Genomic DNA, 63678 nt, shown 5'->3' with positions numbered 1-63678 from the left:
TTTTGAGTACGTGGGAAATGGACAACATACTCTCTCCGGTCGGCTTTTTGCGTCATCTTGTTTCACTTTGGAAAAGAGAAGTACCAAACGGATACCTTTCTTTCCATCTAATCCAGCCGGCCACAAGAAATTCCCCCCGGGCCCAGCCTAACAGAGCTAAAAGATTAGCAGCTGTACCCTTTAATTCCATATGAATATAGGGAAGTTCCTTTGTTTGATTTCTTTTTAATTGAAATAAATAGCTATTCCACAGATTGGACAGAGCATATATAAATTCTAATATGAAAAAGTTAGGCAGATGGCAAGCTTAATCTGAATCCTTGCACCCATTCTAGGATTAACCAGCCTCTTAGCACATGAAGCCAAACTAGATGAAAGTGAATTAGGATAGGCTAATCTATGTTTCTACCTTATTATATTCTTATTGTTTATATTAAGAGAGGTTAATCTCCACCTTTCTATCTTATTGTTTATACCTTATTGTTTATATTAATTGAACCCTACCCTCTTTCCTAAGTAGTATGGAAGTACGATACGAGTAAGTGTCATGGAAAATGTACATATGCTGAGTGTACGAAGAAAATTACAAATACACGAGAAGTAACAAAAACAAATAACATTTATTATAGAGTGATTCTGAGATAATTTTATTTATAACCATCAAGCTTCACATCTATGGTCACGTTATGAAATTCTTATCACTCAGCCATCCACTCCCACAGATCAAATACACGAGAAGCGTGTTCATTTTCCAATATTTGAACTGCAAGCTTGCATCAGAAATCACTTTATAACTTGACCTTATTTTCTAAATAGGTAATAAAATTAATGCTTAATTATCATCTTTTCTTTGAATAATTCTTAGGACCGACGCCAATAATGTCAACAAATGATTTATGAATAATTTACATAATTATTGGAAGTAGTAAGTCCATTGGCAGGTGGTTTATACTAATACAATTATGAATAACTCGACTGATGAATACCTATGAATGACTTTAAAATACTATAATGATTCAGGGAGTATTCTGACATAACTTGCTGTTTGATGGCATGTGGCCAATCAGATTTGTATGAAATGGGCTAAGTAAGCCTCATTATTATCATATGAGCATACAATGTTTGAACCCAGAATTCTTTCATCAAAATTCAAATCAAAAGAGGATTTATAATAATCCTAAAGTTCCATGACATTCAAACTAGTTGTTATGTTTGCTTTTTTGGACTAGCTGCTTTTTAAATTCATATGATTTTGACTCCAAATTTAAGCTGAAACATAAAAATGTCAAGGCATTGATGCATATACTCTAGACTAGTAAGATTTATCAATGCCACAGAAAAAATTGCCACCATTTGTAGTTCTTACATCGGTCGAGCAAGTTTTATTTGTCTCTCTGTATCTCACAAAGTGAGATTCATTTGAACCCATGACTCCTCCACATTTCCTCTCCCCAGTTTATAAGTTCGATTTTAGCATAAACAGAAACATATGCTTTCATGAACTACAAAAGAACAGATATCTATCTGTTATCATTAGTTTAAAAGCCAAAAAAAGCATTGTATCCATGTCCAGTTGGTCGCCATCATTTCTGGCTTCGTTTTATATTTTAAGTAGTATCATTATAGCTGCCATTGTCAAGCTTAGGCCAAGGGCCCATTCTAGGAATCCAGTATATGGAAGATTGGACCAGAGTAATCATGGAAGTTCCAAGCTTTATTAATGATACATCTATCTCTGCAAGAGGATTAAGGACAACTTAGGGCAATTAAGTAATAAATCCCAAATGATTCAAATTGGACTGGGAGAGAACCATAACATGGGCCGAGCTTTGTTAGTTCTGATCTGGTTATGGTGGACAAAGATATTAGAGGATTACCATCTTGACTACAGAGTAGTATTATTTAATTTTTCCTTTATTTAATTTCATCTATTCATATCTTCCGAATTTGGATTTTGAGGCTCGCTTTTGGGTTAGCTTTCTGGATAGGGTTCTGAAGTGAGATCAGTACCTTTTATAAAAATTTGTACGCCCGCTAAGAGACCCCCTCGAGGCTGTTATGTAAATGTATCTTGGATCCATATGACCAATCTGATATCAAAGTGATCTTAACTGATCCAACTAAGTAGGCTCTCGAAATTTTTTAGGTTAGTGATCGGCCGATGGTTCCGATCGCATTATCTCAAGCACAATTAGATGGAAACATGGACCTCCTCCATGATCGAACTCTGAGGAATTTATTTACCATGTTACAATCATATTGTTGAACCTCTATCATGCCTAATGAATGAAGTTGTTCATCAACAGCTCGAGCTCCGCTAAATGTTGCTCATTCAACAAGGAAAAGAACCAAAATTCCAACATGACTGAAAGCCGAGCACCTTGTGCTTGCACAAATAAACAAAAGCTCAAGATCAGTTTACTAACAAGCTTTCTGAAGTTTTTTTCTTTCTTTTTTTCAACAACAAAAAAAACCAAGCTTGAAGAGCTGTTACCAAACTCAGCTAGAGCTCAGTTATCCCTTTTCATATAATGAGCTCAGATTGGATATCTCAGTGCTTCACTTGGCTCTCAGCTTGTTTAGCTCCAGTTGTTGGGACTATTGGTATCAACAATGGTAAGGGCGATGATTGCATTATCCAATAGAAGCCCAAACCGCTCAAGGTCTCTCATTTGCACCATCAAGCCAATAATGTGCAAATTGGTTGAAAAATAGAGATAGAATCAAAGAAATCCCTTGATTGTTTAAATGTTTATCTGAAGCTTTTCCAATTTTTGTTTAAAAATATGAAAAAGAGAAAATGAAAGCATCTGGTCTAAGGATTGAGGATTATGGCATACTGGGCCTATTGTATTTTGGACCAGAACGAGAGCCCTAAACAAAACGAAAGAAAATTGTGGCTGTCTCATCCTTAGTCTACCTGCAAGGCTAACATTGAAAATTCTCAATGGTCAGAAATTTTTGTAACATGGTCAGGATAAGATATTTTAGATATTAGGAAAACAATCAGGAGCCACTCTTAGGCAAATGTCTGCATTGGGGACTGGTCATCCAAGTAGCTGCATTGAATGAAATGGAACTGATCTAGCGGAAATATTTTGATATGGTTTATGAATTTGGAAACCCTTTTAAAGGGCAAGTTGGAAAATGAGATCACAAGATTAATGATACATCACAAAAAGGAAAGGCAGAGATTTATAATCTTCGATAAGAACATAAATAAAAAATCTCATGCAATCAAGATCGTCACATGCATCCCACTATGCAATGATCATTGCAAAATATTCAGTTTGGTTAATCAAGAAATGGATCATGACTGTCTAGTTAAAAGAAAGGGAAGAAACAAAGAAGTTGACAGCGCAGTTAACAATGAGATCGACTCCTGATCATTTTTGAATTGAAAAGATAGACATGTATAAGGTGTGCTTCCTCAATTAAAGTTTCAATTGGCAGATAATTCTCAAATGTACCAATTGGAAATTGTTGTTTCTGTTATAACATAAACAGATGGAATAGTTTACCAACCAAACACAATTAAATTTTCTGTCAATAAAATAATAGTTATCATGCAGCCTTTATCAGTCATCATAATTAAAAATAACAGGGGCAATGGTAAAAGCACCTTGCTGTTTGATAATGTCAGACAGAACAAATACATTTTAATATAAAGATTTGAATTTAAGCAAATTCTTCTAAACTGATGAACTCAAAATATCATATCAACTAACAGTCGTCATAATGGAATGATGGCTAAACAATATCCATCTTTAGGTACCCGATATGCGTGTATGATGCGACTATGGACTTTCAAAACCATGATATTGGCTGTCATTATGTTATACAAATTACAACCTAAACTTTTGCCTAACAAAATCCTTATTGGAACTTTCTTCTCTAAATGGATCTACATACACAGATCTGGCCAAACACTGTGCCCATGGATCAAAATTGGAACCCCTAAAATTTCTAGTTTCCCTTGACATTAGCTCCAACTAACAAAACATGAAAAGGAGAAGGGAAAAAAAAAGAAGCAAGACAGTTTCTTTCATGATGCAATGGAGACCCTGACTCTAGCACCACTCTTCCAGCAAAGCTTCTTCTTCCCCTATGCTAGAGGCAGCACTGGAGATCCCACAGTGAGCATTCCATTGGCAACAAAGCCATGAAGGTTGATCTGGTTGCTGATATGAAGGTAATGCAGAGGTGGAGGCCATGCCAGCAAGCCTGCCAGAGGCAACGAGGTGGTGAGGGTAGACCTGATACATGCCAGCTGAGGAGGAGAGGAAGGCGAGCTTGAGCTCAAGCACAGATAAAGCAAAGGCCATCAGACCTTTGTCTATGCTCTGGGCTGAACATGCTTCAACAATGCAGGGTAGCTTGCAGGAGGCACGGACGATGGCATTGGTGGAGGAGGTGAGGAGGTCTGGGATCTGGTGGAAGCGAGGGCGGCATTTCGAGCAGGGTTTCATTGGTGTAACCTTAGAATTATTGTTCCTTTTCTGCTTCTTTAGTTACTTCGCCATCTATACATGATGCCCGGACTGAAACATTGAGGGAACCTATAATGTCCATAGCAGTGACCCAATTATTTTATGTTCAACTCCAGCAATACATGTCAAAATGTGAATGACATTGAGGGGATCAAATAATAAGCTGCTAATCAAAAGGTAAAATATACCCGAATTTTATACTATAAATAAGCATGCAGAGGTATCGATTTTACTCTAAAACTTGAACCAGTGAAAATGAGTCCCACTATCTTAATGAAGGAAGATCTCTCATTTCCCACAAAACTTGAAGGATCAAAATCAAACTTACATTGCAAAAAAAAAAAAAATTGGTATATGAATCAGTCGTAGATAAATTTTATAAAGAACTCTTCCCATGGACATCTAACAAGACATGAATTAAATATAGCAGTTTTGAATTAATTGAGACTACCTTCACTTGATTCAGTCCCCACTGAAGATAAGCTTGAGCGGCGCGAAGACAAACTTGAGCGATGCAACCACCGCTCACTTGATGCCTTTGGCAATATAGGCAAAATTGGATGAACCAAATCATCATGGACTCCGTATAGGTCATCTCCAATAACATCACGCTCCCTGATCTCAGATATCTCCCTTGATCTTGATTCATTCTCCTCGACAGAAGCTAAACTCGATGCAATCCAAAACACTTGGCCAGCAGATGCCAGCTCTTGTCCTGTGCTTTCTCCCAAGGAAGCATTCCGCTCAGCTGTCCTTGGAGGAGAACCCACTAATGAGACATTTGCTTGCATATCAGACGTCGAAGAGTCATGGGAATTGTAACCTTCTTTACCTGCATAATGAAACATTTTGATAAAGGAGACAATACTAAAGAAGTTTACAGTTGTTGATGGTTCAGAATTGGAACTAGCTTGCCCTTACCTGCACCAAATAGAGCTTCATCAAGTGCTGAAACATTAGATTGGGTTTTTTCAATTGCTGATGGGCTAGAGTCATAAACAGGCTCTGCAACTTGACTATCATCAATTTGCTCTGCTTCCCTACTCTGGATATCAGAATTTGCAGTAACTGATTCACTGGAACCAACAGAAACTGTGGGGGAAATGCCCCTTGTTTTCTCCATACTAGCTGCTTGTTCATTAACGCTTGCTTTGGTACTCTTCACATTCTCTCCTGATGAAGTGGAGGAGCCTGACTCATACTTCTCCTCAATTACTTCAGCTTTCTCAGCATCTGAAATAATAGCGTTTGGCTCCAATTCTTCACTGGTTTCCTCTCCAACTTCTCCAAATACTTCAGCAGCTTGATGAGCTTCTTCCATGACCCTGCTGTGATCATCACTTGGACTAATCCCACTCTGTAGTTTTTCGACATCCACTGAATCAGCTTCGGAGGATTGACTTTCTAGCTCACTGTTTTCAGCATCATGGTACGCAATAGAATCACTCTCTCGGTGAAGTTCTTCTTCTGGTAGCTCTTTATGAGATTCCTGCTCAGTAACTAAAGATATTGCATCAGATTTTGAACTTGACTTCAAGTCACTCTCCTCACTTGATTCTCTCTGATCATCAGCAAATCCTGTCTCCTCTGTATCAGTCCTCTCCGCAACAAAATAGGGTTTGAACCTAAATGTGTGCCTCTCTTGTGTAAGATCCCCAAGAAATAATGCTCCTGAAGTGAAGCTCTCATGCCTTCTAAATAACATATCTCGCTGCTGATTTGTCACAACCTCTTGCTGGCTCAAATTCTCCACAATGGAATTACCAGTTACATGTGGTTGTTCATAAGGAAGATCAAAAGGATTTTGTCTCGGCAGTAGTCTAGAAGGAGCGGAACCAGGAATTTCATCTGCATCATAAGGAAGATCAAAGGGATTCCTTCTTGGAGCAAAAACAGTTGGAATCTGAATCTGAAAGCGAGACAGCTCTTCTATGCTTGGCAATGAGTCATTACTATCCAAGTCTATTAAATTTTTCTCCATTAACTTTCTTGCTCTTTGCTTTGCAATTACATTCTCCAACCTCCGATTCCTTTCCAGTTCAGATTTTCCAAGTTCCACAAGATTCTTCTGATCATCTTCTGTCCATGTTACCACAGGTTTAGTTTCGTCATCTTTCTCCTGTCCTTCTTCATCATCTTCATCATCCTGGTTTTCAGCTTCTTCCTCTGCACTACCATCATCTGAGAACCCTATGGAGGCAGCATCTGAGTTGTCTTTCGATAGAAGAGCAGGATGAGGAGCTTCTGAGTCTAATAAAAGCGGGTGAAGCTCGTCAAGCATTGGCATGATGTCAGACATAGAAGCAGCATCAGGAGACGAACTTTCAGCTTGGTCCAATTCAGAACCTGAAGAAGCATCATGATGATCAACATGATGCCAAGGTGAACCCAAAGATGAAACAAGGCCATTGTCTGAAGTAGGCATATCAACACCCTTCTTAGGATCCTTAGCCTTCCTTTGATTCGAGGTGGTTGCGCTGCCAATATCCTTACCTGCTTTTGGTCCACCTGCAGCTAGCTTTTCTGAAGAAGCTTCTTTCTTCTTAGCAATTCCATGACCATGAATTTTCTTAACTTCGCTCACCTTCTTGCCATAATTCTCTTTCTTGTCTTCATCAACCACAGATCTTTCAGCCATGGAACTATCACCCCTGGCATATCTCTCATTCTGTGCCACTGCCTCACTACCGACACTAGCCCTTCCATTGCCCAAAGCAGCATCTCTGACAGCCATTTCCCTAGTTTCTCTTCTACCTTCCAAATTGGCTACAGCCCCAACCTTAAGAGGACTAAGCCTCTGAGTCTTCCTATCCTCCTTTTCGACTTCAGGGATATTTGGTTCACCATAAATGAGAATGGTTCCAAGAAGAATGGCAGTGCAGACAATGACAGGAGAGGAAGAAACCAGGAAAACAAATAGAGAAGGAAAAAAGCTATACAGTATAAGGACAAAAAACACCATGCCAATAATAAACGGATGATCGCAAACAAATATGTAACTAGTTCTTCTGATATATACGATTATTTCTTTGGCCCCAAATGCCATATCTTCTTTTTACTCTGTAATTTCTCCTTTACTAATGTGCTGGCAATAGAAAGAACAACAAGATTAGCACCCCACTAGAAGCGAGGAAACGAGAAGTACCACTTCAGCTAAATCTTTGCAAGGATATAAAACTCGGTACTGATGGCTCAAGTGAAAGTAAATTCACCAAAAAGATGTACTAGAAAAACATGTTATACTGTCATAAAACTTATAACCAGAAACAGACTCCTGTTAATCTAAGAAACATTTGGAAGGCAAACCTAAATGGCTAAATCAACAAATCCGTATAGACTTCATCAGGGAATAATCAAACAAAGAGATAGCAACACAAGTATTTTTACTTCAGAAACCCAAAGTAACAGTTTTCTCCTTCTCTATATCATTTTTTATCCATCAAAGTTCAAATGCAATAAATGAGACATATGTCACAGAAAACCATCATCATTAACGAAAGAAATAAACAAATTTACTAATAAAGACAATTAAAATATGAGTACTGGCAGCGCCATTATAAGCCCAAAAGCAAGAGGATTCTCTTAACTATTTGTTGCCTGTGAATATTAGTGCATATGGAATTATGGATCGTCAAAACCATCCTCAAAAATCTTCAAGGCCCATGACAAAAAACCAACCAAAGTCGAATCATTTTGTGGAAAACTACTTCCATATAGTAAACAGATCTTTTGTTATCAAAACACGCCCGGATCATCAAACAAATCAAAGGGGAGAAGAAAAGCAAACAAGGTGAGCATAGGAGTACTCACATGGATCAGTATTCACAGAAAACAAACATAATCTCGCTTTTCTTCTGTTCGGTTTCTCATGTTTTGCTCCGCTTGGAGAATCGAAACGAAGAAAGAGGAATAATATTTAAATCAGAAATAAATGAAAATGGGGGGGGAGAGAGACCGCAACTCCCTGCGCGTGGAGACGAAACCAGCGTCCACGGCGCGCGAACCGCGGCACCGGAGCGCCCCTGCCCTCTCGATAAATATACCCTGTCGTTTTTTTCCCTTCCCCGTTCGCTCGCTCCAAGGACTTGTTTGGCTCACGGAAAAGGAAGAAAAATATTCACGAACAAAAAAAAATTATTTAGTATTTTTTTTAAAAAAATAAAAAACAATATTTTTATAAAAATAATTTTTTATATTTTATAAACAAAATTATAAAAGACATAATAAAGCTAATTTTCAAAATTGAGGATTTTTTTTCTTAATCTATCCAAATATGTGGGTAACGTCTTTCCCTATATTAAATATTTCATACAAGTTTTTCCAAAAAAGTAGGAGCTCAACTAAATATAAACTACTCTGTAATATGCCACTTTCTCATGATCAATCAAATATATCAAAATTATATTTTAGGCATCATATTTTCAAGAATCTTTTTAGAAAAAATATTCTAGTAAAATTAGAATCTTTCTACAAATGCTATATCTCTAATAATTAGGATCACTTTCTATCAGCAACAATGAATTATTAAAATTATATACAAATGTCTGATAGTTAGGATCATTTTAGCTTCTTCTTTCTACAAAAGAGTAGAAAATATCAAACTTTCTCGCCAACTTTGGAGATTTCTAGAACACAAAAATTGTAATTAGATGTCAAATAAAATGATTATAGTCTAACACAGCAACCTAGATGGTGGTCCCTTCAGATTCCCCTTGTTCCTTGTTCACGCCCTTTTTGTGTGGGCAATGGGGTTCTTATCATTCAAGAGAGGAGCCAACTAATTTTTCATAAAGTTACCGGCTCCGGTAAGGCCGGGGCCTCTACATGATAAATCCCTTAAAATACTCAAGCTTTTTTACAGTAACCATTCATCGCAAACAAAGCTAACTAGAAGACAAGCCCACCAGAGCTGGTTTGGTTCGCAAAAAAATAAAAATAAAATAAAAAAAATTATTTGGTTGGAATTTTTTTAGAAAAATAAAAAAATAACACTCCCATTAAAAAAATACCCACATTTTATGAAAAAAAAAACTATGAGAGCCTACTTTCCCACAAATTAAAAATTAAGATTATTTTTTTTCAAAATTATTTTTAAGACATCAAAATTTATAAATAAAAATATAATAGATATTTCACACAACTTTTCTACAAATATAGATGATCAATCAAACATAAGCCATTCTAAAATGACCACTTTTCTATTATCAACCAAATATGCCAAAATTATTTTTTCAGTATTTCTGAAAATTAGTTTTCAAAAAAAAATATTCCGATTAGAAAAAATTCTTTGTATGAAACAAACAAATTTCTAAAGAAATTGCACGAGTATGAAGTAGGCTTTAATGCATCTTGATGGTAAATAGAAAGAAGGAACAGAGAAAAAAATGAAAGACTTCCAATAGATAAGCTTGCTGGCCCTCATACACTTCATCTGTCAAACATTCAGATCAAATACGATAGCTTGCACTTACAAATGACAACATGTAGACTCTCCAAGAATGTACTTGATCTATTAGCCAGATTCAGTCAACAGCTTCAACTCCAAGGCGTATCATTTCTGAACAGCCAAGGGCCCCCCTCGACTGCCAAGCAGAGAGTAGAGGATGCTCAAAAACTTCACACTCATCCCTCCAAAACCACAGACTAAACACCGGGCAAATAGACAATCTAACATCGTGCTCATGTTACATGCACAGTTCCAGTTCTGTGTACATGTGGCATCCATTTGCCTGGTGAGGACTGAGGAGTTAGGCACAGGAGAGAGCAACATAATTAGAAGATTTACAATGTCAGAGCAAGATATGATCAACAAAACAAAGCAAGAAGAAATTCCATATAGACAGGACAATGTAATGATACAGATTTGGTAGTGAACAAAGCACCCTCAAGCCTGTACACATTCTCAGGCTTGCATCATCGTATTTGTGGAGGAGCTGGGCTCATAACCATGCACTCTAAAGCGGTAGATGCATGTCAGAGAAGAGCTCCCATGGTTGGAGGAGAAATCAAGCCGGACCATATTGACGACTGCTGAATAGATTGTCTCGACATTAAAGGTCTGAGCGTTGCTCTTCTCAAGGTCATAAGTGAACTCTGTCAAAAGAAGCATCTTCTTGGATCGGTCAGATGGGTTATCATCAGGCCCTTCAAACCATGCAGAGACCCGACAATCCTTTGGAGCACTAGTCCTGTCAAAAGCCACACTCTGCACATTATAGATCCAGACAGATACGTTAGTGACTGCTCAAACAAAAATCAAGTTCCAAAGAGAATTGAAGAAAACCAGCAACAACAATTAACTTCATGCAGCTAAATAGAGTGTCTATTCATCTGCATTATAGGACTATAGTCCTAATTAGATTAGGACTATATAGACTGCCTCTTCTAAAACTGAATATAGGTTTTCTTCAGACCAATCATGGAAGGTCATCGTTGAAAGAACTTGTGTAAAAGCAGCCCTACCCGACTTACATTCTCTAACTATTCCCTTTTCACCTCTCAAATTCTCAGTCAAACAAATATAAATGATCTCAAAATCTCTGTCCATACCCATATTCTTAAGTCAACCTAATAGATTTCAAAATGCAAAAGAAAACTGAATTAGATATCTGCCTTTAATTTCAATCTTAATAAAGGTAACTAAAGCAAAACTGATGTATCATGCAGCAGCTGTCACATTATGAAGTTCAATAAGAAGACACATAAAAAGTGTCCGCAGATAAACCTGAATCTTTATCCGATGCTTTTGCAGCATATTTGGAGTCTGCAGTACATTTAAGAATTTTCAACAACTTCAGCTTTCAATTGAGATCAAATTGATGTGACCTAAAACAAGTCATTGCTGAAGCTAGCAGCTTCTGATTTCTGGGAATTCACATCAAAAGAAGAAAATGGCATGATGATCCTATGTGATGTTTCTATCAAACTCCAAATCAACATTCACAAAATAAAATAGAAAACTGGGAAAAGATTTAGCCACTTTATGAGGGAATTGCTAGGATAAGAAGATGAAGGAAAAGATAATGAGGTGTTGCAGTGTTCGGCCAAACAGCCTGGCTTATGTCTTCCTCATTATTGGAGTCAAGCACTGAGCATAAAGCTGGATGCTATATAACTGTCCTCTGGAGAGAGGAAGACAGAACAGAAGAACAATCAGCTGAAAGGAGATATACAACATTTAATTAATTCAGTAATTAAAAAAAAAAAAACTCAAAATCCAATCCAGTCGTCTATAAAGATCACAAAACCACCCCATAAACCCAATCATAGTAACCCCACTACTTCCTAACCTAACCTACAAGCTAAATGAGATTTTTGTTAATTGACACAAAAGGCAAGCCAAGAAACAAAAACTACAACTTCTAATCCTTAGAAACTAAAGTCCTTTATATGAGGACTACTAAAAACAAGCACAATTTTCTAAGATTTCTTTTTTCGTTTCTTTTTGGATGACCTTTATCATTACAAAAACCATTAGGGAAAATATATAACTGATACAACATGCTTTATAACACCAATATAAGACAAAATCTATTGTCAAAAGATTTAATGAGGTGATGCCTTAGGCCATCCTGCAGCCCTGACAGCAATGAAAACAGCGCTAGAATCAGAGAGGATACAAGTATGGTTCGAATGATACTGCAGATGCATTCTACTGAAAAAGATATTACAACCACAGCATATAATTGAGATGATCAAGATAAAAACACAATTTGTAAAGAGATATATCAAGTGTTTGATGGGGGGGAAAAATAGAATACATTCTAACCATAAAATGTGGAAGGGCATTATTACAACCAAGGGTGGAGTGAAACTCGATAGTTCCAAATATCCTTCTTAACATAAGAATTACACCAAGTATGAACACCCAAACAATTTGAAAAGACAGGACAAAAAAAGAAGAACACCATATTTTCCTTGGCAAATATGTCGGTCAATTTTATCATAAATAAAACAAGCATAAGATGACTCGATTCTATGAAGTATCAACCTAGTCTTGGAATGTTCTGGGATACTATAGCATACTTCAGTCTTAGCTGATGGCATAAGGTTAAACAGCAGAACCAATCCCCTCACACTTGCCTTGTACTAAAGAGAATTAAAAGTACAAAGATGGGAAAATAAAAAAGCAAAATGTGTATCCCAAGCATTTTCAAATAAAATTAAAGCGCTACAAACTAGATTATTTACTTCAAAATGAAACATTAGCACGTCAATCCAAAATATCATAACTTATAATAACCACAAATAAACAATAATTCTGCAAAATTCCATATTTCCTATCATATCGGATGAGGCCACTACCAAGACTCTTTACCAAATCTCTGATGCTTACAAGATGATTGGAGAATAGATAGAATACTCATAAAGACATATCCGCTCAACAGATACCAAGATAAACACAAGTATCGATCAGACGCTAAATCTGCACGACATCTGTTTTAGATGCATATATCAAAATTTTTTGTATGTAAAAAACATATAAGGATACAGATATGACATCACAAACATGATGGGATATATAAATAGAACTTACTAAAACATAGACATGTTACTAAGATAAGATCACCATTTTAATATATTACATATATCTATATCTAATATATGTACTTGTATCCAGTCAACTATATCAATGTCCAGATATCCATATCTACATCCAAACTAGCAAATCAGCACATGCAATGTATATTGCACAAAAGAAAATATACAAAACTTATATAGAATAGGTAAAAAATGTCAACCTAAAACACATAACAGGAAGCAAAAAATAAAATAGCATCCACTAAAACCAAAAGCAAGAACAAAACAAAAATAAAGTGACAAACAACATAAACTTAAAATACAAACCTACAATAAGTCAAAAATATTAGGCAAAAACAAAATAAGTAAAATAATAAGAACGACAAGAGACTTGGATGGATGAGCATGATCTCATCAACTTTTGGTATCATAATCATAAGAAACTTCTACCTTGGCTTATGTATCCACTTTGTAAAACTCCAGAAACATGAGCCCTCACCCACATCCTGAGCACTTCCCGAAGTAACTTTAGAGTACTTGCTTCCAAACATCCCAGCACATACCCACTCTCACACCCACTCCCAATTCCAGCAACCAAGGCTGAAATATTAGGAATTTCTTAGCTATTTGATATTTATATAAATTGTTAAATGCACCCAAACTCTTGGTTGACTTACCTTTCTTGCTTCTCTCATTAGAGAAAAGGTGGGACATCAAGGGGAAGTACACATTATATCAAAAAATAAGCATATATAAGATACTGTTTTTCCCAAACCCCCATTAATGGGGATACACCTCATGTAGGATCAACAAACAATAGTCAGTAACACACCTTCATGTCTGCCTGCAAGCTTTGAAATTTAAACTAGTTAGACAGTATCCAGGTTTTAAATAATGGTCAAAATAATACTGTAGCAGTCACTATTTTGGTTTCGAGATCCTCTCATTATGATACCTATACTGTTATATGAAGAAAATTCCCCAGATGTCAGCATCATCCAAACTAGATATTCCATCATATTTCACTTGATGTCTCACATGAGAGAGGAAAACACAAGAATAGGAAGTAGGTTTTAAATAAAGAGTCCAAAGAAAGGAAAAAAAAAGGTACACTGCATTTCAAATAGAAGTCCAACCATCAAAAGACCTAACACATCATAAACCCAAGTCCCACATACACTCAAATTAAATGTCTACAGATGGTAATATATACTAAAATGGACAGCATAGATTTGCAGTTTATCTTGATTGATGGGATCACAACCATTCATCAAATGCTCCTTATTGAATAAACCACATGAATAGCACATGCCTAGATTAGCATAGATCAGGTATTTAAATAATGCAGTCATCTGCCATTTTCTTGTTCTAACAGCCATTTTATAACAGGAATAGTGGTCTTTATTTAACTACTCTATATTCATCAAATTAGATAATAAGATAAATTCATATTCAAGTGTCAATTCAAATGAAAGGGTCTTAGAACAATAACTCAAGAAAAAAATGTTGTTTATTCTTCCCATTACCATTCCTTATGTTTGCCTTTATTGTCTATAAAGGCTGGTATAGCAACCATTAGCTGTTTCCCAAAAACAAATCCAAGTAGCAATTGATTAAGCAAATAATGACTAGGATACCAAAGATTCAAAAAGACCCCACTATCAAACCAAGGGTTGAAGTACAGGTACCAATACATTATTGGTATGTTATGGTACCCTGCTGGCAAACAGTATGGTATTTGAAATAGCTCATGCGCACCATACTTAAGTCCTTCATTGAAACTTGTTAGACAAGGGAGAGTTGCAAGGCATTAACCAATATGTGTGAAAGAGACGATAGAAAAGGAAGTCATAGAAACAGAAAAGGAGAAAATTGGTATAAAAAAAAAAAAGCATCAGGTGGGAGCTGGATCCTTTTTTATTGTTGTTTGGTGATCGGCTGGCACGATGTGGCCGCCATTATGTGAGCCAGTCAATCTATGACCAAAAAGGAGGCCGCACTGCACAACCACTTAGAAACCTAAGTTGATGGGATTGTGTATTACACCTCAGTTCTGAAATTTGATTGGAACCATAAACTATAAATAGTGATACCTTCTGTTATATCGATGGTCACATGATTTGATTGAGATACTTTGTGTTACCTTGGTCGTTTCTGATTTGATTGACCAGCACTGTATGGCTTAAGCCAATTAGGCTACAACACAAAGTTGGCAACATCGCATGATCACAAATATCTTGTAACTTGTGGGATGGAGGAAAATCTCTATTACACCTTGATTTCATGATTTGGTAAGACATATAAATTGGGACTCTCCATAATCACAGAAAATAGACTACCCTGTTATGCAAAGAGAAGGGCTGATATTGAGTACCCAACCTTTAGATACCTCTTGTGGCCATGCCATGGGACACTGGCTCCTGAACTAATGGACATGGAAATGTGAGAAAATTGTCTCGTTTTACTTGCTTAACAAAATTTATGAGAGCTAAAATACTCTCTTGCTGGCAGATCTGTCTCAAAACTCCCAAGCAAAACCCACTGCCCTCTCCCTCTCTGCTTCCTTCTTGCCAAGCCAGTGCGAAGCTTCGTGTGTTGCAACGTCCATGGATTCAGGTGCCTCCTTCATCAGTTCCCTCCATATGGTTTTCTTTATTACGAGCCCGAACTACATTAGCTCATTGGTTGTCATGGCCTGCCTCTTTGCCTAAGTGCCATCTAAACCCTTGTTACCAACCCTACCAACATCACTAACATATGCCACATGGTTGACAGCATCCCTGCTCTCGGCCTTACACTCTCCCTCATCATCTCCCAATCCTATTCCATTATAAGCCTCACCCTTCGTTAGCACCTCTTCCACCCAACTCACCACTCCTCCTAAACCACTGCCGGATGCACTCATCTCATACCGTGTCACCTAGACTACCAAGTACCAAACTGCTTACTTGTACATCCCCCACCTCATCTTCCACATAGCCAGTGCATTATCCTCTTAAAGAGGCAACAAAAGAATATTTCTCATTTTCTGTTTTAACCTTAAATGAGAATTTGTTTGACAAACTTTGAATTAGGAGTTAGGACACTAAGAAGAAAGAAACATCAGAAGGACCTAAGCCATTTTCATGCCTTACCACAAAGTGATCCACCACTAAAAATAAAATACAAAATCTACAGAGCTTGGAAGAAACCAGAACCACCAACCTTTTTCCATATAAATTCAGCCATTCACTAAAGCTAGGGTGTCTAGATAGCACATCAGCAAGCATCTCAAGAACTTCCTTCTTGATCTTACTCTCTTGGAAGTAGTGCCCCACCTCCACCTTGGTCTGATCCTTAGGCACCCATTATTCCTTCCTGGACACCAGCTTCTCCATCATCTCCTTTGCACTCCACGAATGCCCTCTTGTTATTTTGGCCATTATATAATGTATACCCAAGTACTTATAGTGGCTTGCCGCCTCAGCAGGAAATCCCTCTACTTTGAAGTCCCTCTACTTTGCACAAGACAGAGGTGGAGAAAGAGATAAAGCATTGACGGGAAGGCATATTAAGGAACCTAAAGAAGTCAAGGGTTTAAGGGGAACTGAGGAGTACTCTTGTCCTATTAAACTTTATTAGCCAAAGAATATCAAATAATCAGCTTGTATTCCCATCGCCGTTTTTTCTAGGAACTGGCCCCAATTGCATGGCTTGGCCACGAGGCATGGAAGACTAGGCATCACACCCTACCCTTCCTTTATTTCTTACAATAAAGTTCACTTAACAAAATTTTATGGTTTTCTTAGAAATAAAATTTGGATGATAGAATCTTTTTGAAAATTCAACTCTCACTTTTTTAACATAATTCCAAATTTCCAATGATACATCCACATAACCATATTTGATCAAATAATGTATATGTATTTGCATAAGGGAGTACATGAGCTTTATGTACATATTTATGCATGCATAAACATAAGCACTACATGGCTAATCCTAAATATGGGAAAGAGTGTCTAGATTCAGCTGTACTTACATGGCTAATCCTCAATATGGGAAGGAGTTTCTAGATTCAGCTGTACTTCCAAACCATCAACCAGTCCTATCGCCCTTGTTCAAGTGAGAGCTAACTTGAGTTTAAACAAACATCGATAGCATGATAACAAAAAAAGTTATAGGACTACGACAAACCACTGTTTATGGTCATCTGATGCATAGACATGGACACATAATACAATACAACAAATACGGTAAATTTTGATAAAGTGGAATACTGATACAATACGGATATGAAATTAAATAATTATTTTTTAAGCATATATAGCTTCAGTACTAGTACATGTACCAAGCAAAAGCTATAATAAATTACATTATTCTAGATCTTCTCCAGTCTCCTTCCATGGACTTTGCTTATCTTTTGGTTATGAACAACATAGTGAAGGACAAAGGAGGTTTTTAATTATATTAACAAAACAAACCTGAAACCTATAATCTGACAGGCTCCAGCTTTATCCTACACACACCATGGGAGCATCTAGAGCCTAGTGTTGCACGGACATAGACATAAGAATCAGATTTTAACCTGTCCAAGTGTTTGACTTGGCAAGAGGAAAAGAAGGAACTACAGGGATACATAGAAAAAAAAATTAACCTATTTTATACTTAAATATTATATAGAGGAAAACATTAGAATATATTATTTGTTAAACCTTCCAACATGCATGTTTGTCATCCAATCTTCTTAATTAAACTTCAAAAAATTGACAATAAAAAAAACTAATTGGAAACATTACTTAGTAGGCTGAACTCATGATAGGAAAAATCCAAGCTTTTGCCAGTTTTTAAACAGTGCAATTAAAAAAATTGAAGTATGCATGTCTAATTCAGGCATGCATAGAACATAAATTCTAGAAGCTATGCACAAGTGTCTAGGAAACATATCCCTGCCATATCCAATATACCTTTTTTAAGAATAAATGGACATGTAATGCATTGTTTGCAAGGTATATCAATAACCGATCTTATCAAATATGACCATGAAGTATTCATTCTTCACAGACGATCAACTACACCAGCATAGGTCATGGCAAGGTTAATTTTTTTTTAAGTGTCCCCTCCAATTAAATCTCAAAAATAAAAGGTTAATGTAGTTACTTTTGTTGCCTACAGGAACATAATATACAATCAACAAAGGTTCCCTCTTTGAAAGGTTGTTCCTCGTCAAATTTTACCCAACCATATGTCCAATCAACGCTTGTTAAAGTGCACCGGGTACATCAACCTATGATTTGGACATGAAGGACCTTGCCATGTCCCAAGGATATAAGCACTCCAATGTAACATAAGCATTCACTCTGAGATCAAATGGTGATGACAATCTTGATGAATCTATCCTTCTTTGATCTTATTTAATGATTATTACTTCCATCAGGTTTACATTCTAAGTATTCTTCTAGCAACATCATATGACTCCATAGAAACATATAATGATTCAATTACTTCATCGAACCAGTCTCCAGATTGGGGGAAAAATTACTTACTACTCTTTCATACTTCTTTATGCAATTTCCTCCCTTGCTTGCTTCGATTCATCAACCACCAACACAACCCTATCCTTGACTAATGATTTTTCGTATTTTCCCTTTTAAATCCTTAGCATCCCTTGTGCATAGTTAGAATAGCAATATAAAAAATCTCGTTTCAAGTCTAAATAAATTTTTCTTATAGTTTCCTGTATAGACTTGATTTCTTAAATTCCAATTTCGGAATACAAATAAAGCTCGTTTGGTTTGCGGGAAAAGAAGGGAGAAAAGTGTGGTCAACGGGAAAGTAATGAGATGCCTCTTGTTTGGTTGGAGTTTTCCAAGGAGAGAGATGGAAAAGTTGTATTCCCATAGGAATATGATTTCCACATGTCATGGAAAAGTCCTTCCCATGAAAAACATGAGAAAGTTACTTTCCCATGAGCCAAGAATCACTCTATTTTTATTTTTTTTCAAAAAAGCCCTTTAGCATTAAAGAGGCATTAAAGACCTAATTTTTATTAAGGGTATAATAGAAATTACACATAACTTTCTCAGAAAAGTGAATGATCAACCAAACATAAGCACTCTAAAAATCTGTCATTTTTTCATGGTCAACCAAACATGCCAAAAGTATCTTCCCAAGCATCCTCTTTCTAGGAATCTGCTTCTCAGGGATCATATTCCTAGGAGGATAAATGCTTCCCGCGAACCAAACGAGCCCATAATAATTAACCCTAATCAGCATACAAGAAATCTCTCCTTCACTAAACAACATAAACTATCTCCAATGTTAATGGTTAAGTTACTATTTAAAATTTATGCCCCTGAAGGAACAATATTACTGACTGATCATTAACTAATTCCACAATATTTCATGGCATGAATATTTATTAGGTCATCAAAAAAATATCCGCCCAAGTGTCTTTTCACCTCAAGTAAAGATGCGCTTCTTTCAAGTTCCAGCTCCAATGGTCAAGTATCACTGAAAGAATTAAATACAATGCTTACGCTTAAAAACTCCAGCTCCTCTTTTACTTTTATGAAGATAAAAACTTTTAAAGATTCCAATAATTTCCTTTTCTGCCATTCATTGAACTCTACCTTTTGGCCTCAAACTCATTATAATTGTTGCATACACTTCTATGATTAGTCAATGCATAAAAAATGTGTTGTTAAATTCTAAATTCTTCTTTCAACAAACTATTTTAGACCCTCGTATAGAAGCCAATTGCCCCTTCTCATTCTATTCTCTGCATCATCTTATCAATTTCAATCCTCTCTATTCTTACATATCCTTAAATCTTCTACCAAGAATTTCAGATTCAAGCAAAGCTCTCTCCCACAACCAAAACCAGAGAACTTCTACTTCTGAATTGTAAGTGTTCCTTTTGCATATTTCATATACTCTACAAAAATTATGTTTCCAATGTGATTATCACCAACTTAATTTTGTGCTCCAAATCCTTGCTTCCTCAAGTTTCAATGTTCTCTTTTCTACCTATTCTTTCAGTAAACCACGTTAGACCTTTGTCTTGAAGCCAATTGCCCTTTCTCACTCCATTCCCTGCATCATATATCAACTGCAATCCTCTCTCTCTCTCTCTATTCTTATATATCTTAACTCTTGCACAAAGAATTTCAGATTTAAGTAAAGTGCTTCTTTATAAACTAGAACTCTTCTCGCTTCTCTATTTTTTTTTTGGTTGAACAGTTCATATATTTTACAAACATAGTTTGCAATGTTACCACCACCTCACTTTTGTGCCCAGAATTCCTCAATTATCTCTTCAAGTTTCACATATTTGAGCACACTAGTTAAAATCTAAAACAATTTTGGATCTGGATGGGAAGAGGGTGTGATAGATGAAATATCTTGGTAAATCTTTCTTTAGCTAAAGTGAAAAGGAGACTTCCATTCATGTAAACTTTTCACCATGTGATCATATTAAAATCAAATAAATCTTCATGCTTTGCCCAATATGACGTTGTATTTTTCCAACTCTCCAATCAGATTAAAGCACCTTCTATGCAACATGAAATTACTGAAATTTCCAATCAGATTTTGGGCTCTTGATTCTGCGGGATTATTTGGTTTCATAAATAAATGATTCTTTCCCGTCAACAATGAAGTCATAAAAATCACTCTTTCTGTCAACAATCAACATTTTAACTACCAACAGAAAGACGATATAGTCGAAAAGAACCAGCCTCTGTTGTTGGTACCATGATCACTGATGAATGATGATGTTAAAGATTTCTTAGAGTTATTAGAAAAGCAATTCCTACAGGGCTGATAATTAATGCGGTAATGTACTTCAAGTGCATAATATTGTAAATAATAATAAAAAAACCTTCTCATTATTCTTATTCCCAAGGGTTTGTCATGTACCAGTACCAATAGCAGTAGGCATTTACTGTCATAGACATGGACAGACTCTCTCACTATCAAGCTTATTTTCTGACATAACAACCACAGTGTTGGAATGCAACCCATACTAGTAATGATAGGCTGTTTGATTGTGAATTCTTGACTACTCATCACTGTAAGGTCAGATGTAACATGTGAAATAAATGTACATGCTCCAACTATTCTGGAGGTCCTAATTTAGTAAGCAAAACCAAACAGGAGGCAAAATTATCTACTTCAACCTCATTTCATCTGAAAATGTTCATCTTGTAGAATGACATAGAAGTAGGTAGAGGGATATTAAAAGAAAAAAGGATGAAAAGTATGTAATTGCAATAAACATAGTAGGATCAAAAAAATCACCTTAGAGACATGCTCTAACGTAACAGCCTCAGGGATTATCCCTGTTCTTAGCCTGATCTCAACAAACCCACTGCTTCCTTGCAAGGCAAAACACTGGCCAGGCTCTCCAAAACTTGGCTCTAGCATTTTTTGAGCATTAGGTTGAACTCCATTTCGACCTTTGCCAATAGCAAGCCAGTTGCTAGACTTCCCCAAAATATAGGGCTCTGAATGTCTAACCACCCTTGCCCCACCAGAAGCCAATGCATAATCCACCCTTCCTAACCCATCAGCTGCATGCTTTTCAATCTCCTTCTCAACAATCTCCTTTGCAACATTCATAATATCATCCAAACTCAGATCCCGATCACTACCATCAGAACTTCTTCTCTTGTTCAGTTCACTCAAGAAACCCTCAAATTCTTCCTTTGACAAGAAGCCTGTGTCCCTCAACTCTCTCACAGACTTATCTAAGTTGTCTGTTCTGCGCTCCAGAGTCTTCAGTTCCTTCTCCAACAGTGCATGTTTCTCTTCTATTTGCTTCTTCAAATCCCTTGTCACCGTCCCTGCCTCACTCCCTACCTTTCTGTCCACAACTTCCACCTGAACCTGCAACATCTTTGCTGTTTTCTTCAAAGATGCCTCCACTTCTGATAACCTGCCCTCATACTCTAAAGCAGCAAATGGGGAATCCCTATTATATGAAAGCATGTCATACCATTTCCAAATCAACAGCCCCAGCCACAAAAGAACCCCAAGAAGAAGACAGGTCTTTATCAGGATTCCAAGGAGAAGTTGCCCCTTGGGTTTCTCTGGTTTCGATATGCCTTTCTTACGCCGTGAAGCAATGTTGGGAGAAACTAATCCTTTCTTCACCTCTAACAAGTCTTTTGGTCTCTCAAGTACGGATTCCCCCCTTATGGTATGACTCAAATCCTTCTCACAGACAGTCACCTTATCATTGCTGACCCCATTAATTCCTCCTAGGACCATTTCGGTACTTGATTTCTTGTTTGTGATGGCAACTGCTCTTCTCCTTATGTCTTGTTTGGAGTTGGAATCCAAGGTCAAAGGAGTTTTGGCATTGGCTGCCGAACTCGGATTTGCAGCAGTTGATGCAGACATTCTTGTGCTTCAAATGCTTCTGATCTTCCCAAGCAAATGGCCTGATCTAAGACTGAAATAAAGTACCAGAGATCATACAAACAACAACCGATATAATACTCCAGATAAGAGATATAGAAACCTAATTAAAAAAGTATGAAAAAAATTATCAAATAGAACTAAAAGAAAAGATTTGAATGCTAGGCACCAAAGAAATTCCTTACAGTGTCACCAAAGAAGAGATTCTACAAACAAGAACCAACTTAACACCCCCGATATGAGATAGAAAAAACCAATTCAATCGTAACAAATAAATAAAAGGAAAAAAAATTGAATTCTCGGGAAAAATTAAGTCCTTACAGTGTTCAGCAAAGCAAAGAAGAGTCTTCTAAACAATGCCATCCAAAAATATAAACAAAAAAAATTCAAGAGTTACCCGAATGCGCCATAATTTGCAAATATAAACTCCAAATAGATTTGCAGCAGTGAACACGGCTCAAAGCAGAAATTTTCAAGAAAGCATTTAATTTAAAAAAACCCTAATCCCAGAAAAGCCCAACAAATTCAAAGAAGCAGCAAGAATAAGCACAAGAAAAACTACACGAATTTTCAAAACAACACGATAAACACATTAACCAAGCTCGACGGCCAAAGAACCACTGAAAGACCTTCGGTGACTACAACGAAAACAATAATACGAAATCGAAACCCTAAAGTTCGAAAAAAGAACGAAAAATCCCCCAAACTGGACCAGGCAAAAAGCCAGAACCAATCCAAGAAAGGATCGAGAGAGCGCAGGAGACGCATACCGTACGCCGTCTTGGATTCCGTGCGCCGGCGAGAAGCGGCTTGAGCGCCAACGGAGATTTTTAATATTCTCCCTTTTTTTTGAAAAAAGAAAGAAAGAGAGAGGAGAAAAAGGGGGGCAGTCGGCCAGATCGGGAGGGCAGAGAGATTTATTTTTTTTTTCCTTTTGATTTAAAGGTCGGTTGTAAGCGGGGTTGAAGTTGAACGCCGAGTGGGGGGGGGGGGGGTTGGGGAGGTGGGGGCTGAAAAGCTTGACGGTTTGCGAGCGCGAGAGGGAGGAGGATCCCTTAACGCCGTTACTCTTGTCTCCAATGGCGCAAATAACGGCCGTCACTCGTGCAGGCGGAATATCTTATTAAAATTTGATAAAATAAAAAATATACATATTTGACAAAATTACCGCATGTGGGTATTTGATGAGACTTGAGAGTGGTTAATAGGTGGCATTTTCGATTTTCTAATTAAAAAAATATTATTGTTGAGTTTTTAACTCGTTATAGTGAAAGTTAATATTGTTATTTGAAAAAAAATATTTATAAATTATGGTCTCATCCGGAGAAGTAGGATTCGGTGGCAAAACTAGAGAAGAAGGATATTACTTAGGATCTATCAAATCTCATAATCTCGAAAAATCAAAAATTATATAATTTAATTGAGAGATATTTTGCACCGCAAAGTGTTATGTATATCTATGTTTTTTTTGGTAGGATATTTATTCGGATCTTTGGCAGAGAAGAATATAAAGAAATAGAATAAACTGAAAAATGAGGAAGGCCGAACAAGGAACCAAAAGGAGGTGGATTATTGAAACGAGATTGCTATAGATATTTTTTTAAAAAAAATCTCACTTCATATGATTAAAAACATATGCCTTGGAGAATAGATACTTGCAATAATTATCAAACCTATCTCTAATTATATTATATTACAGAATAACATGATATTATAATATGATGCAATATTAAAATAATCATACATATTATTTATTATAATATTGCTTTATATTTTTTGCTACATTATTATAATATGTTATAGTGCAATATACTATTATATTATGATGCAATTAAAATACCTTAGTATGTTTATTTGTTATGAAATGGTCCAAGAACAACGCAATTTGCAGGAGCAAATTCATCCATTTCGTCAAAAAAATTATCTTCTCTTCTTAATCTTAAGACAACATTTTCCAAGCAAGACCAAAATAACAAAACCGCAGTCATTATTTAGGAACAATAAAATTTCACCCAAACAGAATTTAGCTCTTGCCAGTTGCCATTTCTAAATCTAGCATGAGTTGGGCCTACCTAATTTGATAGGTCTTTGATCTCAAAAAGCCCATGTCGTTTCCAAAGACGTGAAGCGTGGAGCCACGTAGACTGCCTGCCTTTCGCATTCACCGGCGGTACGAAGCAAACCGCTCCGTTTGTGTGCTCTCTCGATGGAGGCGCCGAGAAAGAGCGGCAAACGCGGGATTAGTTACCCACCTAGTGGCGCCGATTCCGCCACAACCTCAAAACCCGAGAAAAATCGTGTCTTTTGGTTCCCAAATCCCGCATAAATACGAATCCAAAACAATCTCCAAGTTTCGTTCCCCTCGGCCTCTCTCCGCCGCCTCCGCCCGCCGTCGCGGCCGCTGCATTGCGGTTCTCCAGGGTTTCGATTCCATGGGAGGGGAATCTAGGGTTTCCGATGAGGTCCTGGGCACCGCCGTCCCGATCGGCGTCTACTGGCTCTACTCGGGCCTCTACTGCCTCCTCCATCGCCTTGATTGTTTCCGGATGCACTCTCGGAAGGAGGAGGCCGCCAAGAACTCCATCTCCAAGGCCACCGTCGTCAGGGGGGTCCTCCTTCAGCAGTCGATCCAGGCCACCGTCTCTCTTGCCCTCTTCGCGGTGAGCCCCTCTCGGATCTCTTCCTTTTTTTTCCTCGATTTTTTTTAGAGTTTTGACAGTTGGGTGTATATTGTTGACGTGATATCTTTCTTTAATCAAAAGATATTATTGGTGGATTTTGTTGTTGGCATAACCTCTGAGTGGTAGGTCGTGCCAAAAGTTGGATTTTTTTGGCTTCATTTGATTTATGCAGAATTTAGGGCTCTTGACTACCTTATTTTAAAATGCTGTTCTTGTAGAAGCTTGGATTCATTTTGATTGCTTGCTGTTTTTTGTTTGTAAACTTTGATTCGATTAGGTTGTGTTCAGTTATTTATTTACTTCTGTCGAGAGATTGTAAATATTCTGTCGATCTGTCTCCCAATGACAGTTGGTTGATTATATACCACTTGGTGTCACTGATGGCTTTTGTTAAAATTGTGGTCTGGTTTCGCAAGTTAGGGTTCTGAATTTGTGATGCAAACTGATTGTAGATGGCTTTGGTGCTAGACTGAGCTATTTATTCATACAAGTACTGGAGTTCCTTGATATAATTTGTTGCCTATGTTAATTTGATGACTTTTTGTGGCCACCATAGACTATAATACATATATGTGCATTAAACTTTTTTTTGTTGTTGTATTAAATATTTAGCTATCTCAAGGGGGGACATAGAGGGAGAAGAGGACATGAGAGTGGTTAAAATAATCCTGAAGTTATTGACACCCACTAATTTCGTGGCACATGGACCAGGCAAACACATAACTGCATCGTAAATTCGGAGTGTTGTTATTTTTTGACATGTTTCTGAAGCTCTTTATCTAGCTTGTTAGTTTTCTCAGCGAACAAGATCGGTGAATATGTTGGTGAGACTGACTGCGTAGCTGTCTTCAACAGTATCCACAGAACCCTAGAGCCCCAAAGTGGGCAGGTCTAGTGGGAGGAAATTTATGACGATGCCAATATTTTTGTTAAACTTTTTGTTTTTCTGGTTTTGTTTCCTTGTTTATTATAATGTCTGATATTATTGGAAGGGTGTATAGCAAAACTGGCATAGTCTTTTTTGATAAGAAGTGCTGATTTAGTTTGAAAATTGAAAAGTATAAGGAGAGCAAAAAAATTAAGGAGCGAGGAAAGAGAAGAAGAAAATTTGCTTTAGAAATCCAGCAGAGGAAAAGAAATAACTTAGAATTTATCTAACTAAAATGTTCATAAATTGAAAATATGTGAAGAAATTCAACTTTAAATGTTATGAGTATAAGTTTCTACTATAGTAGATTATTTGGGGCAAGCTAGTACTGTTACCGAACCCTTTTCAACTCTTCATAGACAATATGAAATGCATCAAGAATAAATTTAAACTTAAGTGCTACTAGTTTTAATGAGACCTGCATCTGATGTCATGCTTTCATAGGTTGCATTTGATGTACAATTCCACACGCTCGTGCCTCCTTTTCCTGCTTAATCTTAGGCATCTCTGTATATGAGCACCTCATTTGTTACTTACCCCATTGAAACCTAATTTCTTAGTTCTTCAACTTGGTTGTTCATGGGCACCTGATATTATCATGAGGTGCACGATGCTTGTACTTGAACCCATTCAACTTCGTTTGTTTTATGCCACATTGCCCCCCTCCAATTCACCAGCCGAAAAAGAGGAAAAACAGTAGTTCTATATCAGAATCATTCTTCACGCAGATAACCGCTTTTGTGGTTTCTTGAGCTCTGTTGTCCTTCAGCTGATTCATTCGCCTTTATTTGTATGACCTAAGCTGTCTATAAACTTATTATGCAAACATGTATGCATATTCCTTCTCTCCCTTCCCAACATTAGTTGTCCATTCACTTGGTAGATACTCGTGACATATGCATGTAAAATTTTGAGATAAACGTGCACAGTGCACTGATCCACAATGTCTTTGTTGAGATCCTCCTTGTTATATGTTTGTATGGAAATTATTTAATATTTTATTTTGTGTATGTGTTGCATGACTTAATGCTGGTAAACATGTCACATCTGATAGTTTATGAGAAAAAGCTTGAAATTTATTATAAGTTCTAAACATTAAAAGACTACTATGGAAAATGGTTGCTAAACTATTCTGTTGCAAACATTGTACTTGTAAAATGAAAATTCTTGACAGAATGTCAATAGTTTTGTTTTCACAGCATTAGTTTATGAAGGAATCACATCAATTAAAAATGCAATGATAGTTAGACTAAGTTTGATCGACGTGCAGAATGCTTTCAGGGTATACATCTAGCATTCTGCACCAACAATTTATCATAGCATTATAATACAATTTCCATAATGTGCAAGCTACGAGATGATTATTTCTCTGACCTCAACTCCCGCCATACACTATTGCAGTTTGCAGGCAACAAGATTGAGGACCAACCAGTATCTGAAGACTCCATTCTGGCTTATGCTATGCAGTTCTTGGTTGCAATGCTTGTAATGGATACATGGCAGTACTTCATGCACCGGTACATGCACCACAATCAATTCCTCTACCGTCACATCCACTCCCAGCACCACCGTTTGGTCGTCCCGTACTCTTTCGGGGCACTCTACAACCACCCAATTGAGGGGCTCCTCCTCGACACAGTTGGTGGTGCCTTATCCTTTCTTGTATCCGGCATGTCTCCAAAGGCTTCTATCTTCTTCTTTTCCTTTGCAACCATCAAGACAGTTGATGACCATTGTGGGCTTTGGCTCCCTGGCAACCCCTTACACTTGCTCTTCAAGAACAACACAGCCTATCATGATATCCATCATCAGCTCTATGGCAGCAAGTACAACTTCTCCCAGCCCTTCTTCGTCATGTGGGACAAGATTCTCGGGACGTACATGCCATACACCATCGAGAGAAGAATGGATGGAGGCCTTGAAGCAAGACCAAAGAAGGTTGACTGAGGGGGGGCACTAGGGTAGATGAAGGAGAATTATTCCTGATGATGTATAGATTCTGGCAGCTTCTGATTTTCAGTTTTGACTTGATTTAAGACAGTCTGAATTATAAATCCACGTGTAAAGATACTCAAATTCCTCAGCAACGAGCATACACTTATGTTGATCTGCAAGTGGATGTTGTTGCCACTGTGCTTGCTGCTATGTTTTTCCCTGCTAGTTTCTTATACAAATTTTCAACAACATTTGTTTTGTTCTTGGTGGCCTGTTGGCCCTACTCATTTGGGAATTTCTATATATTTCTGGTTGGATAGAGAAAATAGAGAAAAATTTTCCATCCGTTCCTGGTACGGCATTATCTATTAAATCACAAATTTGGCTGCTCTAACAGGCATTGTCAAGCTTTTCCTTCAGTTAACGTGTTTTTTTGCAGTGTTTCCTATGCAGCTTCATTGCTTATTCTGAAGTTTGGGAGCTGGTTTCTTTTATGTTTGTTTACATGCATGTGGTTTCGGCTTTCTCCGTCCTGTCCGTAAGCATGTAGGTTTTGTGCTTGTTTCCACCATGAAGTCCTCGTTGCGAGCAATGTTTCCACCAGCACTTGTTTAAATGCACCGATCTGTCAGCGACAAATAGCTTTGGCTCTTTAACAATTATCCTTCAATTAAAAGCAGATACCCCCAGAAAATCAAAATAAGCAAATGCGTAGGCAATTATAGAAGTAACATCTGTTGGCAGCAATCTTGCATTAGAAATATCGCTTCTCATTGTTGTAGAATGAAACGATACATTACATCAAAATAATGTAATATATAAAAACAAGGACCTTGTGTTGGTTTGTGCCAAAGGTGCTTGATAAAAACTTGCACCGGTGCTTTGAGTTATAAGCAAAGTCTATTTGCTGCTTCAAATGTTTGATACAATTTAGATATCGATGTATTGCTGGGATTGGATGATCCTCATAAGCTCCTTCAGATTAGCTAATACATGCCTCGGTCCCAGACTTTCAGCTCCAACGTCGTTTAAAAGCTGCTCTAAATCCTACCAAAAGAAAACAGGGGTCATTGGCAAACCCAAAAAAATAAAAAAGAAGCAAATATATAATATTAGAGGTGAAGTAGCCTGGATAAAGCTCCCTTTGCATATTTTACATAATTTTTTTTGCAGCATTTGCGATAAAATTTTAGGGACTACAAAGTATAGGCCACATTCTTGGCATCATTATGTGCACATTATTCTACATTAATGTTTTCTGCCGTTAGACATTTCCTCAATCAAGGTTCATATGCATAGGTATGAGTTTATGAATCTGATCGGACAATCACGGAACATGAACAAGGATTTTCTGGTATGTATTGACTTTCTACATTTATTCACGGATGCATTTTAATGACTATCAATTTGTCCATCAAGGCTCATAATCTACACTACAGATTCAATGACATTTGGTGTAAGTGAAAAATAAATAGAAGTTCTACAGCAACAATTTTTTTACATTTCTTTGTTCAGATTTACACCTGACATGAACTAAAAAGGATACTCAGAAATCAGACCAAGTCGATACCAAGATACATATTGATGCTGATTTCTACCTTAAACTGAGAGACAACAGCACAATAAAGCACAGAAAACAAACCTTATTCAACAAAAATATAGCATAAGCGGCTCTTGTAGTATCCTGGCCTTCCAGAAACAGGGGAAATTCTGGAGGCTTCATACTCATGCCCGTAATAATTGGATTTGCTGACAAATCGGATGACAAAGATTCAATTGAAGGAGCATAGTCATGAATATATGAACATGAGCCTCCCAACCGCAAAGGATATCGTAAAGGAACATCAAGGTAAGATGCAATAAGCAAAACAGCCTGCAAAAGCAAGGAAGAAAATAAATAACAAGTCAATAACCTACCTATAGCAGACACCTCACCCAAGCAAGACTCTTACGACTCGTTTGGTTTGCGAGAAAAGAAAGAGAAAAAATGTTGTCAACGAAAAAATAAAAAAATACCTGTCGTTTGGTTGAAGTTTTCAAAGAAGAGATATGAGAAAATAGCATTCCCATAAGAAAAACCCACAAAAGACATAGAAAAGCTACTTTCCGACCGGTTGAGAATTGAGGTCCTTTTTTTCCAAAAGTACCCTTAAGCCATCAAAATCTATTAGTAAGGTCTTTTCCTTTATTAAGGATATAATAAGTATTTTATACAATTTTCCTAGGAAAGTAGATGCTCAACCAAACATAAATCATTCTAGGATGTGCCACTTTTCCATAATCAACCAAACATGCTAAAACCATTTTCTCAGGCATCATATTTCCATGAATCATCTTTTCAAAAAAAACATTCTAGTGAGGAATTTTTTTTCTTGCGAACCAAATGAGTCCTTAAGCATGATGATGTGTTTTGCTACACAGCTGCTCCTAGAATTTACACACTCTCACGTGAACTTTGGTACAACTTGAACTCAAATTTTAAAGAGAGGAGCAGAAGACAAATGCGTATTCAGATGTCGGGCCATGCCAACTAAGTAAAAGAATTGACATAAAAAAAAACCCTTACATGTGCAACATAACCAAGAACTGTTGCAGACCTCTGAATTTCCTTCTTGTCACTGAAAAAGCCCATCCTTTTTAACGGGAGTGCAGTTAGCTGCAGACCTAAAATTGTCAAAGGTGATAATTGTGGAGCTTTAGATACATTTAGGGAGCATGATGCAGTAGAATCTCCTGAAAAAAGTATTTGATTCATTTCATTACATGCTCCAGAAACCAAGGCAGAGTAACAATATGAACAACATTAAAAAACAAAGCATTGATCAGTAACAAATTCTGGACCACAATATGTAGCAACCCATTGGGAGCCAATAGAATATGGATTCCTTATTGGAGATTCTAAAATCACTAGAAGACAAACCCTGCCACCAAGTTTGCTGCCCTTGTTGAACCACGATTGGTTCCATGGTTCAACATAGTGACTGAAACAACCCAACAAAGGATAATAACACCCTTAACTGTAAAGAACCACAAACAAAAAGTAGATATATGGATCGATATTAAGCCTGGTGGATCATAGTGTTGACCTTTAGTGTGGAAAAACAACCACATACAAATGTTGAATCACTCTGATGATTTGGTAAACCATACTCTCTCAGTCACTATTCATGGCATGCATGAAAATGCAGTGAGAAACTGCAGCAATATGGGGTACTCTGTGTGCATATAGGATCAACTCTAGAGTGAGAGGCCCAAAGTCAACTTTGCTAAACATGTGGTTTTAACATTTGAGCGAGTGTATGGAATTGAAGCTAAAACAAGTCTCAATATCATGAGTACTAAATGACTTTTGAAGTATACTTCAACACCAACTCCTTAAATCAAAAACTCAAGATATTCCTTCACAGTAGTTCCATTCAGGTTTCAAATGTTCTTCACCTCTTCCCTTTCTCTTATTTAGGGTTGTCTCTGGCATAGACTATCCAAGCATATAGATGTTTTCTCATGTGACTTTGAACTGCTTGTCCTCTTTCAACGAAGAAAGAAGCAGCCAGTCACTGGCAAAACAAGCTAGGCAGATCAAAGCATCTTAATTGGTTCTTCTTGCTTCAACCATAATAGGCATCATCCTGTGCTTCCTCCAATTTACTCATTTCTAAATTTGTCCTACATAGTTTAAGCACATAACCACCTTAGGATCCTCATTTTAAATATGGGATCAACTAATGTTGATGTGTACGTAAAGTGCCGACATTCTGACCCAAAAAATAACAATGATCTTATAATTCCATTCTACACGTTTTCCTTCAAGATCCAATGGTATTCATAACTTTTAACTGTTGATTTTGTTGATTTTCAAAGTGGCATTTTATTGTGATTGCAAAACACATATCAAGACATTCCACTGATAGGACCTTGTTCTTCTATTAGACAGCAACGCATTGTATATAAACTGAATTTATTGAAACAATCTCTTGGGTAATTTTTTGCCCATCAATTCTACACTGCATCCCAGTATTTCAATAGAAGTTTCACTCCACACAATTCCCATAGTTGAAAGAGAATATGTCTATTCAACAATTAATATGTTCTCCTGTTAGCGGTATTCTTAGGTTTCAGCAGAATCTCATATTTATGTTCTCTAATAATTCTTTCTTGATTTTTTATCTTTATGCTTATTTGTTCACACTTATAGGAATGCTTCAAATCATTTGCAACTACATTGTCAAAGTATAATCTTTTAATAAAATTAATCCCAAATGATACAGTTCACTTCAGTACGAGAAAAGCAGAAATTATTATGTATTTGCCTGACCAGCCTGAGTCTAACTTTGAAAACTTTTATGTTTCTGTCAGAAAAATAAAGAGCACGTAACCAAGACAAGTAAAACCAATGACCTTTGCATCTCTTGGATATATGCAGATTAGGTCATTTACACTAGCAGAAAAGATTACATATAAGTCATTGCAGCTAAGAGTCATGATCCTAATTCTATTATGTTACCTACTCTGATAATTTAAAAATTGCATATTATTTAAACCTGATAGTGGAGGGAGGAAGGGAGGGGGAGAGAGTGGGGTTGGGGGGGGGGGGGGGGGGGGGGGGGGGGGGGGGCGGTGGTGGGGAGGGAGAGAGAGAGAGAGAGAGAGCATACTTGATTTGTTATCTGAACCCTGCTTCTCCTTGCATGTCTGTTCCAGGCCCTTCATGGGATAGAGGGTAGCAACTTGGGAAACCATATATTGTTGCCTTGTCCTTAACATCTTTTGCAGGTTTCTGAGATGCCAATGAACCCTTTTCCCAGATAGTAATTTATTAGCTTCCTATAGAACAATAAGCCATACATCATAGTAAGTTTGATACTAAGCTAGAATTCAACAAGAACAAACAATTTAGCTCACACCACAGGATTGCCGCATGGAAGCGTCACGATAAAACAAGAGACTGAATTCTACTGGTATTATGCAATATGATGTAATGAATATTTCTTTTCCTTGTAACATATGCAAAGACTACTATTGTAGGGTTCAGCACTGGTTCATATGCAAAGTTTTTAAGTACATGATGCGGACTGTCTGCTAAAAATGAAGTATAGCAAATGTTGCTACAAGTTCACGGTATTGCATATAGAAACCATATGGTTATGCTTTTAGTTCGATAGTAATAGGCTCATGCAGGAAATTCATTTGAATTTAGACTTCTAAAATTTGACTTGATATATAAGAACTTAACATCATTTTACTCTAAGGGGCTAAGGGCCATATAAAAGATTATAAACCCATATATTTGGGGAGTTTCAGCTCGGTACTTGCACAATATTAATGTTTAGAATTTAGAAATACAAAAAATAGAATTCACTTAGTTAATAGGTAAATAAATTTGAAGCAAGACACAATAAGAGTTCAAAAAGGCCCACACAAAATAGACTGGCATTCGCCCAATAACCCCTTCAACTTCATATGGTATTCAGTGTGTTCGCTCCAAAATACACCTATTCACGAAGTTTCAGCTCGGTAATTGCACGATATTAATGTTTAGAATTTAGAAATACAAAAAATAGACTTCACTTAGTTAATAGGTAAATAAATTAGAAGCAAGACATAATAAGGGTTCAAAAAAGCCTACACAAAATAGACTGGCATTCTCCAATAAAAGTAAAAACCCCTTCAAATTCATATGGTATTTAATGTGTTCGCTCTAAAATACACCTATTCATGGGCTAGGCCAGGTAGGCTTTGCCCAAAGGTCAAGACAATTTCTTAGGCCCGAGCCCAGCCTGGCCTTTTACTCAGGCTTCAGGCTAGGCAACAGGCTTCATGACCATTTTTTAATTTTTTAAAATACTAAAAATGCTTTATAATATTTTATAAAAATGCTAAATATCAATAATTAAATATTGCCAATAATCTACAACATGTCTATTGTCCCCTTAAGTTTACATGTCAACAACAATTGTTAATTAAACCTACAAATACATCAGACATAAATAAATAGCACAAGAAAAATAAAAAAATCAAACCTGGTCGGGCTTTAATCCCCAAGCCCGAGCCTAGTTCGTTTATTAAATGGACCTATTTTTCAAACTCGGCCCAGCCAGCTGAGTCTAGACCCTTCGGTCTGAGCCCGCCAAAAAGGCTTTAAACTTGAGCCGGCCGAGCAGGCTGCTCGGCTTGTGAACAGGTCACCAAGCCACTTTAGATGCATGAGTACCAAGAAAAGCAGCGAACCAGTCCCCTCTTTCAGTCACCGAGCAGAAAGATTACAGAATGCAATTGAGATTGACAGCAGGTATGCAGCTCTGAAAGATCTTGAAGTGTACATGGTCAAGGAAGGAGAGAGGCTCCTGTTATTTGGTAAGAGACAAGGTGAAGTTTCTGCAGGAGGGTTTTTGTTTGTTAATGTATTCAGAAAACCAATAATAAATCAAAGGTTCACTTGTAACTTCTGGATTTTCACCTAATCAAGTGCATCTTCCTGTTGGTAACATGCAACAGAGCCCTTTGCATTGTTTGGCTTCATACAAGTCCCTTGACTTGCAGCATCTAGACTTGCAACTTGGGCTCATTAGTTGCAAATCAACTTGTAGCCAGAATGTCTACTAGTTGAGTTACAGGAAATGACTTGCACGGTGAGCTGGAATTGACTTGCAACCCGCTCAGACTCTTGTACCATCATCTCTGAAACTTGAGGTGATTTCATCACCCAGAGGCCTTAGCTTTAAATTAAAAGTGCAGGCGAACCAAACAGAGCAACAGCAATTTGAAAGCTACATTTCCAGTTTCACTGCAACTTTAATTGCAGGTTACTGGAATTGCAGGAGAGCAAATAACCTCTAAGTAGCAAATGTCATGAAAAACAAAAAGATGACTGATAGCTAAAAAAGTATCAAATTATCATAAAAAAAGGAAACAAAACTACAGAAAGTTACAGTTATTTTATTTTCAGTGTATTGAAGCACATGGTAATGTCCGCATGATGTTGTACATCAGCCAACATGTCTTAGCCAATCATCTGAGCTCTTACTTTGTCAGACCACCACTTTAGCCTCTAGAATAATAATAAAAAAAAGCCAATTTAGCAAGTTGGAGCTACACAACCAAGCAGATATGCTGTCAAGGAACAAAAAGTTTAACGTTCTGATTCCTTCAGTTGTGCAGGAGACCTCCAAGTCTATATTAGTCCTAATTAAGATGTAAAATTCTCAGATGAAAGGACTTCTGCCTCAAATTTATCAGGTAATCTTCAACAAGAAAATATTGCATTATTCAGATCTACAATGGGGAACAAAATAACTTCCAGTGGCTTCCTCCAAAAATAAGAATCCTTATCTCGTACAACCTAAATCCCAATTCTAAAAATAATAGAGCAGCCAATAGGTATAAATTGCTCTACCAAAACAATAGGAAAGATGCATTTATCTATTACCATGATGCTTTGGGGAAAAAAAAAAGCAAAAGAACCATTTGTCTCAGTAATTCTCAAGTACCTGCAGTTGCTGGTGGGCTGCGGAGAGAGTCTTTCCAGATACCAACAACATTCTGATGGCAAAACAAAGCTGTGCTCTTCGATTCTTGACATCTTCTGATGTCTTCACCGTGTGGATTGACAGATTTGCTATTGCAACCTTCTGGACCTCCAGCTTTTGTCTCATCTCCTTCAACTCATTAGTCAGACGTAGTGATTCTCTCCTAGCCTGCTCACCATACCGCCGTGCCGCTAACCAGCGAACTAATCAATCAAAGACCCAAAAGAAAATAACAAAAACAAATAAAAGATAAACTATACCATAATTCCTCCCCTAGAACGACAAGAACAAAAAAGAAAAATAAAAAGGAAAAGAAAAATGAAATCATGTGAATCAGAGACGAGATAATTATTCAGCAAAAAAAGAAAAAAGAAAAAAGATTCATCAAATCAAATCACATTGTTCAATATGTTTTCACCATATGAAAAAAACATCAAGTGAAGAAAAGAAAGAAGGTACATATCCCATACAATTTCCTACTACTTGAATTAAAAGTGTGTGATTCTCCAAATATAAATGCCAAAATACCTAAAGTAAAATTTTAAAACGAAAAGGGTCTCCTGTAGCTGCTGTTTCTGTACTTAAGTAAAATTTTGGGAGGGTCAGATGTACGCAACCTTACCCTCATACATGGATGCTATTTCTATGTTTAGAACACGTGACACCCAGGTCATAGTGAAGCAATCTTACCGCCCACCCTGTAGTCAAACTAAAATTCTGGATTTCCAAAAATCAAAGCGAAACCTTTTAATTCGAAAAGAAGAAAGGGTCATTGTCCACGCGAAACACAAATACGAACCTAAGTCGTCGTCGAAATATGAAAAATTCGTCAAATTGGATCACATTCCCGAATTCTTCTTGCCACCATTTCAATCAAGAACCGAAGAAAAAAAAATGAAAGCGTGAATATCCAGTTTCATTTCCTGCTTCTTAAACCGAGATTCTCCCTCGATTAAAGCATATAAGATATACCCAATTCATGAAAACTGATGAATTTAAACTTTCTAAATTCAACATTCCCCAGGGAAAAGCTTTTGCAATTACCCGATCGAGTCCTTACTCAAAGAACAAAAAGATGCGATCTTTATGTTACAAACCCTACCTCTATGATCGACTCCAGCTTCTGAGCGAGAGACTCTTTCCGCTCCTCAGCCTTCTTGAGCGCCGCGGAGAGGCTCCAGAGGCGGGCGAGCTCCTCCTGGAGGTCCTCCCACTCGACGATCTTGGGAGTCTCGGCTCCCTCGATCCCCTCGAGGGGCGAGAGCTCCCACTCCGTTCCCGCTGCCATGGATCCGGCCGCCGAGAGATCTTGCTCGCTGCTGGCTCGATTGCAGACCGTGGGCGGAACCCGTCATCGCCTCCTAGGAACCAAGATGGGGAGGGGGGGGGTCAAGGCTCATCGGCGGTTCCCGGCGAAAACCGATCGGATGCAACGCTCCTAAACAAACGCCGACGGATTATTATTTGCGTTTCGACATTAAGAAATCATTAGAGCAAGGATTAAATAAATCAAAGAAAAGGGTGCATGAGATGGGGATGGTTCTATATACACCCCCCCTATTGCTCAGGACACCCCCCAAAAATTAAAAAAAAATTAAATACTCTCTACACCCCCCCATTTGCTAAGGACACCCCTAAAAAATTAAAAATTCCTAAATTACCCCCCACCCTCCCCACCCCCTCACCTAAATTGCTCTCTACACCCCCCAAACCCTCCCCCCCACCCCGCTCTTCCCCTCCAAAACACCCGCCGGCTTCTCCCTTCCGCCCAAAAAACCTCGCCTCAAGCACCTCGCCGGCGGCCAAACCCCCTCCGTCTCCCTTTGAACTGTTCCGCCCAAAGCACCTCGCCAACGCCCAAAACCCCCCCGTTCCCCCTTCTCCCTCTCGTCGCCGGCATTCTCCCGATCTCCGACCACCTCGCCGGCTTCTCCCGGAACCACCTCCCCGGCCATCTCCCGAGCAACGAGCACCTCGCCGGCGCCTCCACGACCACCTCGAGGTAGCTCCCCCCCCCCCCCCCCCCCCCCCCCCCGCCTCCCCAAATCGTTCGGCACTGGTTCTTTGAACCAGTGCCTTCGGTTCGGCCCCATGGGGCCGACCCGCTGCAATTGGGTCGGCCCCATGGGGCCGACCAAAATACATTGGTTCGGCCCCATGGGGCCGACCCAATGTATCTTGGTCCCCATGGGGCCGAATCCAAATTTTTTTTTTTTTTTTTCTGTTGCTAGACTAAGGATTATTTTTATTCCCAAATTTTAGCCTAGATCACGTCCTTAGGGTGAATTGGATACCCAACATCAAGGACAAGTTTTTCATTACTAGATTAGATAGTAATTTGAGAAGTAGGGATAATTTAGAATCATTATCATATAGCATTAACATGGTGCATCCAAATATGATGATCTTGTTACCTTCATCGATGTCATTCTTGATCTTGGAATGATTATCTCATATCAAATGCTCTATCAAATAATAAAACCACAACATTAGTTAACGAACAAAAACTAAGAACTGCGGCATAGTTTTAGGTAAAGTCTATTATTGAGTTATGTCTTGAGTTTACGAGTCGTATACTTTTGAATTATCATTTATGTATGCAATTGAAGTAACATTGAATTATTTATCACAAAACCCAATCATGTAGATTCCAAGAAGTAACTTGTTTCTTTTTTGGCTTGTTTTATCATTTATCATTTATGTATGCAATTGAATTATTTTCTTTGATATAGCCTAACATTGAATTTCTATATTTTCAGATATGGATCCCGGTCCCTCCAGAGTTAGACCTACGGCGTCAGCTAGGAGACGTCGTGCTAGGATTGCTTCTCCCGAGCCTGCTCATATAGCTTTCTTCCCGCTCAGAATTTAAGTATACAAAAGCAATTGAAAATGTCATGTCAGTAGATGTCACCCCCACAATCTCTAAGAGCGGAAGACGATACCTATTCGTCTTGTACGTGCAATCCATTATCAACACACGGGGAAATGCACGGAACAAATTAATGCTGCCAGGGTGTGCCCAAAATAAGTCATGCACAACATCCGTATTAGTACAATTCCTATGCCACTGAATATATTTAGCCTCTGATAATTTACCTAATAGATGTTGCATTTCAGACCTCCCGGCTTTCTCTACAACCTTAAACCGTTGACGTACATTGTAGATAGTCTTGATAGTCGTAACATTGAGGGCATCTCTTTCCTTCAATGTGGATAATATGTCCTTTGGACGAACCAAACTCTTCGACATATCCACTAACAATTCCGTCTCCTGCTCAGATAATCTCCCTGCATATGAGTGCCCCTCCAGATTCTCTGCAGCGGGATGATTGTGCACTCCACATACGACCAGTAATATCCAATCATCCGCAGTATCCAATTTCTTTCCTCTTAATGCAAAAGGGCATCCACACTTCTTTGTCCCACAGGCAGTCTTTATTCGCTTTTCTTTTTTGGTTCGGTACGTCCCACCCCTCTCACAACCTAACGTAATTCTGGGTTTCTTAGAAATGGTACCTGCATCGGATGATTTGATTACAACAACAAAACCATTTCGCCTCCCAGCTTCACGACACCAATTACACAAGTCCTCTCTACTCTTGAAGATCTATACATTAAACAATTTATGTAAGTACACAGTTGTAAAAATAGCTCGCTAAACTAATACAAAATTGCACAATACATTATAATACCTCGTAAGTTGTAAATTCGCTTGTGTAATCCAGTACAAATTCTGATCCAATTATACTCGATTCGGTTGTAGCATAGCCCTACATATAAAATAATTTATCACCAAGAATTAATGAATCAGAGGATCTGTTCGGCACAAAATTCAGCACGGCACGCGATTTGGCACCAGAAGCCTTCTGTTCGGCTGCACAGTGCCGAACAGAAGGCTTCTGTTCGGCTGTACAGAGCCGGACAGAACCCTTCTGTTCGGCTGCACAGTGCCGGACAGAACCCTTCTGTTCGGCACTGTGCAGCCGAACAGAAGGCTTCTGTTCGGTTGAGGGTTGCCGAACAGAAGGCTTCTGTTCGGCACTGTTCAGCCGAACAGAAGCCTTTTGTTCGGCGATCCAGTGCCGAACGGAGCACGAACCGTGAAAAAAAAAAATTTCGAAACAAGGTGGAACACGTACCTTTGCGGCCGATTCTTCGTCCCAAATCACTAGTTGCTTGTCCATGCTTCGAATGGGGCTTAAATCTCCTTCAAAGATCGCCTAAACGATGTAAATGGATCGAGGGGTTTAAGGGGGGTTTAAGGGTGTTTTTTTTTTTTTTCTTTTCAAAACGAAACGGAGGAGGAGGAAGGGGGGGTGTACTGAGAAAATTTCAAGGGCAATATGGTAATTACACTAAATGTTAGTTTGGGTATTTTTTTTTTTGGTTTTTGGGGGTGTCCTTAGCAATAGGGGGGGTGTATATAGAACCCCCATGAGATGGCCACGATACATGAGATACATGGCGACCCATTGAATACATCCATCACTGGCCACCGCAAAATACATGAACGATCGTGATTGCGGGATTGGACGTTCGATTCCCGACCTCAAGATGATCCGAACACTTGAAGGATACGGTTTCTTTGAGATTGATGCAACGACAAGATGCTTGTTATTTGGTTAGATTTCAGCTACTCGCCATGTTAAATGCACATGATATTTATTCATATAATTTATCATAAATAAAATCTTAATTTTGGAATACGATTTATCTCTCCAAGAGTGCTAATTACCGAATTTAGTTTAAAATGAGAAGTAGTTATGGCATTGTGGAGGCAAGGAGATATAATAGGAAGAATATGAAGAATGGATTAAGGTTGCAATGTTATATGATGGCCAAATATTTTGGATTGGCTTAGAGAATGCTTTACACCGATACTTAATTTATAGCTTGCAGACAAAGCCTTCTAAAATCTTTGATCAATATCTACGGAGCGACAAGTTCAGAAGCTAACAGTGAATAGCTAGAAGTCGAAAAGACCAAAAAAAAAAAAAAAAACAGCAACAATCTCGAAACTTAGGTTATTATTATTTTGAAGCATAATTTACTCAGATCTTAGCAGCTTGGTCGTTTGGTTTTACGCTCACAATTGCTCACAATAGTAGGTCCGACTAAAAAACTAGGGTGACAAAAAAGATAATAGGACTCACCTATATAAAGCATGCTTGTTTAGTTAGTCATAATGATAAATAGTGCTAGCCTCCAATAAATTTTTTTTGATTTGTTCAATATACATGTTTGATACACACCATGCATTCCCATAAGTATCTATTCTTTCTAATTATTATTAGGATTAGAGAGGTTTCAAAGTTTTAAATCCTTTTATTGGAAGTAGTTTATGATATCATGCCAAGAGGACTCTATATCTCCATTATCGTGCAGACCGATACGATGATTCCTTCTACTCTACAAATATTGCGAGATCCAAATGATGCTTATGTGGTGCAAAGACTCTCACAGGGTGTAGGCAGTAGTAAGAATACAATTAATCCTAAAAATTTTGCCTCCGGTCTACACAAATCACCATGGTTCTACAGATTAACATGATTTTAAGGATGCATGTTAAAATAGGCCAGTTCATGGGCAGTTGCCACGTAACATAGTCCATGCCTAACTAGAAAAATCTTTTAGCTAAGCTTTGATCAAGAATTCACCAGTTCATTTTTTTTAACTCTTGTTTTCTTGTTTTTCCACACCAAATTCATCTCATTTCTCCCACATCTCAATGGACCTGGCCAGCCTGAACCGAAAGTTGGGCTGGGCTCCATTGATGCTGAAAAAACTTTGACATCTGCCAAGGATTCCGGGTTGGTGGTGCTTGCAAGGCGGGCTGAGCCCAACCAACTTCTAGGCTGGAGTCTGAGATGGGTAGCATACAGAATACCAACTCTAAGCCTACCATCCATTTGTCACCATAGGACGATCCTTTTGCAACCAAAACCTACTAATCCTTGAGAAGATTTACTCTCTCTCTCTCTCTCCCCTCAGGTCCAAGCCCAAATAGAGCCCCCATTAAGATGCTATGAGATTTCCAAATTGTTGTAGGTGTGATGTTGGAAGCATTAGTATATTGTAATGTACCAATGCACATGGCTCTTTGGTGTGGACACAAGTATTGGACCGCATGTTACGTGGGGCCACAGGTGTAGCAGGAGGACGGTCTAGCCATTTTCATTGTGGCTGGATTGATTTATTTTATTTTATTTTATTTTATGTTGATGGAGCTTATTTGTATATTGTCATTTTAGGACTTTTATGAGATTGTTTTCTTTGTATGAGTCTTTTTGTTATTTTGTGACCGGGTCCATGCATTTGTTTAGGATTATTGAATGATTGAATTAAAATAGCTTTTTTTTCTCTGAAACCCCTTTTCTTCTCTTTTTCTTCCTCCTTCCTTCTCCTCCCTACAGTTGTCCTGCATCACTCTTAGAGTTAAAATGTATGCCATTTCAAACCACTACAGAAGACCCCGACTGCCGATGCTAAAAAAAACAGTAGCAAGTTTCCGAGCATCAGGGCGTTATCTTGCGATGCTTATAAATGTCGGCAGATGACTTAAAAAGCACATATGGTGAGCCTAAGATGTGCATGACTTTGCCTTTGTATGCATTCTCTACGCCTTGATTACCTCAGAGTACCCAAAAGTAGAAGATAATTAAGGCAAGGGAACTTTCTTTCATCTCTCATATAAAAGAAAACCTACAACAGGAGAGAACTTCCCAAATCTACACATACATAATAAGCATTGCATAAAAAACTTGGCCCCATAGGACGTTGCATGACATTGACACCAAATAAAAATCCTGATCTCTACGTCTCGAAGCCCGTCCTTATCCAAGATCATGACCCAAGAACCTGCCAGGTTGACTCAGCCTATTAATTTGCACCCCTCGTTGGCTACACCATCCCCCCCTCATGGAGCTGTCCATAGAATATTGCAAAAGCTAGCCCTCCATCACCATCCCATGGCCGGCCGCTGCCATTGTTCAGCTGCAAAAAAGCCAAGCATGCACAAGAAAAAGCCAAACTCCTAATTTGGTTTTAGAACCAAGTCAACAAGAACCGTTCAAAGCCAAGGATAGGAGGTCCTTTTCCATTCTTTTTTGTGAATAGAGGTCCTTTTCTATTCACTAATATAGATCATTTGACAAGTAATACTTTGATCAGGGTAGAGATTACTACACTATGAATGTGGTCCATGCCATGAAAGGTTGGAATATGGTGACCAATTGTTATTCATGAGTGCGTGAGTCTTGATTCATCTAGAGGAAAAGAGAATGGATCCGTCGTTTCCCTATCAAAGACAACTAATTTGGCTTTAAAATGCCACATGGCTTATGGAGGGATCACAAGTTGGCTAGTAGGTGAACACATCATCCAACTACATGGTTTTCTTTAAATCATGCAATGTGTGACTTGTGGTTGTTCCTAGCGAGGGAAGGGGAGATTTTTTTTTTTTTGTTTGGTAAATCGGATTTTATGAAACCAACCTAGTATGAATATATCTGTGGGAATTAGCAAATAAAATATTAAAAAAATCAGTATGAACACTCGACAAAGTCATCCATAGAGTAGATAAAATATGATTAGCCACATATGTTGCTATCTAAGGGGAAGCTTTCAAAGTTATCCATAAATTAGAAGTTTCAAAGGTGGCACTTTGGCCCTGATGCAGACAAGACCAGCTCATCTCTTGTATGAGAGTGAAGGAATATGATATTGAAATTGTTTATTGAGTTGTATTGGTGTTAATGAGTTGGTGGCATAATCAGGGCCGGCCCGAGCCTTAGGCGACTGAGACGGTCGCCTAAGGCCCCGGGCCAACGGAAGGCCCCCGGAAGGTGAAGAGAGAGAGAGAGAGAGAGAGAGAGGGAGGGAGGGAGGGAGGGAGGGACCGTGACCAAAAGGAAGCAAAGGCCCCATATAAAACGGGATGAGCTGGTTACGAGTCTTCCCCCTTGATGGAAGGGAGGTGGAGAGTTTCTTGGCCTGCAGAGGGGAAATTTAGGAAGTTGGGGACGGTAGTTTTGTTTTGGATGGAGAGAGAGAGAGAGAGAGGAGGGATTTGGTTGGCTTGATACACGCCTGAAGCCACTCTTACCTTTCATCCCTTCTCTTGTTTGGTTTTGGTCTTGGTTTTCCTTCCCTCACATTACTCCTGATCCAGCTGGGCCATCAGGAAGAAAGGGGGATTGGAAATGGACTTCTTGGAGGGTGGAGATTCTTTTAATTTTCTCCTCTCGGTTTCTTCTCCCCACTTGGGTGGTAGAGAGAGAAGGAGGGAGGGGGTTGAATGGCTGCTGTGCTGTGATGTTGCGGTTGCTGCTTGGGTACTCACTTGAAGGGGAGATGGAGGGATGGGACTTTTATTAATTAGATGGAGTCAATTTCCCATAATGCCCCTACTTTCTCTTATAGAGAAGCTCCTGGAGAAATTCTTTTTTTTACCTTGACCATGAAGTGCCATGGGATGACCTTTTCCTATTTCGCTCTTGCTTGACATGATGAACAAAATTGCCAAGCATTATCTCAGTTATTTAATCAGTTTTATAGCCCTTCTTTTAGGATAATTACTTTTCTGCATTTCCATTCAAAAATAATATTAAATTAAAAAGATTTCTGGCCTATCTTTGTTAGATTCATGTACCTTTGTTGAAATAGTGTACTTGATAGCTATCCATTTTCATATCATTTTTTTAATATTTTATATTTATTAAAAAAATTTATTATTAAAAAAAAGGCCTCATTCATTGGATTCGCCTTAGGCCCCCAAATGTATTGGGCCGCCCCTGGGCATAATTGATATGAAGTTTGCTAATGTCAAGCAGTTGAAGAAACAAATGATCTGGCTTTAGAAGCAGATGATGGAGAATGATCAGCAATCACCACTTCATTAAGGAAATACTTTTTTTAGAAAGAAAAAAAAGGTACCATGATAATTGTATGAAGTGCATGAATGGTTGAGACTAATCATGAATGATTTTGTTAACTACATTTAGATTGTAATAAACAGTACTGCTAATTAGGGTTATACTGATTGCTAGTTTGTTTTCCTCCTATCTTCTATGGCATATCTGTGATTACAATTTTTTCGCCAACAATGAACCATAGTTCTCCTAGACCCTTTCCCTTGGAGACAACAATTTTCAAAAAAAAAATCTTTTATTTTTTAAAGCAAAATATGGTTGTTGCTGCAGCAGAAATAGAATGGTTCTTTAATACATACGACCATCATAGCGTTAATTAGCACCATCACTAATTACAAGAGATAATGCATCATTAATAAAGTTTAAAAATTAGCTTTTGAATTTTAGTAGGCTAAAATATAGGGCTATTTTACTATTATTGCAACAGCATATAAGGGTTTAGATCATGAATGTTACAAAACCATATCATGATAAAAATGATAAGTACATAAAAAATAAGACCAAGAAGAATAATAGTTGGTTGTTTGGTCATTCATGGAGATTTCTATTGTATGAGAATAACCTCCACCTCAATAGAAGTGAGAAAAATTTTAAAATTAAATATTTGTGTGAGGAACTTATTAAGTCAATAAGCTTTTTAATTAACTAACCACATTATATATGTCTTCTTCGTCCTATAATGCTCATAGATATTAGGGAACATGCAAACTAGCTAGTATGTAGTCAAACACTTAAACTAGGAAGGTAGATTTCAAAACCAGAGTAAGATAGGATATTATTCGAAGCTTATATGTAATCATAATGCTAGTGGTCAATTTAAAACATTCGGTCTCAGACTGATTCACCATCTTGTTTATGGGAATTACACCAAATAGGCTGCATTTTTTTTGAACTCATCCGATGAAAGAGGTTGCTTGAGTCACTTGAGTTGACTCAGTACTCTGTAATGATCAATAACTATAATGATTTAATAACTATAGGACTCAAACTCAATGGATTTAAGTTGACTTATTAAATATCGTTAGCCTGTTTGCTATGATTATGCTACCAAGTCTAAACTAATTAAAAATAATTGCACTGCAATTCTTTTTTCTTCGTGGATATATCCACTCCTCCAATTTCAACATGTAATGCTTAAACAAAGTAAGTAGTGGGTTTCTAGATATAAAGTGTTAATTAAAGGTGAAGAAGGAGATCTCATGGCATTTTTAATGAGATCTAGTGCTTCTTAGAGAGTATACCCCACAAAGATCTCATAAAGATAAGATGGGTTTGGTGGAAAGATCTGAGGTGTATCTATTATTTTAATGCTAAGTGGTTATGATTATGTGCGTTTACTCGTGCAAGTCTAAAGAAATCAGAAGATAAAGACTGTTGTTATTATTATAAATTGATAACCCATGTTTGTAATCGACTTGACCTATGCCTAGGCTCCAATAAGCTGGTTCAAGAATAATATTATTAGCCGCATATGACATGTTTAGTTGATACATCATAATTAGATTACAAGTACAAAGAAAGGCTAATAAACGTTGCTATTCAAGTTACATTTTCAAATCATTCTTGGAATTATGTATAGTTTTTTCTTTGGAAGCACCTGATTAACATGCCACCTATTTTAGTAGGCTTGCAATTTTAAAAGTTTGGAATTTTTTAATTCCTTATCTATTGCCATATGGTAATAGTATTTGGCGAGGTTATAATGTACATAGTATCGAAGATAGAAGATGTTTTTGACCAAAAAGGAGAGAGAAAAAAAAAAGATAAAATAAGAGATGTTTGCAGCGCTATTGGGATGGAGTTGGTGCTAATTCAAATTTTGTCCAATATCTATGAATAAAATCAAAATTAAATTAACTTGATAACCGACCAATATTTATTTATTTACTTCTCACCAATAATTATGCAAATTTTTATAACAAGTTAAAGTAAATAGAAGCAAAACAAGAAGTATGTATATTATTGTTCAGCTTCAATGGAGGGCATGAATCATGAATTTTTCAAGCCTTTGACCATTTAATTTTTGTTGATACTCTATGATCATAAAAGAGATGATTCCAAAAGATTTTATTTTAATCTATAATGTAATGGAGTTATGATATATAAATTCAACTATCATATAGAATTTTTCTTCTGCATGCAAGTAAGATCTTTTTCTATTGTTGTTTTATAAGAGGGACAGAGAGATTATAAAAATAATGATAATTTATAAAAAGACCCCCAATGGGGCCCACGACTCAGCCTATCCATCTAAAGTCTACACATCAGCTGGGGTCCACCCACGTTCGACATCCCCGGTTTTCTAAGAAGTCCGGCGCCCATTTAATGGACGGTGCTGATTCATTCTCCTGTGGACGGTTATTGCCTCCATTACCATCGCTATTTTCCCGTGCGCGATACTCGTGCCGGAGAAGTCAGCAACCTTCTCGAAGTCACAGCGAATCCTTAACAATTCATACGATTGCGCGCGTATAAATTTTCATGCGAGCATCGATCCGCCGTCCATGAGAGCAGATCGCGCGCCCGCATATATATTTCTATGAACGCGTTTGTGAAGTGTTTACGCATGACGAGCCGTCGTCTTCGTCGGGAGTCAGCGACACGTCATCATGACGCAGTTCTACCACGATGGGGGTGACGTCAGCATACTCCTTTCTTTAATTGTACCACTGCGCTTTGCGGGTATTTACAAAGGGTACCCCTCTGAGGGGTTCGTAGGCTCGCTCTTGTCCGTGATTCGCGCGGGCCAGGTTGTAACCCAACGGGAAGCACGTGACACTACCGTCTGATGGAGATCGTACAGCGGACAATGGGTTTGGTCGCTTTCCACGCTCGGGGCTATGCCTCAATATTACCTAACCGAGCCGTCCGGGTGAAGGGGGGCCGTGATTTGGGGCTGGCGGGGTACAGCGAAGAACGGTGGCATTGAGGTAAATAAATTACTTTGGGAGGTTAAGTTGGAAGAAGGGTCAAACACAAAAAGAGGCGGCGCTCTAGAGAAGAAGATGCGAGATACATGGTGAAAAAAATAAAGATAGAGAGAGAAAATGAGGATGAATTTTTATCCCGAGATAGAGGAATAGTGGTGACCGAGCAGGCGACACGTCTTGACCGTCAACGTTTGCGTGTAAAACCTTGGTTAACCTGCTTTTCCGAAGCAGTCCCTCGACAGGATTTTATTTTGTAAAATAATCCACTTTTGCATCACGCTTGAAGCAAGTGTTTTCAGTCAGGTTATATATATATATTTCTTTATAAATCTCTTAAATAAGGACATAAAGATTAAGATATTTTGATAGAAAAGCCTCCGAAGCATATGGTGCCCTAATTGTAGATAATGGGTTCCAGCTACAATATTATCATTGATGCCTTGATTATTTTAAAAATTTCATGATCTATGATGGTTTTAATTATTTTTTTAATTTTATTATTTATACTTTTTTAATTAGAAAAAACTTTTCTTCACTAACAAACTTTTTGAGCATCATCTGAATAATTTAGATCATCGAAACAAGCCATTAAAGGCTTATCTATTCTTTAACTCAGAATTAAATTATTAAAATGCTAGAGCTAAATGACCAAATTTTTGAAATTTTAAGTATCATTAATACTACGAGTAATAATACCAAATTTCAGCTAAATAAGAATCATCAAATTTGGAGTTATCTTGGTTCTTAACATCAATACGATAGTTACTTTTCTTCTTAAAAATTAATTATAAGTGCATCTAATAATATTAATATAGTATTATCATCATCTCAAAATGTGCAGATTACTAGACTTCTATAAGCTTGTACAAGGCAAAGTAAGGAGAATATTATTTTTATAAATTCTATTTATGAATAAGTTTTTAAATATTTATGAATAAGTTTGAGGACTTAAATGCAAATCCGCTAAACAGCACCGTTAGGCAAACCCAAACTTAACCCTAGAGCCCACCACCGCAACCCCAGTTATCAGTTATCACCGTCCCCTCCAACAGAAACCGGGGTTACCGCAGTACGGAGAGCGAGGGACACGTGGCGGTTTCCACGGCCTGTCCCCACCGGTTCTCCCCCCCCCCGGCGCACCGGCTCATTAAGTATCCCCCCTCCTCTCCTTCCACGAACCCCCTCTGCTCCGTTCCAATTCTTTCCCTCATTTTCGATCGAAATCTGCCCCACTGGTCTCGAAATGCAGTGGTAGAAACCCTAATTTGAAGCCCTACTCAAAGTTTTTCTCAGATTGGAGGAAAGCAAGACGATGTGGGAGAACTACGCGGCCGCCGACTCTGCCTCCTACCGCCCTCCCTTCGCCGACCCCTGGATCTCCGACGCCTTCGCAAAAGAAACCGAAGCCCTCACCAAGGCCCTCCAGATCTCCCTCTCCGCCACCGACTCCCTCTCCTCCTCCCCCCTCCTTCTCGACCTTATCAAACCCGAGCCCACCGCGCCGACCTCCAATCCTGGCTCGGGGTTGAACCGGCCGGCCCCGCCGGCAACTGGGAGGATCTCGAAGAAGAAGTCGCGGTCGTCGAAGCGGTGCCCGACGACGTACATCGACGCCGATCCGGCCAACTTCCGCCAGATGGTACAGCAGGTCACCGGTGTCCGGCTCGGAAACGCGAACCTCCTGCCTGAGCCGGTGTTGGAGCCCGAGCCGCAGCGGGCCGGGGGGAGCCCGGGCGGGCTCATGCCGCAGAGCTGCCTCCCGACGCTGGACACCTCGGCCTTTTTGCTGGACCGGTCCTGGGTGGTCGGGCCGGAGATGGAGCCGCCGGGTTCTACTGGACCGGCGGTTCACGGCCCGGTCGGCTTTGAGCTCGAGCCGTTTCCGACTTTCCCGACCCTAGATTCTTGGGGCGTCATGTAGCAGTCGGAAGCGAAGAGCCAATAAATAGTTTTTTTTTTTAATAATTTTGGGGGGGGGTTTACTGTTGGATTTTCTTCATGCATCGTCTGATGGGGATCGGATGGACGTTTTTTTTCTCTCTTTTTGTACATATATTTTTTGCTTTTTGTGGGCTCTCTTTCCCTTTCGGCTATGAGTACTGCGTTACCTTTTATATATATTAGGTAGCGGTTTCTCAATCTCCTGCATGTTCTGTCCAAGTGCTTCTCAATACTTTCTATTCCCTGCGACCGTTTTCAATAAGTTTATGTTATCTAGAAAATGTGTAATGTAAATTTATAAGTTGTGATATGGTTTTTTTTCTCTTTTAATATATAATAGCAAGATATTTTAGAATAATTTTATCTAAGGTGCATTGTGGATCTTGTCCATTTAATAATTTCTTATGTGTGCGCGCGTGCGAGAGAGAGGAAACAAAGGGTCATGGTTTTAGCCTAGAAACTCGTAGTCTCTTATGAAAAAACTAAAATATTCAAAAAAATTGTATCTTTCTAATCTATCTTCTAGAAATATTAGTGAGATGATTTTTCTTAAAATTTTTAATAATATTGTATCAACCTTGTGTTTGTTTGTTTGATAGAGAGAGATGCAAGTGTACTTATGGTCGAGATTTTGCCTTGGTGACTAGTCTCATACGAATCATGCACCTACCTTGTGTTTCTAAAAGTAAAAAACGCACCTACCTTGTGTTTCTAAAAGTAAGAAGTAGTCCTCTATGAATGATGCATCTAGCTTGTGTTTCTAAAAATAGAGATATTTTGGAAGAAGTTCATTTTATGAGTGAAGATTTAGTTTGATGATCATCTAAATGGGTTGCTCTTGCACAACATATATATAAAAAAAAAGAGATATCAAAACTTTTGGTTAAATTTTGAAGTTACATCTTTGATTTGTTATTAATTTCAGGCATTAAATTTGTTTTATTTAAAGTCAAAAACCCTCCTAGACCGTTCAAGAAAGACAATTAGTGCCTTTTAGTAAAGGCCATGGGGCTGGATTGGATTTAATTGGAGGGGGACTCGATAACGGTTATCGGGTGGATCCAGAGTCGTGCCAGAACGGGTGCCGAGCACCCCCTTTTGTACAATATTCACAAAATATTGCAGGACTGCATGGAATCCCAAATGATTCATATGTATCGAGAGGTGAGCAGAATTGCAAATTGGGGCTTTCTATGTTGTCCAATATTCTGATGGCATCTTATGCGCTAGCTATGTGTCTTTTTTCCTCCTACCCCTTTATGCCTTCTTCTCTTTGCTGATTATGAAGCATTCCGTGTTGCAGAAAAAAATAACAATAGAGACCATCATGCTTAGGTTTTCTTTGTTATGAACATGTTTTAATTTTTATAAACATCTTCGTCGAAAAGGATGACCTACGTAAGGTAGGACAATAATTTTATTGGAACAAATATATTACCATCAGATATAATTATGTTATTATATAAATCCGTACGGATGTATATTTTGTCTTACACTATTATATATTTGACAGATCTTGAATACTTATATATAGCATCTTCTTGACTAAACTCTTTTGGATGAGAACCTGAATTCTTGCAATTACAGCGACCGTCTATCGAAATCATATATTTGTTCGAGTTTAAAGCCACTCATCCTGCAATACACTGTCCAGAGAACTCTAAAAGGGCATTAAAAAAGAAAACCGACATGAAAACAAGACTTTGCTTGCTCCTGCTTTATCCTTGTGAAATGAATTGTGCATCCTAGAAGTAACAAAAAGAATCACAGCAAAAATTAAGCACACTCGCCATGCACGCATGTGCCATCGAAAGTGGCGTTCCCTTTTTTTTTTTCCTCCTTTTAAGCGCTGAAAGGTCTATTCATCATGCCTGTAAGGTGACTATTATCAAAGACTTGAACTTACTTACCAACCCTTCCATTTGACAAAACACCCACCACCCTCAGGCATGAGAAGAGGCTTGGGAACCGTAACTAATGGCATTTTGACGTGACGTGAGGAGAGATTGATGCGAAAGAGTCAAACAATGAGGCTGTACGCTTGCTCTTGAGAGACCGTACGACAGGGAAAAAAAATAAGAGAGAGAGAATAAGATACCATCACTTGACCGGAAACCATGGCCTCGTGATAAGCCTCAATTCCGTGGGGATATCGAGAACAAACGAGGGGTTGTTATTTTATAAGCTTTGACCGGCGACGGTGTTGCGTGGTCAGACGGCAGCCGCCGTGGGATGACGTGCACTCCAGTTTGAGCAGCTCCATGCACTGCGTCCACGGGCAGGCCAGAGGAACGGTCGTCGTGCATGGGGCCGACGTCACCACGTCATCCTTTCATCATTATGACATAAAATTATAACCCTTAGTTTGAAAAAATTTCAGCAGGATATATTTTAAATTGCAATGCGTCTGTAGTCACCATACATGGTTGTAAACTTGCAAATGGTCGTCGATTAATTATTACCAACGTTCCATAATTTATTTGTTCTCTATAGGTAATAGTTTAAAGCAGTTCCTTTTTCGAGTGATGGATTATAAAAGATAAAACGAGTATCATGCACACATCTTAGATACGACTCCATGTTTATATTGATACAACCTCCTTTAGCTCTACCAAACAACAATTTGGACGCATCCAGTGGTTAATTCTAAATATACTATGGAAGATAAGCTAAATATACTATCCTGCAACAAAATGGCAGATTGAATACCTAAATTCTATTTTGCTGATGATTTTATCTTGCTCGTTATGTGCTCGAACTGGATCACGATATATTTCTATGGTATTTGTTTGTATACAGAATATATTTTTCGTTGCACGAAATTTTTCTTACCGAAACAAGAAAGTAGGATTTTGGTTAATAGATAGCCAGTACATCAGTTGCAGGTAACTGGAGTTGACAATCTAAAGTTATATCTGTTACAGAAATCACAGTACAAAGAGAACTGTAATTTTGGCTGAGAAAGAACTAAGAGTACCCATCAACATGACCAATAATAGAACTCGAAAGAACTGCAGTCTCATGACATGGACCTTGACCTTAGGCTTCAATCAAAGCCAGATAGCCAATTTTATTTTCTCCCAATCCGGCAATTGCCGACAGTGAACCTGTCTGCCTAAATTTCCACTCGATCGACAGATTTGGAGAACGATCCTCCTGCTTCTGCAAAATAACAGTTCAAAAGATCCTGTTTTATGATACCAACCCATAGCTCAAGTTTCATCCTGCCAAACTATAAATGCAAACAGGAAATTTTCTAAAACTTGCCAACTGGCTTGCACATATGCTTCCCAACAAATTGCTATTTGATATCAGATAAAAAATTTTGTCCTATAGGTTGCACAATTTTAGAACATACTAAACTGGTCTTTGGAATTGGACCAGATGACTAGTGCATATAGTTTGGCCTGCTGCCTGTTTCCAAAAGCAAAAATTGTGCACTAAAAGAATTAGTCTCTTCTTATTACTTCTTTTATTTCGATGAACTCATAATGTGAAATGCTACAGAGGGAAAGAAAAGCCAAAGTATAGGCAAAAGAAACAACATTAGGCAGCAATTTGCCTTCACTGGAAGAAGGAATATCTCAGCGCGTACAGAAGAGATGAAAGCAGTTTGAATATAGAAATTTTGTTGCTAAGGCATCAGTTGCTATTTCTAGGGAAAAGAAATCAATACATCAGTTACTGGGTTCCCCCTCCTCTTTTTTGATAAGGAAACTACCTGATCATTCTAGCTGATTGCTAGTTTCACTGACATCAAATTCAAGTCTATTATTCATCATACTTGATGTTCAATTGAACACTATCTGATGCTCCATCAGTATCTGTGCATTGTGCATATTGGTAAATAATCTTCACAATGGCACGGTTTCACGTTTTAGAAAGTCAGAGATAATGATTTAGCAGCAGTAACTTCAAATTCCATGAATACACAAAAAATATACATGTTCATTATTTCTAATCTCTGTGATAACTCCTTACTCTTTTCTTAATTTTAACAGTTTACAAAATTATAGTAATCCAATTCATGGATGTCAAATCAATGATATGTATGTGCAAAAGATAAGTCGTGTGACATAGATACTTTCAAATCCCGATGAATGAAAAAAAAAACAGTAGCTCATGACTCCCATGTGCCTCCAAGTGCTAGGGAGCAAAAACTGCTCTTTTTTTAAAAAAAAAAAATCTGAAAGAACCCATGTTTAGATTTCACTATCCCTATTTGTGAGCCATAACGTGTGTGCAATGGTAATCACTTATGAATCTTAATCGGACCATCTTTGACAACATTTGATTATATAATTTGTCACATACAGAACCCTACATCTGTCATGCCAAACGCTTGCTACCAGAACTTCGTTTCTTTTAAGTCACATCTGCCAAACTCAATTCTAACTCCTACTGGCAATCAAATAGGCTCCAAAAAGAGCAACAAACATGCTGGCTGGGGAGGGAAGCTCCCCAAGTTTGCTTTGAGAAGGGTGGCTTATATGTGAAAAAATAATGAGACTGAAATATTTTGAATTTTGCATGTGCCTTCAAGATGAAAACACTCCATCTGTCAATAGTCGTCATCTACCCATAATCTAGACTCCTTTTTAAGACTAAGGGAATCCTAGAAGGCTGCTCCTTGGTTGCATGAGCTAAAACATTGACCAATAAGGCAGCCAACTAGCCTTATGATTTCGATGGCAGGCCCCTTTCGGCAGAAATTGGGCACCAATTTTTCAGAGGGATGCTGTCAGAACAACAGCCAATCATAAATTCTGCTGCGTCATTAATGTTGTTGCTCCACAACCAACCCCATATCTAATAGAAAGGTTTGGACAAATAAATCATGAAAGAGAACCTAAAAATTTATTCAAGCTAAACTTCCATACGAGGTGTGAGGTGTCATAATAATTCGTTCAACAAATACCTGTTTATCTGAATTAATGAAGATCTTTTTCAAGTGGTAATGTTTAATCTTTCCCCCTTGTGAGAAATCTCTATGTTGGTAAACCAAAGCACAGATTTGACTCCTTTGTCAAAATTTAGTGCTATGTCCTTTTGATCCCTATATGTTCCCCAGAAAGTGAAATATCACGAACAATCTATTTCAGACAACATTACTCTCTTTGGGATGATTTCTGAGAAAGTGTTGCCTTTTGGAATGAAGACAGTCATGCTCATTTATTACCTTGCCCCAAACATTTTCTGGACCATTATCACAGCTCAACCTATAAAGAACTTCAAAAGATACACAGCTTTAGTTGGACGCAGGAGAGAGGGCCCTACAGAAAGGTAGTTGTGGATGCAAACTTTTCTTAAGCTCATGTGAACTTTTAATAAAAGACATTTCTGTGTCCAAGTGGCGAACAAAATTTGTTCTACAAGAAAGCAAGACTTACAAATTCACTTATGGGATTTTTAGTAATTATTTAGTTATCGGATTAACAAAATCGAATCAAATGTCTAATATTTCTAAAATAATCATTCCAAAGGATGAGAATGCCAGAGATCAATGCCCATGTTATTTTAATACAGATAATTCTATTGAAATGGATAAGTTCTTAATTAGATTTCGTATGCTTTGACCACAGGTTTAGGCTCTGTTTCTTCACCCATTGGCATTCTAAACACAAACCCCAACCCACTTGTTCCTTAACAATAGGATCTAATTTTCCATAAACAGAGTGTACTACTGGTCTACTACTCTGAAAAGCCAACTTCACTAATTCTAAGAAAATTGAGGATATCATTCAGCTAATAAGCCTATATCACGGACGGATAGGCTGTTCTAATGGAATCAGCTCCTTATTTATTGTTCATCTGGACTCTACTGTTTCCATAAACTGTCTTCAAAATGATTTTTTTGCAATCCATATCTCAGTTACTAGCATTGGTGCAAAAAGATACCTATTTCAACACAACTTCTTTGTGAGCTTTAAATGACAGAATCACATTCCACGCAAGAGCCACAAAGTTCGCAGCAAGAACCTGGCATTGAAATCATAAGTATATCAGCAAGAAAAGAAAAAATACAAAGGAAGCTCCAAAAGGGGAATTGCATAAATTATAAAAATAAAGAAAACTTATATTTAGTATAGTTTCATTCACTATTTAGATAGTTTCCCAATCAATATAGACTAATGTTTGTGTACGCTGAAAGTTTCGACAATTTCGGGTGAACATTGCCTGTCTAGGACTAAAGTTGGATTTATATGTCTGTCTGGAAAGGTTTGTACTTAAAAAAGAAAAGTAAAGAGAAAACCTGAAATTATAATTCTATGGCAGAGTCAGCTGTCAAACCTGAAACTTCTGGGGAACAAATCGAAAGTTGAGAAATTGGAATGGGATCCACAACTGCCAGTTTGCTACAACTGATGAAAACCACTCCTACAGAGAACAAAGTAGAAAACAACAGAGAGAAATCAGTTTCTGATGTTAAAATTGCTTTGAAGACTAAAATAATTAATATTTCACCTGCTGAAGCTTTGGCTTTATATGAGAAGGCCTTCCCTCTAAGGTGACAAGTGAAGTTAAGACAACTCCTATGAAGATGGGAGAGAATACAAACTGCACCAGAGATGGTTGGTATCATAAGATCCAGGCCTAAGCAAAAAGGTAAAATTATGAGGCAAATGACATACGTAATGTCTCACACAAGCAAAAGCTGCCAGAATGCACCTGATGCTCCAGGTAAGTCATATAGAAATCTAAACGCACCTCATTGGGATGAAAGACAAACACCTACCTGATCAAGCAAAAGGCGTAAGAATGCACCTGATGCTCCAGGCAGCGTCACCAGTCTACTTAGATACAAGTACCTGCAAATCAATGATCAAATTAAGTATACTAACTTTAGAATAAGATCAACAGATCTGAAACCTTCAAACAACAGTTATATAAGCAAGGCAGGAAAAAGCAATAATAACTAAGTTTGTCTTAAGACCAATACCAGCATGGATATGAGATAAATCTGAATATTTCAAAAGTGAATAAAGAATCAGTTGTAGATGAATACCAAAAATGCAATGTGGGACCCACCAACACAAGTCCCAAAAGAGTGAACACAAAAGTTCGTCTAAAATCCAATTTTGACAGCTGCTCGATCCAAAGCTGGCAACATGAAACAACGGATGTAAGTTACAGAGTAAGACATATGAATATGTAGACAGAACTCGAGAAGTAGCACTCTCATTTATGTTTTTGCAATATGAGAGAACAACAAGCTTTTTTTAAGGCTTTAACAAGGCCCTTTGGCATCCTCCAATATCACTATATGTTCCATCATGTTTAGTTTCTTCCCCTGTAGTCCATCAAAGTTTTTTACCCCTTTTAATGTCTGCTTTATTTTTTTGCATGCATTATAATGAATAAGTGCATTTAGTTATGCAGGCTTTCTTCCATTTTGCTGAGGTAGCTTCACAAGTCAAAGCATAATCTGAGGTTTGAGAACTTTCATGGACTGGTTCTCAAGCAAAGGTCAATCCACTATAACTTGGTGTAGAATTCTTGGTTAAGACACTTTTGGGAAACAGACCAGGAGCACAGGGCCAGCTGTGCCAGGATCCTTTTTGCTCAGATCTTATACCAGATAGGGAGGACAGTGGCCCAGCTTTGACGACATCAAGGTCTAAAAACATTGAAGATGGATTCTAAAAGATACATAGGATGGTGCATTAACAACAACTTAATTTTCTCAAAATGGATATATTCATTATCTCAACAAAAACGAAAATATAGCTAATAACCTCCAGTTGTTTCATCAGATAACATTAAATGACAAACTCTCACAGGATAATCTGTTAAAAATTTGAGAAGATATCTTTCAATGAAAATCCAAGATGCTGATATATGAGAAAAGCAAAATGCATAAAACAGAAAAGTATTTTAGTCACCTGAAAATATGATATCAGTTAATAGATGCAAAATGTTAGCTCTTGAAATTGTTGGAAACTATGAATAATAGTATGATGGTCATCATGCATGTCTCAAATGAATTATCATAATCAAAAACAAGGTATGCCGTACCAGCCCAAACCGGATGATATGAAGCGTACCGTACCATATCGGTTCGGTACCGGTACAGGCGGTGTACCAATTCTTGGTATGCCCAAAAAAAATTTTGTACCGTACTGTACCGATATTGTACTAATGTGGCACGGGTATGGAGTCCGATACCGAGACAGCGAACCTTGATCAGAAATCATTATGGATACATCAACATGGTATTAACATCGTGTACAACCTATTCTTAAAATATACATCAGTTAAGTAGCAAAGGCAAGGAAAATATATGAGGGCAATGCAAGAGGGGACGAGTCGCGAATATCCAACAAATGATGGAAGGACAACTTATTAAACAATTTAAAGACATCAGCAAAGGAGAAAAGTACCTGACAAATTAAATCACCAATGAGAGTCAGAAATGCAGATGTTATAGCTTTAGTTGTCACTGGGTACTTGTCAAGTGCCATCATGTACCTGAATAATCTTAAGTAAAGCTGTTGATCTGCACTTTTTCCCTCTATTTATAACTGAATGACTAGTAATTTCCACCAAAAAGAAATAATTTGAGAGTAGAAAGTGTGTAGACTTGGTCTTAATAAATTTATATGCTAAAAGACCTTCATGTTAATGAACTGGAACCATCATCAGAATCCATAAGAACCACATGGCCCTTTCACCTATAGAACAACATGGTTAAACTAAATCCTTCTCTCTCTCTCTCATAATGTATACATGTATGAATTAATTGAGTCCACAAAAATATATAGAGATGAATCAATGACACAGAAAAGATAAAAAAGGAGTAACAGAGTTATTCAGTTACCAATTAATAAAATTCCAGATAAAGATGTAAAATGACATCACATCCACAAATATGGCGACAGATACAAAACTCCTTGAGGACATTCCAACGTTTGCGAAGGCTTTCATAATCTTTCTTTAACAGTTAAAATCAACAGTTTCTTTGTGAAGTATTTAAAGCTAAAGGAGAGACTTTCATATCCGTTAGATAGACCTCCCAAACCATAGACGCATTATGCCTACTGCCAGACCACCGAAGCACTTATTTTTCCGCTTTTAAATTTCTCATAACACAAAACTGTGGGAAAGATGAGGGAAGCAGTCTTTGGCAACCACAAAAGCAAAAAGCACTCCAGCAATCTATAAACATGCGTTACAGATTAACCGGTACAAACAAAATTAAATCCTAAACAGCTTAACAAAGTAACAGCGGAAAGAAAGTAACTAAAAAGATAAGACTTTTATTACCATGAGAAGAAAAACCAATCATTCCCACTCCTCTCATCGCCACCTCCGCCACCGGAGCTCCCATCTCCCCAACCCCTATAGCCACCACCCTCACCGCTGGAACCAGAACCACCATCCGAAGCCGCTCGGAACCGAACAAAATTCAAATCTTTCGGCCCAAATCCAAATCCAAGACGAACCATATCCAGGAAACCGCCACCAGATGTAGAATTGTGCAAGGATTGGAGCGAATAGCGCGGAAATCGGGCGCCCAAAAGGCTCTTCCGACCCAAAATCGAAGAGATTGGGGGTCAGGTTGGGGAGGCGATATACGGGTTTGGGGGGGCGAGGGAGGGTTTCAAAGGGGAGGGGAGATTTCCGAAGGATTGCCGCCATTCTCGCAGCGCAGCGGAGCATCGCGGCGGGAGGAGGGGCTGTTAATCAGGGGTTCGTCTCGTAACTTGAAGGGGACCATTTCCGTTGTGGCTTATGACGTATTATTCCCAGTAGCGTTGGAAGCAAGCCAAGCGAGAGAGATCTTCTTTAGATTTAAATTCGGCAACTCATGCTCACTTTCATTTAAATTAGCTTTGATGCTGAAGGGATTATTAAGAAGATCTAGGTAGTGTTTAGATTTTGGATATTGGATAACCATTCTTCAATCACTTGTCATCCATAGATTATTAATAATCTTTATTTGGTTAAAGAGAGAAGCAACCAAAAACTGTCATGATTAATTTACGTTTTATTATATCAAAATTTATTTGATTGTTTAATAAACAAATATGTTGTTTGTAGTATAACTAATATAAGATGCAATATGTTATTTATTGATTTATCTTTTATATTTAATGGGTTAAACATGAGTTGGTTAGGTGAATTTCAAGACAATCTCAATATTAGAGCTCAAATTTCGGGCTCACTCTCACCTTACTGGCTAATTTAGTGAGCCATTATTAAGTTGATGTTGGAGTTGTGTGGTCTACTCATCAATGGTTTGTGATAATCTCCATTCACCTAATTACATGTTTACTTGTAAATGAGTAGCATATACATGCTCCTATGTGGACTTATCATGGCTAGCTTATGCTGCAAACTGATTAAGGGAGAGGTAGAATTGTGGTTGTATCCAAGCAAAATCCAAATCGAAAACTTAGTAACACCAACAGAGTTCAGATTTGGCTTTTCACTATTTGATTTTTTCTTTTCTTTTTGTTGCATTCAAGTTTGTAATGGATTGATTGAAAATTTATTATTTTTCATCGATCTTATGTACTTCAACCTAATAAGACTCAACAATCATACTGCTAGCACAAATAATATATTCTAGTTATCTTTAAATCGATACTTTGTGTCTGAATTCTAACGATATTATGCTTACAGATAACATGTCAAACATGAATATGCTGATATTTTCATGTTATGTTATCAGATAAGGGATATAAAATAAAAATTACAGACCTATTGGAGATCAAGTACAGCGATTGAGCTAATTTTCGAGACAGAAAACTAGAGAGATCTTGTTTGCTTATCTGAATCATTTTGCAACATCGAAGCGCTTTGTGCTGGTAGGAGTAAGAAGGAGGCTTTTCATTTTACATGATTTTATCCATCCCAAATCATAATTTTTTCCCAACATAATTCTCTCTTTGTGATTCGTTCTTGCATTATTATCCCTTTGGACCCGTGAGAACGTCTTGTTTAAGGCCTGCCACGGTAGCTGATCAGCACAATACAAGTATCATCCCATGGGCACCTTGTTTCTAACACCAATTGGTAGAAATTGGCTGCCAAGTGATGCAAGATGACTCAGAATACCGCCCACCTAGCATATTTATGATAGAGCCTGTTCGAACCTAACAGCAAAGTCATTGATCCACATTGGAGTACCCTCATTGCAGACAGATGATGGTAAAAACTACAAGCAAGAAGCACAAGTGCACTACTGTTCTTCATACATAGAGCCCATATTGATCAGCTATGTGATTTTAGCAGAGGCCTCAAAATACTAGCAAGCCAAAACAACTGCAGAGCTGTCATTAAACAAGAGATTATCTGTGTGTATCTTTACAGCTGAAAGATGGTGCAGAAGATAAAAATTCTAGCAAAAATAGCAGCCACACTGGAATGAAACATTCTTTCTAGTTTTGAGAAGCAAAATAACCACATTATTTAAGATGAATGATTTCATGCTTGAAAAACAATCTTCAAACTAGGGGAACAATAAAAAAACAAAACAAGCCAATCTAATGGCAAAGCAAGCGACACTTCAATGCTTAATCCTTCTCAGGGAGGAAGCACACACAAAGGATCTTAAGCTGTCAGCAAACCACATGGAAACTAGAGGCCATCAACATCAGCATCCCAAATAATGGAATTGTTTCTAACCAAGTTTCAGAAGTTACTACAAACGTAACAAAAGTCTAGAGCAAGAGTTCACCTAGGCTAACTGCACCACCTGCGGTGCATCAATGCCGACAAGAAAGACTTGCCATCATCAAACCTTAGAAAACGACAGCAACAACTGAACATGCGGTCACATAGCTTCTCCTGCCTGGCCATGTGTCCATTAAGAAAACATCCTATTTGAACAACCAACGGCAAACAAATACTGAAGCAAGTCCCATAACTGACTTCAAGGAAATTCAGACATATGACATGCACGAGGCATGTTGTTCCATGGATACAAGTCGAGGCCCAATCCTTGAGCAAATGCAGATAACATTCCAGTAGGTACTTGCTTGTACTCACTGCAGAAATCTTCATCAGAAAGTGTTGCTGTGGCATCATTCAAGGCAGAGTGCTCGTTGGCAGCCTCGGAGTTCTCCAGCCAATCTGTCCCTTCAAGTAAAGCATCAGGCCTTAAGAAATCTGGACAGGGTGAAATGTCTCTATCTCCCATATTTGGGGTTGAAACAAGTTCATCAGCAGCTACCATGATATCCAAACCTGCAGGAACTATATCTGAATAACTTTGTCTCTTTAAAGAATGGCTTAAATTTAATTATCAAAAAAATGGCTTAAACAAATAATGCTTACTGGAAGGCGCTTTGGAAGGCGGAATCTCATCCGGTGAACCACCACTAGTGGGAGGGGTGCACTCACTAAAGACAGAAGCAGCAGGTCGGCCCAAGGGCGAAATTGGATCATTGTACTCTTCCCATTCTGCCTCGCAAAGGTTAAACCCTGAACTTTCTACCATGTCACCTTGTGTAACAGGAGAACTTGAGCTCTTCTCAGATGGTTGATTCTTGCGTGCCTGCGCCTCGTGAAGCAACGCTTCCAATAAACCACTGTTCCCTGGTGAGACACATTCAGATTGCACTGACACAGTTGCTGGAGGAGCCTGGATGTAGGTATCTGTTGCCTCAGGAGGTGGAGAAGGGCAAGCAAGCCAGCTACTAAGATCAGTTTCTGGATATTGGAGTGAAGGGAGCTCCAGCTTCACAGTCCCACCAAGGGGCCTGGAAGCAGAGAAATTGCCATTTAAGAGGGCATGGCTACCAGGGACTGCACCACCAAAAGGTACCACGATCTTGCTACTGGGTTCTGGATTATAGGGATAATCTAAACCAAAGCTCCGCTGGATCTTTTCAGAAGGCTCATGTGAATACTGCTCAAATGTAGGAAGTCCGTGAGAGACAGTACCATGAAAGCCAGGAAGTACTGATTCAGATTCTGGAAGCCGCTTCACACTGTTCCACGTTGGATTCATGAAGCTATAATTTTGGGATCCAAATCCCTGACTCAGCATGCTGCTCACTGAAATATCTGGAAATGGCGCTGCATAAGATAAAGCCCCTTGATCGGCATTGAATTTGTCAAATATAACATCAGGAAGATTGAAACTGTTTCCTTGCAAGACCTCATTGGGCCGTTTTTCACCAGTTCCATACTCAGTAGCAGTCCGACTTTGTTGATTCTTACTTGAAGCTTGGTGACACACATCAGAAGGATAAAGGGGTAAACCAGCTCGCTGGCGTCTCTTGATCCGGGTGTTCCAATAGTTTTTTATCTCATTATCTGTCCGTCCCGGTAACTGAGGAAAAATTGAGATGAGTTGCAGAACAACTAAAGAATATCCAAAAAAACTCAGTAAACTATAATCATGAACAAAATAAAAAATACCCAAGGAAACTGCCCAAAAGCATGCAACAAAATAAAGACTTATATGCAATCAAGAATAAACTGTGAAATAAAAATATTTCTTTTATGACATAATTAAGGAGGCTTCCCCAAATCATGGTTCAATAAACATCATTTCCATTTTTCGGCAAACCACATATATATCTCAAAATCTCATGTTGTGCTCAAACCAGCATATTTATTTCAGAAACTGATGAATCCTCTTATGTTCCTTTCTTCCATGTCTCAAATATATTATAGAATTTCATACGTATACTATGCATCCACAATTTTTCTTTCTTTCAATTTTTGCAGTACCATGTTTTCAAACATCAACAATTTTTTTTTTTTTTGATAAGATGAAGGTAAAAATACGTTTAGAAACATGCTCTAGGCCATAGTCAATTTTTTTTTCAGTTTGTAATGCATACAAAAATAAGCTCTGACAGATGAGCAAGGGTGGACTGGACCCTGGCTGCACATAAGACTGCACCTTAGGCCAGGAATGTATTAGTTTTGCATTGAACTGAGTTAGCAACCACTAGCCTGATTTTAGGTTGTATCAGATGGAGGGTCAGGAGCCCAGGGAAGCCAAATCTGATCCAGATTCGATCTTGACTCCAAAGCCTATCTTACCATCATAAACCCCCATTACCATCATAAACCCACATTACCATCATAAGATGTCCAAGTAATGAAGTAATTAAAGTTTGATTCCAAGCCCACGCTTTCGTCAAGGCTCTTTGTAAGGTCAAGTTCATTATGGCTACCAGAAGATAATTTTCAATTAGAATAGCATCCCACTACATGCATAGCCCATACCTATATCACCTGATCTTACCATGTCAATATTGTACATGGCCTGGCTTGATGTCCTATGGATCAGGCTTGTGAATGGCATAATTTAGGCTATGTCTAGTTCAGGACCAACATTTCAACCTCAATTTACAATGAAATGAAATTGGGTAGGATGTTTGACCGATGAGGATTATGACACCATAGTTCTAAGGAGGTATGGCGACTCCCA

At 38.1% G+C, this 63678-nt stretch overlaps 7 protein-coding genes across 16 annotated transcripts in view; 2 read left to right on the top strand and 5 right to left on the bottom strand.

Annotated features, from left to right (window-relative positions):
- Positions 1-3805: 3805 nt before the first annotated feature.
- Positions 3806-8561, bottom strand: LOC103704993. Of its 2 annotated transcripts, XM_008788545.4 has the most exons (4): positions 8301-8561; positions 5412-7575; positions 4942-5322; positions 3806-4559 (listed from the first exon to the last, which is right to left on the bottom strand). In XM_008788545.4, exons 2-4 carry the CDS (start codon positions 7534-7536, stop codon positions 4486-4488), a joined length of 2580 nt encoding a protein of 859 aa, XP_008786767.1. In that variant the 5' UTR covers positions 7537-7575; positions 8301-8561; the 3' UTR covers positions 3806-4485. The 2 variants fall into 2 exon arrangements, with proteins under 2 accessions (XP_008786767.1, XP_008786766.1); XM_008788544.4 differs by having other exon boundaries at positions 5412-8561.
- Positions 8562-9922: 1361 nt separating this feature from the next.
- LOC103704994 (SUN domain-containing protein 1-like) lies at positions 9923-23395 on the bottom strand. Of its 2 annotated transcripts, none has more exons than XM_008788546.4 (3): positions 23180-23395; positions 21288-22457; positions 9923-10695 (listed from the first exon to the last, which is right to left on the bottom strand). In XM_008788546.4, the coding sequence occupies exons 2-3, from the start codon at positions 22389-22391 to the stop codon at positions 10393-10395; spliced, it is 1407 nt and encodes a 468-aa protein (XP_008786768.2). In that variant the 5' UTR covers positions 22392-22457; positions 23180-23395; the 3' UTR covers positions 9923-10392. The 2 variants fall into 2 exon arrangements, with proteins under 2 accessions (XP_008786768.2, XP_008786769.2); XM_008788547.4 differs by having other exon boundaries at positions 21288-22443.
- Positions 23396-24527: 1132 nt separating this feature from the next.
- On the top strand, positions 24528-28196 carry LOC103704997 (sphinganine C4-monooxygenase 1-like). Its single transcript, XM_008788548.3, has 2 exons — positions 24528-25069; positions 27420-28196. Exons 1-2 carry the CDS (start codon positions 24842-24844, stop codon positions 27963-27965), a joined length of 774 nt encoding a protein of 257 aa, XP_008786770.2. The 5' UTR covers positions 24528-24841; the 3' UTR covers positions 27966-28196.
- A 476-nt stretch (positions 28197-28672) lies between these two features.
- LOC103704998 (UV radiation resistance-associated gene protein) lies at positions 28673-36947 on the bottom strand. Of its 2 annotated transcripts, none has more exons than XM_008788549.3 (6): positions 36582-36947; positions 35441-35647; positions 32609-32777; positions 30520-30686; positions 29596-29826; positions 28673-29000 (listed from the first exon to the last, which is right to left on the bottom strand). In XM_008788549.3, the coding sequence occupies exons 1-6, from the start codon at positions 36765-36767 to the stop codon at positions 28884-28886; spliced, it is 1077 nt and encodes a 358-aa protein (XP_008786771.2). In that variant the 5' UTR covers positions 36768-36947; the 3' UTR covers positions 28673-28883. The 2 variants fall into 2 exon arrangements, with proteins under 2 accessions (XP_008786771.2, XP_008786772.2); XM_008788550.3 differs by having other exon boundaries at positions 30520-30617.
- An 11707-nt stretch (positions 36948-48654) lies between these two features.
- Positions 48655-49263, top strand: LOC103704999 (calmodulin-binding protein 25-like). The gene has a single exon (XM_008788551.4). The coding sequence runs from the start codon at positions 48655-48657 to the stop codon at positions 49261-49263; it is 609 nt and encodes a 202-aa protein (XP_008786773.2).
- A 2842-nt stretch (positions 49264-52105) lies between these two features.
- LOC103705000 (protein sym-1-like) lies at positions 52106-59070 on the bottom strand. 2 transcript variants are annotated; one of them, XM_008788552.4, is made up of 8 exons: positions 58548-59070; positions 57665-57752; positions 56290-56384; positions 56020-56092; positions 55749-55841; positions 55575-55661; positions 55182-55262; positions 52106-52445 (listed from the first exon to the last, which is right to left on the bottom strand). In XM_008788552.4, the coding sequence occupies exons 1-7, from the start codon at positions 58727-58729 to the stop codon at positions 55182-55184; spliced, it is 699 nt and encodes a 232-aa protein (XP_008786774.2). In that variant the 5' UTR covers positions 58730-59070; the 3' UTR covers positions 52106-52445. The 2 variants fall into 2 exon arrangements, with proteins under 2 accessions (XP_008786774.2, XP_026659633.1); XM_026803832.2 differs by having other exon boundaries at positions 57665-58439; positions 58548-59068.
- A 1579-nt stretch (positions 59071-60649) lies between these two features.
- Positions 60650-63678, bottom strand: part of LOC103705001 (transcription factor GAMYB-like) — an 8475-nt gene continuing 5446 nt past the window's right edge. For 5 of the 6 annotated variants that reach the window (XM_039132321.1, XM_017842248.3, XM_008788556.3 and 2 more), the window contains 2 exons: positions 61566-62565; positions 60650-61484 (listed from right to left, as the gene is read on the bottom strand). In XM_039132321.1, the coding sequence (XP_038988249.1) occupies positions 61162-61484; positions 61566-62565 (1323 nt within the window). In that variant the 3' untranslated portion in view covers positions 60650-61161. The remainder of the gene's footprint in view (positions 61485-61565; positions 62566-63678) is intronic. The other variant, XM_008788558.3, reaches the window with a different exon arrangement.

The sequence above is a fragment of the Phoenix dactylifera genome, chromosome 12 (assembly GCF_009389715.1).
Source record: "Phoenix dactylifera cultivar Barhee BC4 chromosome 12, palm_55x_up_171113_PBpolish2nd_filt_p, whole genome shotgun sequence".
Classification (NCBI taxonomy): Eukaryota; Viridiplantae; Streptophyta; class Magnoliopsida; order Arecales; family Arecaceae; genus Phoenix; species Phoenix dactylifera.
The sequence above is the reverse complement of the archived record's forward strand: the minus strand, read 5'-3'. Positions and strand labels throughout refer to the sequence as shown.

Excerpts from the sequence above, each read along its gene's own strand:
- LOC103704998 (XM_008788549.3), bottom strand. The coding sequence starts at position 36,767 with ATGGCAGCGGGAACGGAGTGGGAGCTCTCGCCCCTCGAGGGGATCGAG. Across the intron at positions 32,778-35,440 it reads CAGCCCACCAGCAACTGCAG|GAAGCTAATAAATTACTATC; the intron begins GTACTTGAGAAT and ends ATTGTTCTATAG. Across the intron at positions 29,001-29,595 it reads CTATATTTTTGTTGAATAAG|GATTTAGAGCAGCTTTTAAA; the intron begins GTTTGTTTTCTG and ends TTCTTTTGGTAG.
- LOC103704999 (XM_008788551.4), top strand. The coding sequence starts at position 48,655 with ATGTGGGAGAACTACGCGGCCGCCGACTCTGCCTCCTACCGCCCTCCC.
- LOC103704997 (XM_008788548.3), top strand. The coding sequence starts at position 24,842 with ATGGGAGGGGAATCTAGGGTTTCCGATGAGGTCCTGGGCACCGCCGTC. Across the intron at positions 25,070-27,419 it reads TCTCTCTTGCCCTCTTCGCG|TTTGCAGGCAACAAGATTGA; the intron begins GTGAGCCCCTCT and ends ACACTATTGCAG.
- LOC103704994 (XM_008788546.4), bottom strand. The coding sequence starts at position 22,391 with ATGTCTGCATCAACTGCTGCAAATCCGAGTTCGGCAGCCAATGCCAAA. Across the intron at positions 10,696-21,287 it reads CGTTAGAGCATGTCTCTAAG|AGTGTGGCTTTTGACAGGAC; the intron begins GTGATTTTTTTG and ends TATAATGTGCAG.
- LOC103704993 (XM_008788544.4), bottom strand. The coding sequence starts at position 7,536 with ATGGCATTTGGGGCCAAAGAAATAATCGTATATATCAGAAGAACTAGT. Across the intron at positions 5,323-5,411 it reads TGAAGCTCTATTTGGTGCAG|GTAAAGAAGGTTACAATTCC; the intron begins GTAAGGGCAAGC and ends TTCATTATGCAG. Across the intron at positions 4,560-4,941 it reads GGGGACTGAATCAAGTGAAG|GTTCCCTCAATGTTTCAGTC; the intron begins GTAGTCTCAATT and ends TGGACATTATAG.
- LOC103705000 (XM_008788552.4), bottom strand. The coding sequence starts at position 58,729 with ATGGTTCGTCTTGGATTTGGATTTGGGCCGAAAGATTTGAATTTTGTT. Across the intron at positions 56,385-57,664 it reads TTGGTGATTTAATTTGTCAG|CTTTGGATCGAGCAGCTGTC; the intron begins GTACTTTTCTCC and ends TCATGTTGCCAG. Across the intron at positions 56,093-56,289 it reads GGTCCCACATTGCATTTTTG|GTACTTGTATCTAAGTAGAC; the intron begins GTATTCATCTAC and ends ATTGATTTGCAG.